Raw genomic sequence first — 72,089 nt, forward strand, 5'->3', positions numbered from 1 at the left:
GGCTTTAAAGGAGGAAGGAGACCTTTTGGCAAGGGTAGAAAAGGAAGTCAAGGTAGAGGTCCTAATGTTTTCACTGGCAAGTGCTAAAATTGCAACTAAGTGGGCCATACCATGAGTAGATGCCCTGAGAAAGCTTCTAGTTCATATGGACCAGAAAGAAGGAACCAACTTGTGCGAGTGGATGATAGTCAAAGTGTCAATTCTCCCATGGGAAATGCAGGTCCTACCTTGAGTGGAGATAGTCTCATGCTAAGAAGGACATCATTGAAGGTACCCCAACACAAGGAGCCTCAACAAAGGAAGTCGCTCTTCAAGACCACTTGTAAGTCTCATAATAAGGTTTGTAAGGTAATTGTCGATTCTGGATCCACAGAGAATATTATTTCTTTGGAAATGGTAGAGAAATTAAAATTGAAAAGGTTACCAATTGTAAATCCTTATAGGGTGTCTTGTCTTAACAAGGGGCACCATGTAGTAGTAGATGAACAAACTTGGGTAGATTTTGAAATGGGGGATTATAAGGATAGAATGTTGTGTGATATCCTACCTATGGATGCTTGTCACCTATTGTTAGGACACCCTTGGAAATATGATGTCAAAGAATAGCATGATGGGGAGAAGAATGTGTACATCATTACCAAGAACGGTAGACAATTCAGGATGGATCCTTTGCCTGATCAAGGGGAAGAGAAGATTGTTAGTCCAAATGTCATGTTGCTTAGTGGTAAGGAGTTTTTCAGAGATCCTCAAGAAAGAGAAGACCTAATGTTATGCTTTAGTTTTACACCCAAGGGATGAACCTAAACCGAGAAAAAGTGAAAAGAAGGAGATTCCTAGTGAAGTACAAGTCATGATGAATAGATTTAAGGGAGTTGTGGCCACATATATGCCTGATAAATTACCTGCAATCAGAGATATCAGTCATCAAATTGATCTAATCCCTGGTGTAACCTTTCCTAACAAAGTTGCCCACAAGATGACTCCTAGTCAGAATAAAGAGATAGCAAGACAAGTGCAAGAACTTCTAGATAAGGGGTTTATTAGGAAGAGTTTGAGCCCGTGTGTTGTACCTACTATGTTGGCACCAAAAAAAGATGGAACATAGAGGATGTGCACCGATTCCAGGGCCATCAAAAAGATCACAATTAGGTACCAGTTTCCTATGCCTACAATTGAAGACCTGATGGACTATCTTGGAGGATCATGTTGTTTTTCAAAGATTGATCTGAAATCAAGCTATCATCATATCCAAATCAGACCTGGTGATGAGTGGAAAACAACCTTTAAAACTAATGAGGGCTTATATGAGTGGATGGTGATGCCATTTGGGCTCACAAATGCACCAAGTACCTTTATGGGCCTCATGAACGAGGTATTGGTTGAATTTATTGGAAAAATTGTTATTGTTTATCTTGATGATATCTTGGTGTTTAGCAGGTCCAAGGAAGAACATTTGAAGCATTTGGATCAGGTTTTGAGGAAGCTTCATGAGGAGAAATTGGTAATCAATCTAGAGAAGCATGAATTCATGAAAATTGAATTGGTGTATCTAGGCTTTGTGGTTTCTAGTGGATGTTTGAAAATGGATCCTTCAAAGGTTGAAGCTATTATCAATTGGCCTACACCTTTGACAATAGGTGATGTTGGGAGCTTTCATGGATTGGCTTCTTTTTATAGGAAGTTCATCAAAGGTTTTAGTCATGTTTGTGCTCATATTCTTGACATTATAAAAGGAGGAATCAAATGTAGGTTTGAATGGACAGAGAAGGCATCCCAAATCTTTGAGATTTTGAAGAGGAAGGTTGTAGAACTTCCCACCTTGAGACTCCCTAACTTTGATCAACTCTTTATAGTTGAATGTGATGCAAGCAAGCAGGAAATAGGTGCAGTCCTTAGTCAAGAAGGACATCCAGTGGCATTCTTTTCAGAGAAGTTGAATGAGGCTAAGAAAAGGTATTCAACCTATGATTTGGAACTCTATGCAATGGTGCAAGAACTCAAAAAGTGGCACCATTAGCTTCTTCCAAAGGAGTTTATTGTTTATACTGATAACCATGCATTGAGTTTTCTTAATGGACAGGAGAACTTGAATCAAAGGCACATCAAATGGGTTGACAACTCCAAACTTAAACCTTCACCATCAAACATAAGAAGGGTGTGTCTAACAAGGTTGCAGATGCTTTGAGCAGAAGAACCCTCACTATCCAAGAAATTCAGCTGAAAAGCATTGGTGTTGATTCTCTTAAAACCATGTACAAGGAAGATAAAGATTTTAAAGATGCATATGAAGTATGTAATAATTTTGATGAGTCTTTTCATGTTGAGTTTCTTGATTTCATGGTGCAGGATGGATTGCTCTTCAAGGGGCATCAACTATGCATTCCTCAATGTTCTATGAGGGAGAATATTATTAGGGAAAAGCACAATGGCAGCCTTGGAGGTCATTTTGGTTTGGATAAGGCCTTGGAGCAGGTATCAAGGTTTTACTTTTGGCCTAAGATGCAAGAAGAAGTAAGAAGATTTATTGAGAATTGTCCTATTTGTCAAAGGGCAAAAGGTGTTTCAACTAATGCATCAGTTGGCTCGGAAAGTGTATTCAGTGATGATGGTTGTGGATATGTTCATTTCGGGCCTAATTGACCTTAAATGTTCTATTTTTGCTTTGGTGTTTGTGGCATATGGATAACGTGTCATTTTGGTCGATGAAGTGCATTGTGGCGTGGTCCATTTCTCATTCCTTTCCATCATGGGAATATTTTGTGTAGAACTATTTCAAATTGTGTTATGGTAATTTCCTTGGAATACTTGGGATACTTCTTATTCAAGAGATCATTATATTGAAAGGATGATTATAATGAGAAACATATAGAAGCAAGTGTATTGAAAATGAAATTTTTTTTCCTGTTGGTGTGAATTTGTGTGAGGTTATGTGAAGTTGTGGTTGAGCAGTGTCGTAGTGTGTTGTTGTTTTTTGGTACTAGAGGCAATGAGACAAAGGTTTATTTTGGAATTGTTGTTGGCATTGTGTTGTCATTGATGTAAACTAGTATAGAAGGACAACCGGTATGGGAGTATTGTTGAGATGCAGTCATTGATGTCAACTAGTGTTTGACTTGTATGGATGCAGGCATTGATATCAACTAGTGTTGCAGGTCACTGGTAAGGAAGAGAATGTCATTTAGTGGAATGACCATTGGAGTCACTGGTACACAAGTTAGTGTTTGACTTGTGTGGATGAAATGGATAGGTTATCGGTATAGTCTTTCACCGGTAAGGAAAATATGTCAACTGGTAAGAGTTGTGTTGACAATGAGTAGTTGCCAACTGACGAGCATATGACCAATGTACAAGATGGATGAGCAAGGTGCTTGAGTTGTTGTTTGTGATGAAGAGGCAAAATGTTACCTAAATCACATCAACAATGGAGGAGAAGGATGTATAGGTAACCAGTATGTTGTGTGGATGCAGAACAACATGATTCCCACCGGATGAAGATGTTGATGGTATGATGAAAGAATAAGTATCTAGTAGATTACTGATACAAACTTCCCAAACTCAAATTCAAACATACAAAGTAAACTTATCAATGAAATACCACTGTCAAGATAAATACTCATAAGAATGTCAGTTGACTGTTACATCAACTTAACAGTAAACAACATTTAACTTGTAAACATCCAAATGCTTTATCATATGCCAATGCTTCATTTCTTAATGCTTTCTATTATCATGCCTTATCATAAATAGTTAAATAGTTAATCAAATCAACCATAAGATCATAACCACAAAAACATTCACCACATGACACAAGTATTTATACATGGAAAACCCAAATAGGTAAAAACCATGGTGAGATGGGACTCACAAGATAATATTTGAACTCTTCTGAAGTTCGCCCTATTAAGAGCCAAGCCTATTAAAGCTTTTACAAAAGTCCTATTAAGAACTGATCCTATTAGGAATCACCTGGTTAAGGGATTGACTACAAATGCCTTGTTAGAAGCAAACACCCTGTAGGGAGTAAACTTAGTAGAGGATTTAAAAATCCAACCTAATGGACCACCTTGTTAGAGGATTTAATAAGTAACCAAACTTGTTAGAGATTACCTGGTTAAGGGATATCAATTATGTTGTAATTGTTAGAAAACAATAGGAATTTCTCGATCTATCTGAATAGCACTACATTTGCTTGATCAAATCCATTTAAGCTTCTATCTGCCTTTACTCAAACTGCAGATTCATTCTCCGGTTCGGCAACCACACACTCAACTAATTTCTGCAACTCTTGCCAATAATAAAACAAAAACAACTTCATCGACCTTAAATACAAATCAATTAGGTCGATAACACAACCAAAATATAATCCTCTCATCGAGATTACAAACAAGTCGGCATAAACATGACCGTTGGATTTCATAGCAATCTCTACACATTAATCAAGAAAACTCAACCGCTCCTTGATTACCGCTTTATCGAGCTTAGTAACTCATCACGCACTTTGCATTAGATGCAATACACTTTTCTCATTCCCTAGACAAACAATCAGACCAAAACATTTTGAAATTGTCTCCATACAATGACCTTACGTGTCACCATCATTACCGCTCAACATCAAATAAAAAACCAACATAACCAATTCAACAACCTTAATCGGTTAAGGTTTAACAAAAACAACTGGTAGGGTTTACTAGTTACATAACATAGAAAGGGTTTAACCTTTTACTCCGATTACCGGTTCAACTCACAAACTTACATACCGATTTACAATATCCTTCACTTCACAAAGCTCTTCCTACCGGTTATAAGACAATATCAACAATAACAACAATATCAGCAATATCAAAAATATAATTACCGGTTCAATTGACATCAATGAAAACACAACATATCATTAATGCAATCTTCATGCAAATGCCAACAATCTCCCCCTTTGGCATTGATGTCAATACAAATATCAACACCATTGCTTTGTTGTTGTGATTGTGAATAGGAATCCTAGTTTACATTACCAAGTATTCATATGCTCTCTCTGTCTTCAGTCTATCATTGGTTTTCCTTCCCATAATCACATAATTATTCTCCCCCTTTGACAGCAATGCCAAATTGAAAGTAAAACATGTAATGTCAAATTTTCACTATGCATCAACAACATACTGCAACTTGATGCTCCCCCTATGGAATTGTTGCCCCCATATTTGGCATACCTAGAATTTGAACTTCAAATCGGTCTAAGTGTCGAGTAAAGATCCAATAGGTGTTTTTGTGTAAGCAGTGAGCACGTGGTCCAAGGTCATTTCCAGTCAAAATATGAAAAATGGATGAATTTTGGAAATTACCAAGAATTGAGGGAAATGGTTTCAGGGTTGCCTTCTATTCGATTTTCTGATGGAGTTTGCCAGGGGTGCATTCTTGGTAAGCCTCCAGAGGAGAAGTATGATAAAGGTAAAGCTTGGAGAGCTACACAACTATTGGAGTTGGTACATAGTGACTTGGCAGGACCATTTCCACAACCATCTTTCAGCAAGGCTAGATATGTCTTGACATTTATTGATGACTTTTCCAGATATACATGGGTTTACTTTCTCAAACAAAAGTCTGAAGTCTTTGAAAATTTTCTAGATTTCAAAGCTTTTGCAGAGAAACAATCTAGGAAGTTCATCAAGATTCTGCGTACAGATAATGGGGGTGAATATGTTAATAATCAGTTTGAACAGTTTTGTGCTTCAGAAGGTATCAACATGCATCACACAGTTCCATACAGTCCTCAACAAAATGGTGTAGCAGAACGAAAAAATAGGTCCTTGAAGGAGATGGCTAATTGTATGATTCACTCCAAGTCTTTGGCACCTCAGTATTGGGCAGAGGCCATCAACTGTGTGTGTTACATCCAGAATCGAGTTCCTCATAAAGTTGTGAAGGGGGTAACTCCCTTTCAAGCTTGGACTGGTCGAAAACCCACAGTTAAACACTTCAGAGTGTTTGGTTCTCTTGCATGGGCCCACATTCCAGCTGAAAAATGCAAGGCTATGGATCCGCAGAGTAAGCCTTGCATATTTGTTGGATATCCAGATGATGTCAAAGGGTATAGGCTTCTCCATCCTACTACTCATGAGTTGTTCATTGAGAGGAGTGTTCGTTTTGAGGAGAGTTCTTCTAGTTCTTCTCATACCACTTCTCCATCCACTGTCACATTGGAGAAATTGCATTATGATGACAGTTCTTCAGAGGATCTTAATCCTCCTAATCTTGATGAGGAGTCTTCTTCCTCTACTTCAGATGGTGACAGTGATGATGAGGATTCACATTCCTCTCATATTCATCATTCAGAGGCTGATGATTCTCCCCCAGACTCTCCAGCCTCAGTGCCTCTTTGGGCTCGACAAAATTTTGAGTCAGCAGGAGATTGGCTTGGTGATCCATTAGATACTATAAGAACAAGGTCACAATTTCAGCAAGCTCCACATCTCTTCATTGCTTCAGCTTCTGATCCACAGTCCTTTCGAGAAGCTTCAGGTGTTCCTGAGTGGGATGCTGCAATGCAAGAAGAGTTCAATTCCTTGGAAAGGAATCACACATGGGATTTAGTTCCTCTTCCTAAGGGAAGGAAACTTGTTCGATGCAAGTGGATCTATCGAACAAAATTTGCAGCGGATGGGTCGGTTGATAAGTATAAGGCTCGCTTGTTAGCAAAAGGTTTTTCCCAAGTTCTAGGGGTTGATTACTCTGAGACTTTTGCTCCAGTTGCTAAGATGAATTCCATCCGGCTTGTTCTTGCTATAGCTGCAACCCATCGTTGGGAAGTTCATCAGATGGATGTGAAGAGTGCATTTCTTCATGGTGAACTTCAGGAGGAAATCTACATGGAGCAACCACAGGGGTTTGTTCAGGATCCTTCACTTGTGTCTCGACTTCGAAAGTCTCTCTATGGCCTCAAACAGGCTCCTCGAGCTTGGTATGCCAAGATGGACTCATTTCTTCTGACAGTTGGTTTCACTCGGTGCCATTCTGATCTGAACGTATACATTCTGCAACAAGATGAAACTCTCACATTTCTAGTTCTCTATGTTGATGACTTGTTACTCATAGGGAGTCACTCATCCACCATCAAAGCAGTGAAAATTGCTCTACATGATAGATTTTTGATGTCAGACTTGGGTCTTCTGCATTACTTCTTGGGAATTGAGATCACTCAATCATCTTCAGGAATCTTCCTTGGACAACCCAAGTATGCACTTGATATGCTCTTCAGATTTCACATGGCTGATTGTAAGCCTGCACCTACTCCATTTTTGTCAGGGGTCAAACTTGAGGCTAAGTGCTCTTCACCCTTGGTTGATGGCACTTTATATCGACAGCTTGTTGGAAGCCTCATTTATTTGACTCATACGAGACCCGACATTTCTTATGCTGTGGGCATGGTCTCTAGATTCATGCAGGAGCCACATGAGTTGCATTGGAAAGCAGCTAAGCGGATCCTCCACTACATTCAGGGTACTCACAATTATGGAATTCAGTATGTAGCAGGTGTGGATATTGACTTGGTAGGATATATGGATTCAGATTGGGTAGGTGATTCTCAGGATCGCAAGTCTACTTCTGGGTATTGCTTCTCACTTGGTTCTGGTTCAGTTTGTTGGTCGAGCAAGAAGCAGTCTGCAATTGCTCTTTCATTGACAGAGGTCGAGTATCGAGGGGCAGTCAATGCCACCACTGAGGCTATTTGGCTTCAAAATATTCTTACTAAGTTTGGTATTCCAGTCAGAAAGCCTACCATCATCTTTTGTGATAATCAGAGTGCTATACATATCTCAAAAAATCCAGTTCATCATCAGAGGACGAAACACATTGAGATACATATGCACTATATTCGGGAGCTCATTCAGGAAGGCATCATTGATCTTAAGTATTGTTCTACATCGGAGCAAACTGCAGACATCTTCACCAAACCTTTCACCGAAAGCAAGTTCCTTCATTTGCGATCTTTGCTTGGGATGCAAAAAGTGTCTACTTCAGGAGGGGCTTCTTAGTCCTTCATTATTTCTCTCTCTATTTAGGGGGGTCTATTCCTCTTATGGGGGGGGGTCTTCTTCTTTTGAGGGGGATATTTATGTACATGGGTACCTAACATGGCCTCATTTGCCGGGACCCATCTTTTCACCCACCTAAGCTACGCTTAAGGGGGGGTGTTAGTGTAGGTTTTTTTATTTTCCTTATGTTAGGGGGCATTTATTTTTCCTACACATATATTATTAAGCTTGCTTAGGTTATTAGGTGTGGTTAATATGAGGACACATGGCGGAATACATTAGCTACATGTGTAACTCTCCACCTCACATGGGTAGTTGAGTTACACACCCTCTTTTGGCTTGTTGTGCCACCTCTCATAACCACTATTTTGTCATTTCCTAAGTGGGTTATGGGGTAGTTGGGTTTCTCACCCTCTTTTGGCCTTATGTGCCACCTCTTATAACTCCTTTTTTGTTTTCATGTAAGGAGGTTATGCCACATGTTTTGGCATTTACCAAGTAGGTAAAAACCTCCCACCTTTTATGGGGTAGTAGGTAAAACCTCCCCCTTTTTATGGAGGTGGGAGTTAATGCACCTCTTGGTTGTATATGCTATTATTTTTTTATGTAATAAGCAATATACTCTCACCTTCACTAGTTAAGTGATAGCTCGGTGAGAGTCTTATCTAAATTCTCTTCTTTATCTCTATTTTTCTCTCATATCAGATTTATCTTCATTCAGCTATTTTGATCTTCGATCATCCGTTGCTTGGAGTTGCATGTGATCTATGACCGACATCAGATCCTGGCTCAATTCTTGCTTCTCACAGAATTTAACATGCATCGCTTACCGAAGTTTTGTTAGCATTCAATAAGAAACTTCAAACAGGCTGCAAATATCGATCAAACCATTTCGATCGAGAGGTTTTTGGTAGAAAATATAGTTTGAAAAACTTTTGGAACAGGTTATGGACATTCATCAAAGCATAGAGGATAGAGGAATTTTGTCGGTCGTATAGTTGCAGCTGCTTTGGAAGACTTGTATGCAAAATATGGAGCATATTCACGGCATGTGAATTGCTTGATAGAATGCCTTAAACAAATGTGATCTCATTTAATGCAATGATCACGGGATATGCATAAAATTGTCGCAGTATTCAGCCAAGTGCAGGGACAGTGAAATTTAGTTAGATTTTGTAGTTGTTGCTGCTCATGTAGACATTCATGTAGAATTTGGAAGCATATACAAGGCACGTTGGAGCAGAATATGGGTTTTCATCAAGGCATGTGAACTGTTTGTTAGAATGCCTCAAAAAGATGTCATCTATGTAAATTAAATAGAATGATGCAGAATGTGAATGCATAGACAATGCACGTGATTTGTTTGACAGAATGCTCAAGCAGAATGTAGAGGCATGGACAATGCACGTTAACCGTTGCGAATGTGGAGGCATAGACAATGCACGTGGAGTGTTTGGCGAAATACCTCATGAAACGTAATAGTGGAAGCATAGACAAGGCATTGATCAGTTGGACAAAATATCTCAATGAAATATAAATCATGTGTGAAATGTGGAATCATCAATAGCAAGTGAGACATTTGATAAAATGGATCGAAAGAGGTCGGTTTAATGAATTAAATGAATTGACCGTAGAATATAATAGCTTTCAAAGATTTGAATTAATGAAATGGGCTGGAACACATCTCAAAATTATCTCATATGATGAATGTTTCCAATGACAATGAGTACAAGAGGTTAAAGATGTCATCAAAATGATGTATTTTTCTAAGTTTTCATGCATCATTGATAATGTTGAGATAAATGTGATATCAGCTTGTGAAGATTCAATATAGATCATTGACAGATGTGACAAATAAAGAGTTATTTTCTTATGTAGGGTTGAACCTATAGAGGTTGCAAACAAACAACATAACTCCTCTACAAAATATAGATCATATTCATTTTCTGAAAAATGATAAGAAGGCCAAACCGAATGACTAATTTGCATCCTATTGTGAGATTAGATATGAATGGTGTAGATTTTAGTTAAAATGTTTCATGTTTGAGATAAGATGCAAAGAAGAAGAAAGAGGGCTACAAGGCACTTCATCTAGGCACAATGTCTAATTGTATCCTTTATGTATTTGAGAATCTATGTTATGTGCACCTTAGTTTCCACAACACTATTCTCACGTTGAATGCCCATCAAACAACTTATATATTATAATCATAGCTTATTGTAGTCACTATTGATGTATAAAGTGGCGATACATTCTTCAAATGGGTATTAGTTGGTCCAGGTGAATTTTGAATCAAATGGTGTCGCAACAATAAAAAGGATGATGCTTTACACAAAAGGAATAAATGAAGATATAAAGTTATGTTCCTACTTGGACTTTGTCTAGAGTTTCCAAATAAATTTGGTGATCAAGTTGACAGAGCAGTGGAGGTTCAACTTTTTGTCAATGTGCACATCCATTAAGGATATGTGGTTAGTTGATAGCCCTTGAGTTTGAACGTGTGAGTTGTGGATTGGGCGAAAGACATAATGGCTACCTCAGAAAAACTAATAGCTTATTCTTTCTTCAAATTTATGGGTTTTAAGTTACCTTTTTTTTAAATGTGACTTTTGTTGCTTATTATAAATAGGGTTAGAAAATGAATGTTATTTATGCAAAAATGATGAAAATCCTAACCATGTAAAGTTTGTTATTTTAAAAAGCAATGCTTTTTCAAAAAGGCGGTTATTTGGGTAGTTACAAGGTGGTTATCTTGTGAAGCCTATAAATACAAGGCTATTTGTAATGTAAAGGGGGGGACTTTTTACAGAGGGGAAAACTCTGCTGGAATTCTAGGAGAAACTTGTAATGACATTTTGATTTGCACTATGTATAGAAAGGATTTTGGACTTGTATATTTCCAAAAGGATAATGAAGAATACATCTTAGTTCATGTGTTCTAAATTTATTCATGTGTTATCATTGTTGATTTCTCATATGTCAAATTGGTAGTCTTTTTATGCATATGTGATTTGTACAATTGATGTGATGATGTACAAGCAACCTTTGGTATCTCAGTTTGAATGTGTTCAAGAATCTTATCTCTCCGTATGTTGAGATTTGTCATTCTTCTTTATCGTCATCTCATGGCTAAGCATTTTACCTTATAAAATCCCCTTGTAATTTGTTGCTAATGTTGAGAAATCTCATTTGATGGTCGTATGTCTATTGTTGGGGTTTCTATCTTTATTTCTTTTTAGTTTTAAGTCTTCTCCTTTACATAATTTCAGGTTAAAATTACACAAAAATCCTAAATACCCCTATCATACGAGGGAGCTACCCCTCTCAAACGGACAGGAAGATTGTGGTTTCACTTCAATCTCTCCAAATATTGGAACATTTGCCACTGCTCATCGGGCAAATAGGGTCAGTTTTAGATAAACGACCGCAGTGACAAAATATGTTTACCAATAGGAATACATCCACTTCTTACACCAACCCTTGTAAAATTCTGCAAGTGATTTAGGGATTGATGTAGTCAACATCATGTTCAACTAACTTCATGAAGAAGGACAACCCCTAACTGACTTCTAAGATACTCAAAAGTAGTCTTAGGCAGAGGTTTGGTAAAAATATCTGTAAGCTGCTCCTTGGTAGAAACATGCTTTAAGATAACATCTTTGCTCTAAACTTTTTCTCTTAAGAAATGATACTTCAATACAATGTGCTTGGTTTGTGTGTGCAAAACAAGATTCTTGGAAATATTTATGACACTTATATTATCACATAAAATCTTTATAGGTTCTGAAATCTTCATCTTAAAACCTTCCAAAATATGCCTCATCCAAATAGCCTGTGTGCAATTCATATAAGCTACAACCTACTCAGCTTCAACAGTAGATTGTGAAGTACACCTCAACTTTTTACTACTCGATGAAACAAGCCTTCGTCCAAGAAAAAATGCTCCATCGGTTGTTCTTTTCCGGTCATCAACATTTTCTGTCCAATCAGCATTTGTGTATGCCTTCAAATCAAAGTTTCCTCCATATGGATACCATAATCCATAGTCAATAGTACCTTTCAGGTATCTAAAGATTCTCTTGGTTGCTATCAGGTGTGTTTCCTTAGGATTCTTCTGGAATCTAGCAACTATGCCAACCACATGGGCTATGTCTGGTCTGTTGTGAACAACATAGTGCAATTTACCAATCATTGACCTATATTCCTTCTCATCAACAAACTTAGATTCATTTTCCTTGGACAACTTACAACCTGTAACCATTGGTGTCCCAATTGGTTTACAATCACTCATGCCAAATGTCTTCAAAACCTCTTTCACATACTTAGAATGTGTAATGAAAATACCATTCTTCAATTGTTGTATCTGCAAGCCTATGAAATTTTTTATTTCCCCTACTAAAGACATTTCAAACTCATTTTTCCTTTCATCTGCAAAACTGTTGCTCATGACATCATTACCTACAAATATAATATCATCAACAAATACTTCACTGACCAGTATTTCATCTCCTTCAAATTTGAGATATATGTTACTATCATCACTGGTTCTCAGAAAACCTATCTTCATTAGATGTGCATGGAGCCTTTCATACCATGCTCTAGGTGCCTGCTTTAATCCATATAAAGCTTTATGCAATCTGCATACCATGTCTTTCTCATCAATCAAAGCATAACCATTTGGCTGCTCTATGTATACCTCTTCTTCCAATATCCCATTCAAAAATGCAGAATTAACATCCATCTGATATACCTTGAACTTCTTATGGGTTGCAAATGCAAGTAAAGTTATGACACCTTCTAGTCTTGCTATTGGTGCAAAAAAATTTCGCCATAATCTTCTCCTTCTTCTTGCGCATAACCCTTACAGACTAATCGTGCCTTGTTGCGAACTACAACACCATCTTCATTCAATTTGTTCCTGTATACCCATTTAGTACCTATAGCATTCTTATTTACTGGTCGAGGTACTAGGGTCCAAGTGTTGTTTTTCTTAATTTGATCCAATTCCTCCTCCATAGCTTTAACCCATTGATCATCACCAAATGCCTCCTTAGTAGTTCTTGGTTCAATGGTGGAGATCATGCAAGAATTCTCTCTGATTCTTCTTTTGGTTAGCACTTCAGCATCCTTATCTCCAATAATCTGCTCAGGATTGTGATTCAGTCTCACATATCTAGGAATAACATGATCATTATCTTCAGGTTCAGCTTCTTCATTGTCATCATCTTCTTCTGAATTTATCTGTTCTGGTTGGATTGGTGCATCAGAATTTGCTTTGTCGGTTTCAAATTTCATAGTTTCTAGTTCCAAAAACAAAATGCAAGGTTCTCCATCCTTTTTCTCTGAACTGGTTCCTTCTAAGACTTTAGGAAATTCATCCACTCGAACATCAACACTCTCAACAATTCTCTGTGTCCGATTGTTAAAACATTTGTAGGCCTTACTCTTGGTGGAATAGCCAAGAAATATGCCTTCATCACTATTAACCTCAAATTTGCTAATATAATCACCTCTTTTAATAGAACATTTACTTCCAAATATCTTAAAATAGCTAACATCAGGTGATCTTCCATACCAATATTCATAAGGAGTCTTTTCCTTACCTCTCTTTACCAGAACCCGATTCATTGTGTAGACAGTTGTGCTGACAACTTCTCTCCAAAAGGTTGTTGCTACACCTCCTTGTATCAACATTGTCCTAGCAACTTCAACAATTGACCGATTGCTTATTTCTGCAATACCATTCCGATGTGGTGTCCTCAGTGTAGAAAGTTGTCGTTTGATACCATTCTCTTCACAATACCTAGTGAAATCCTCATAAGTAAATTCACCGCCTTGATCTGTCCTCAAACATTTTATCTTCTTACCACTCTCTTTCTCAGCTAAGGCCTTGAATGCCTTGAACTTACCAAAAGCTTCAATCTTATCCTTCCAAAATGTGACCCATATCATCCTTAAGCAATCATCAGTGAGAATCAAAAAACATTTGTCACCTTGAATGCTTTTTGTTCTTATTGGTCCATAAAGATCTATATGACCCAAATCGAACAAGTGATTTGCTGAAAAGGATTTGCTTTTGAAAGTTGAAGAAGTCATCTTTCTTAACTAACATTCTTTGCAAAGAGCATTAACCAGTTTGTCTAACTGAGGCAAACCTCTCATTGTCTTGGACTTACTCACTTTAACAATGTTATCAAAGTTTATATGACAAAATATCCTATGCCAAAGTCAGCTATCATCTATTTTTGCAATAAAACAGTTGCTAACTTTAGAATTAAAATGAAACAGGATACCTTTAGTTTTTTTCCCGGTTGCAATCAATTCACCTTTGTTGTCAAAGATTTTGCACATACCATTTCTAAACCCCAGTGGGTATCCTTTGTCATTGAGTTGTGGCACACTCAAAAGATTATGCTTTAGTCCTTGAACCCAGTAGACATCATCTGCACTACTCCTCCCATTAAGAGAAATAACTCCTTTACCTTTAACCATGCAAGGTGAGTCATTACCAAATCTAACAACACCGCCATTAAATTATTTCAAGGAAAGAAATTTTCTCCGATCACCGGTCATATGATGTGAACAACCACTATCAATGATCCAATCATCAGAGTTATCCATCCTAGATACTAATGCCTTAGGGTCTGATATCTCTTCCTTAATAGCTACAAACATGATATCTTCTTTAGCATCACCATCAAATTCTTCATCAGTGATACCATTATCAATAGCAATAAGACAATCTCTTTTTCCTTTACCCTTATACTTCTTGAATTTATCTCTCTTGTGTTCATTTTCACCATTAAGACAATTAGCCACTATGTGACCAATCTTGTTGCATGTAAAACATTTTAAAGGTAATTTACCTCTATATTTACCAGTGCCTCTAGGAAACCGCTTTGCCAACAATGCTTCAAGTTCCACTAAATTGTCTTCATCATCAGCATCTCTGCTGGATCTAGATTTATAACCATGACTAGTATCTCTACTTTTTCTCACAGATGGGTTAGAAACAAAAGCTCTAAATGCAGACTCATATTTCTGTACACTACCATCATAACCATTTAATTCAAAAGCAGTAAACTTGCTAATGATGGAGTCAAGAGTTACCTTAGTTTTGTCAATGGACTTCAGCTCCTGAATAGCTGCAACTCTAGCATAGACCGGTAGCAGGGTTCTCAATACCTTACTGATTACTATGGCATCTTCCACTTTCCCTCTTGCACTCTTAATTTCACCAACTATCTCTTTTATCCTTTAACCATACTGTTGGATATTCTCACCTTCAGACATCCTCATGTCATCAAACTTTCCTCTTAAACTCTCTTCTTTAGCAATCTTAACATGTTCATCACCGTTATAAATCTCTTCAAGTTTTTTTCATACTTCATATGCAGTTTCAAGACCATGAACATCTACATATTCAACATCAAATAGGGAATTGATAATAGCCTCCAATGCTTGATGATTTTCTTGTTGTTCTTTCTTCTGATCTTCGGTCAAAATTCTAGTAGGTGCAATATACTTAGTAGCTACATGATCCCAATACTGACTTCCCAGACTCTTGATGTAAATCTTCATTCTGTCGCTCCATATCCTATAGTTTTCTCTGTTGAACTTCGGACCTTCCTTCTTCATCATAATCTAGCAGATCTTTTCCTCAAGTTGTTAGGATTAGACTTTAGAGGACCTAAGACGCTCTGATACCAATTGATGGTATGATGAAAGAATAAGTATCCAGAAGATTACTGAGAGGGAGGGTGAATCAGTAAACACAAAAACTGATACAAACTTCCCAAACTCAAATTCAAACATACAAAGTAAACTTATCAATGAAATACCACTGTCAAGATCAATACTCATCAGAATACCAGTTGACTGTTACAACAACTTAATAGTAAACAACATTTAACTTGTAAACATCCAAATGCTTTATCATATGCCAATGCTTCATTTCTCAATGATTCTGGTTATCATGCCTTATCAGAAATAGTTAAATATTTAATCAAATCAGCCATAAGATCATAACCACAAAAAAATTCACCACATGACACAAGTATTTATATGTGGAAAATACAAATAGGTAAAAACCACGGTGAGATGGGACTCACAAGATAATATTTGAACTCTTCTGAAGTTCGCCCTGTTAAGAGCCAAGCCTATTAAAACTTTTACAAAAGTCCTATTAAGAACTGATCCTGTTAGGAATCACCTGATTAAGGGATTAACTACAAATGCCTTGTTAGAAGCAAATACCCTGTAAGGAGTAACCTCAATAGAGGATTTGAAACTCCAATCTAATAGACCACCTTGTTAAAGGATTTAATAAGTAACCAAGCTTGTTAGAGCTTACCCGGTTAAGGGATTTTAATTAAGTTGTAATTGTTAGAAAACAACAGGAGTTTCTTGATCTGTCTGAATAGTATTACATTTGCTTGATCGGATCCATTTAAGCTTCTATATGCCTTTACTCAATCTACAGATTCATTCTTCAGTTAGGCAACCACACACTCAACTAATTAGGGCCAACTCTTGCCAACACTAAAACAAAAAAACCTTCATCGACCTTAAATACAAATCAATTAGGTCGGTAACACAACAAAAAAGCTAATCCTCTCATTGAGATTAAAAACAAGTCGGTACAAGCATGACTATTGGATTTCATAGCAATCTTTACACATCAATCAAGAAAACCTCAACTGCTCCTTGATTACCGCTTCATCAAGCTTAGTAATTCATCACGCACTTTGTATTAGATGCAATACACTTTTCTCATTCCCTAGACAAACAATCGCGCCAAAACATTTTGAACTTGTCTTCATACAATAACCTTACGTGTCACTATCATTGCCACTCAACATCAGATCATAAACCAACATAACCAATTCAACAACCTTAATTGGGTAGGGTTTAGCAAAAACAATTGGTAGGGTTTACCGATTACATAACATAGAAAGGGTTTAACCTTTTACTCTAATTACCAATTCAACTCACAAACTTACATATCGGTTTACAATATCATTCGCTTCAAAAAGCTCTTCCCATCGGTTATAAAACAATATCAACAATAAAAACAATATCAGCAATATCATTACCAGTTCAATTGACATCAATGACAATGTAACATATCATTAATGCAATCTTCATGCAAATGCCAATAGATGTAGTCACCATGTGAAGAGATGAATGACAGTGAATGTTCCCACACCAAATCACATGTGTCTATTTGAAGATATGTTGCACAAACAGGGAAGCCACATGAGTGCATTGCAGGTTGCAGATGACAAGGATCCACTCCCACTAGTAAGTGGAGCTTATCACCTATTATGCATGGAATGCATCATAGTCCTATGAGATTAGATAAAAGGTTAAAGGCAGGTGATTGAAGGCTCACACTGAATGAACTCATGAAACACTAAGCTGCCTTAGGTGCATAAGATCAGGGATATGCACTGGATCGGCCGAGTAGACATGTTGAGTTGCCGATAGAAATATTGTAGGATATGTTTGTCACTTTTACAAACATTTTAATAGCAGAACCGGTCCAGTGGTGAAGAAAGGTGTTACCACAAAAGCAGACAGATGGAGGCAGTTGAAGGTCGATGACATGGTTTCATCAAGGTGTTTACAGGTAAGTATGTCCACCGGTGATGCTGACAAAGTGTAGATGTAGAAGGCTCCCATCTAATGAAGGTGATTATGAGGTAGGTTGGCATGTGTGCTAATCGGTTTAGGTGCTCCACCAGAATAGAAGCAAAGTGCAAGGTTGAAGGCAGACCAGTTAGGGTATAACCGACAAGGTCTGTGAATCGGTAGATGAACCTAGTTGTGTGGTTAGTCAGTGATCTTGTCTGGACTGACATAGAAGACTTAGCAAAGGTGGATGTCAACAAAGAGGTCACATGGAGGTAAAGTGGCATGCATGCACATGTCAGTGTGATGTGTCGATGAGGTCATTGGAAACTAGTCCAACATTGATGATGACCGCGAGGCTCAAGGAAGAAAAGCAGAGGATTGCAGCTTGAGATGAAGGAAACAACATAGATCCAGAAAAGGTTGATCTTGTAGATTGAAGAGGGTGAAGGAAACTGCATCACTCATGTGATCGATCAGACAAAAGGCTGAAAACATACTACATAGGCTAAAGAGAGAAGACAAGTTTCACAAGGTAGACAAATGGGCGATGCTCATTGATTGAGTGTTGAACATCGATTAAGGACATGATATCATATTGGATTTGATATGTCACAATGATCAGAGATCAAATCAGATGTAGATTCAGTGCACGATGGAAACCCTAATCGTGTCAATGTTCAAACTCACGTCTTGGCGAGAAAATCTGGCTAGAGGTATGCGAGCCAAAGATATTGTTTGTGATGTTGAATGATAGGGTGTTGCTAGTGTAGGAGAGAGAAAATTAATCAAGTACTCAACATAAATCTGAGAAGAGACTGAGTGTTGAAGGTACAACCAGTGAGAGGTTTTGGTAGAGGCAAAACTGACAAGGATAGTGAAACTGGTAAACTTCAAAGTGAGTTGCAGTGGTGCAAACCTATAGTGTTAGAACCTGCAATAAAATAGAGAAGGAGTTGTAGTGCAAACCAAGAAGTTGAGGAGATTCGACAATCCTAAGATCAGTGCAGAGTTAAGCCTACAACTGAAGTAACCGACAAGATGAGAACCGGTAGTGTGTAGAGAGCATAACCAACAGAGAAGGAGAAGAGGTTGAACCGGTAAGGTTGTAGCCAAAAGAAGGTGAGAAGAACACCAACAATGATCTATAGAGAGGAGAACCAGTGGAGAGACATAATGAGAGTTACAAAGTTATTTTGTAACAAGAAGATAACATTTGTATTAAAAATATGATTTTGTAATCACTGAGTTGGAGCTCGGTGCAGGGGTTGGTGCTCCTTGGGTTGGTGCCCTAAAGCAGGAGTGGTACTCCTTGGGTAGGTGCCCTAAATGTTGTAACTGAAGGTTTTCACTGTGAGGCTGGATTGGAGCAGTAGTCTCCAGCAACATTTCTCACTGAGGTTTTTCCCATCTTGGGTTTTCCTCATACATATGGTGTCATGTGGTATTCCTTTTATGTGTGGTTGCAGTTGTGACATTCTCCCTGTTGGCATTATGGATGAATTTATTATCTATTGCATTGATGTTTTGTCAGTGATGTCAACACTATATGTTATGGTTGGTTACCGGCAGACAGGTTTTGGTTACCAGCAAATAGGTTTTGGTTACCGGTAGAAGATCTAGTGTTACCGGCAAAAGAGACTATCTCTTGGAAACTTCCGACATGTTTAGATCAATGGAGTATGTTTGATTTTATGTGTTACATGTTCCCAGAGCATGTTTTGGTCGGTTGGTATTGACTTGGTAATCAGATTCTATCATACACTCTTGTAAACCCATACCAACATTGGTTTAAGGTTTAACCGACAAAGCTTTCACTAAGGAATCTTGACAAGATACATAAGTGGTGTTGGTGCAGCTTCTACATGAATTTCAGGGTGCTGAAGATGTTCTTTGATCGTGCTTCAACTGCTTGAAGATATTGCTTTGGCTTGGTGGACCCAGATTAGGTTTGGTACCTATCTAGGTTATGGATCAGTATCATGTTAACGTGTACTCTACACGTTACCGAGATGTTTCAAGATGTTCTATGGATTGGTTATTATTTCTTTGGTCTTAAGCCGATATGGCATATCATTGTAATATGGATTTATGTAATGATCTTATTGTAATATCTTTTAGGTGGCCGACCTAATTGGTTTAGGCCTTAGGGTTGGTATAAAATGACGTAAGATCTCATTGTAGATCATGGGGAATATGTGTCGTGGTCTTGAAATGCAATATCATATGCGAAGGAGATTTGGTCAATCATAGGTGATCGAATTGGGATTAGGGAAGAGGTTAAAGGCCTCGGGTATTGAGTTAAACCGAGACTGTAATCAGACATGGTAGATGCTATCTTTGTCATTTCATTACTCTAGATTGTTGTCCATTTATCTTGAGGTGGTTATAACCTCTCTATAGTCAGTGAGACTCTTTTGTAATGAGCAGTATGTTCTAGGCAGTGTGCCTTCCTGCATGTGCAAGCCCCTCATCGTATCACATACTTTCTGCAGAAGTATCATTTGACTATGGGTAGGCTTCCCACCGTGATTTTTTCTTTTCCAGGTTTTCCACGTATAAATTATGGTGTTATGTGGTATGGTTGCATTGTGTTGATTATCTACTTTATTGTTAAGTTTCATTGCTTACCAGTATTTGTTTCTGCTATTCTGGTACTTAATGCTTATATGATCTGGTTAAAATTTATTAAGTGGATTAATTAATATAATTTGTTAACAACTTATTCACCCTCCCCCTTCTCAGTTGTTCACTGGCTATCCTAACAATTACTATCAGATCTTTGGTCCTCTTTTGCAGAATCTTAACCACTTGAGGTAGATCCTATGGCAGCTAACACTTCAAATCCACCAACAACTATATTCATAAGAGAAATCCCTAAGCTTGATGGAATAAATTATGGGATATGGAAAATTCAAACGGAGATTCATCTTAGATGTCTTGGCAAGGATATTTGGGAGATCACTGAGAAAGGATACACACCTTATGATCTAGCATTCGACAATCCTGCTCCTGCAGACTTGGACAAGAATATTGAAAATAATTGCAGAGCTAGAGAAGCCCTCTTGTGTGCACTTATTGATCAACAAATCATGGGATTGACTAATAAAACATTGGCAAAGGTTATGTGGGATAAATTGAAAACTCTGAATGAAGGTGATCCTACTGTCAAAATTGCTAAACTTGATGGTTACCAGGTTAGATATGAAAACTTGAAGATGTAAGATAATAAAGGAATTGTTGTGTTTATGGAAAGAGTAAATGAGATTGTTATGGGAATTCAATGTTGTGGGGGATCTCTGAGTGAAGATGAAATATTTTCCAAAGTCTTGAGAGCCCTTCCACCAGCTTACAAGATGAAGGCAACTACAATTAATGAGTTGAGAACAATGGCAAACACTTCAGTTAACAAAGACATTCTGATTGGGAAATTATCTGCTTTTGAGCTTGAAGAATTTGGATCTTTTGGAGCTGTAAAGTTTGAACTTGCTTTTCATGTATCATCATCTACCAGAAAAAGTGATTGGAAAGCCTTATATGCAAGAGAATTGGAAGATATGAGGAAAGAAGATGAAGACTTTGAGCAACTTGAAGCCTTATTTGCTAGAAGAGTACCTAAAGAACTGACAAGAAGTAAGTACGAAGGAAAAGCATCTTTTAAATGTTTTGCATGTAATAAGATTGGTCATTTTGCATCTAGATGTCCTGAAAGGAATGCAAGATTTGAGGAAAGAGTTGAGAAATAATTTAAGCCTAATCATAATAGATATAGATTCAAGAAAAGTAAACAATGCTACATAGTGGATGAGGAAGGAGTAAGTGATGACTCTGGGGATAAACCGACAGAAGACTCTGCTAGTGGAACCGACAATGGAAAGGAATGGGTGTTCTATGCTTTAAAGAAAGATGAACCAGAATCGGCTATCATGAATGAAGGAAAGGCCCTTGTTGCAAAAGTTGAAGATAAGGATGAATGGGTAATTGATAGTGGATGCTCACATCATATGACTGGAGATAAAAGAAAAAATTTGTCCCTGCAAGAATACAATGGCAATCAAGTCAGATTTGGAGATGACAAAGCATGTATGATCAAAGGTAGAGGTATTATTTCTCTGGATGACAAGCATAATACTGATAATGTCTATTATGTAGAAGATTTAAAGCATAATCTTTTGAGTGTTGGTCAATTGGTGGACAAGGGTTTCCAACTTTAGTTTAAAGATAGAAAATGCAAAATCATTAACAAGACTGGTTTGGAGATTGCAATCGGTATTCAAACTGGAGGTAACATCTTTCACTTGAACACTGGTAATAAAACATGTTTGATTTCTCATATTGATGAGAGTTGGTTATGGCATAAGAGGTTGTGTCATGTTAATTTTGATTGTATTGTTAAGATCAGTTCAACTAAGGCAGTTAGAGATATACCTAAGATTATGAAGCCTCATAATCCGGTATGTAAGGAATGTCAATTGGGAAAGAAAGTTATAACTTATTTTAAGAGGATACATGATAAATCTAATGATGTGCTTGATTTGATTCACACTGACTTATGTGGTCCTGCAAGGAGTAGAAGCTTTCAAGGTGATAGGTATTTCATGTTGATTATTGATGACTATTCTAGGATGATGTGGGTGACTTTTCTTAGGGAGAAGTATGAAGCCTTTGAGAAATTCAAGATCTTTAAAGCAAATGTTGAAATAGAAACTGGATTGAAAATCAAATGTCTAAGATTAGATCAAGGCGGTGAGTTCAGTTCTCATGAATTTAACAGTTATTGTGAGACAAATGGAATTAGGAGACAGTTATCTGCACCTCAGACTCCTCAACAAAATGGAGTAGTGGAAAGAAAGAACATAACCATTTTGGATGCATCAAGATCTATGATGATGGAAGCCAAATTGCCTTACATCTACTGGAGAGAAGCAGTGAGTACAACAGTCTACACATTCAACAGAGTTCACATAAAAGGTGGAACCGGTAAGACCCCTTATAAATTATGGTTTGGACATACACCTATTGTTAAATGTTTTAGAATTTTTGGAAGTAAATGCTATATCAAAAGAGATGATTCAATTGGGAAGTTTGATCCTAGATGTGATGAAGGGATATTTCTTGGTTATTCAATTCAAAGCAAAGCATATAGCTGTTATAACAAAAGATTGCAGAAAATTGTGGAGAGCGCCAATGTGAAAGTGGATGAGCAATATAGAAATAAATCTATATCATATGACAGGGAACCGACAGTGGAAATGATCATAATTGAACCAACAATGCCTCAACCAGTACAGGAAACTGAGACAGTTACACCGATACAATTAGAAAATTCAACTGTGACTGATGATTAGAGTAGAGAATCTAAAATTCAGAAGACACCAAGGTATGTAAGATTAAATCATTATAAAGATCAAATCATTGGAGATAGCAACAAGGGAGTTATGACAAGAAGAAGACTGGCAAATGAAGAGGTATGTCTTATTTTTCTAATTGAATCAACATCTGTTATTGAAGCTTGTAAAGATTAATTAGATTAGATAGAGAAAAATGAAACTTGGACTTTAGTTCCCCGACCTAAAAATAAGAATATTATTAGAACTAAATGGGTTTTTAGGAATAAACTCAATGAGGATGGTCAAGTTGTAAGAAAGAAGGCTAGATTGGTTTGCAAAGGATATTCTCAAATGGAAGGAATTGATTATGGCGAGACATTTGCACTTGTAGTTAGAATTGAATTTGTTAGACTATTTCTTGCCTATGCAGCTTATAAGAACTATAAGGTTTATCAAATGGATGTTAAATATACATTTTTGAATGGCGAACTTGAGGAAGAAGTATACATTTAGCAATCTAATGGATTTTCACTGACAAATGATAAAGATATGGTTTCCAAATTGAAGAAAGCTTTATATGGATTGAAACAAGCTCCTAGAGCTTGGTATGCAAGGTTGGATAAATATCTTTTGAAGCTTGGTTTTACTAAAGGCGGTGCTGATAGTGATTTATATTATAATATCACTAATGATGATATTTTGATTATTGAAGTATTTGTTGATGATATCATTTTTGGAGGAGAAGATAAATTGTGCATGAAATTTTCTAATAATATGAAAAATGAATTTGAAATGTCCATGATTGGTGAGATGAGATTTTTCTTAGGTTTGCAGATTACTCAAACTGACAAAGGCATTTTATCTATCAAACTAAGTATCTAAGGGAATTGTTGAATAAGCTTGGTATGGATAATTCCAAACCGGTAAGTACTCCTATGGTGACAAGTGAGAAATTATCTATCAAGGATACTTCTACACCGGTAAATCCGACAAGGTATAAGTCTATGATTGGTGGCTTGCTATATTTAACTCAGACTAGACTGTATATTATGAATGTAGTAAGTATTGTTTCAAGATATCAAAGTAATCCTAAAGAAAATCATGAATGTGCAGTAAAGAGGATATTTCAGTATTTGCAAGGAACAATAGAATATGGCTTATGGTATTCTAGAGATGATGATTTCACTTTATGTGCATATACTGACTCAGATTGGGCAGGAGATACTAATGATAGCAAGAGAACTTCTGGTGGATCTTTCTTTCTTGGAAAGATATTGGTTTCATGGATCAGCAAAAATACGGTCATGCATTTCTTTATCTGTTGTAGAAGCTTAGTATGTTGCAACAACAACTAATTGCACTCAAGTCTTGTGGATGAAGCAAATGTTGGAGGATATCAAGGTAGATTGTAGTGAACCGGTAGTTATCTACTGTGATAACTCTGCAGCTATTGACATGTCTAAGAATCCGGTATTTCACTCTAAGACTAAGCATATATCAATAAAGTATAATTTTCTGAAGGACAAGGTAGAAGGAAAGGAAGTCAAATTGGTTTATGTGAACACTAAAGAACAAATTGCAAATATATTCACTAAACCACTGTCTAAGGAATCATTTGAGTATTTGAGAGACAGGTTAGGGGTTTCTGCCCCTCCGGTAGAGACTTGATTGATGCAGTTTGTCATCAGTCCGACATGCATTATCAGAGATACTATTCATTCAGACACTAATGAGTGGTGCTACTACTCAGGGGGAGTAGTCAGCTTTGAGATTGAAAGGTTTATATTCTTGATTTGATATTTGTGTCAGATTTATGACATTGATGTCAAAGGGGGAGAGATAGTGATGTGAAAAATAAATTCAGAACTTTACGGAGATATTATTCATAGGGGGAGAGTTATTGATATTCAGGAGACTTGTTTGGTATATCTTGGTACTTAGATGTTTTTCACATCTAGTGTTGCCATCAATGCCAAAGGGGGAGATTGTTGGCATTATGGATGAATTGATTATGTGTTGCATTTATGTTTTGTCATTGATGTCAACACTAGTTGTTATGGTTGGTTACCGACAGACAAGTTTTTGTTACCGGCAAACAAGTTTTGGTTACCGATAGACAGGTTTTGGTTACCAGTAGAAGATCTAGTGTTACCAGCAGAAGAGACTATCTGTTGGACACTTCCGACATGTTTTGACCAATGGAGTATATTTGATTTTATGTGTTACATGTTCCCAGAGCATGTTTTGGTCAGTTGGTATTGACTTGGTAATTGGATTCTATCATACACTCTTGTAAACCCATACCGACATTGGTTTAAGGTTTAACCGACAGAGCTTTCACTGAGGAATATTGACAAGATGCATAAGTGGTGCTGGTGTGGCTTCTACATGGATTTCAGGATGTTGAAGATGTTCTTTGATCATGCTTCAACTGCTTGAAGACATTGCTTTGGCGTGGTGGACCAAGATTAGGTTTGGTACCTATCTAGGTTATGGACCGGTATCATGTTAACACATACTCTACATGTTACCAGGATGTTTCAGGATGTTCTATGGATTGGTTATTATTGTTTTGGTCTTAAGCCGTTAAGGCGTATCATTGTAATGTGGATTTATGTAATGATCTTATTATAATATCTTTTAGGTGTCCGACCTAATATGCGAAGGAGATTTGGTCAATCATAGGTGATCAAATTGGGATTAAGGAAGAGGTTAAAGGCCTCCAGTATAAAGCTTAATCAGGACTGTAATCAGGCATGGTAGATGCTATCTATGGCAGTTCATTACTGTGGATTGTTGTCCATTTATCTTGAGGTGGTTATAACCTCTCTGTAGTCAGTGAGACTCTTTTTTAATGAGTAGTATGCTCTAGGCAGTGTGCCTTCCTGCATGTGTAGGCCCCTCATTGTATCACATACTTTTTGCAGAAGTATCATCTGACTATGGGTAGGCTTCCCACTGTGGTTTTCCCCTTTCTGGGTTTTCCACGTACAAATCATGGTGTTATGTGGTATGGCTACATTGTGTTGATTATCTGCTTTATTGTTAAGTTTCATTGCTTATCGTTATCTGTTTTTGCTATTCTAGTACTTAATATTTATATGATCTAGGTAAAGGTTATTAAGTGGATTAATTGATATAATATGTTAACAACTGATTCACCCCCCCCCCCCTCTCAGTTGTTCATCGGTTATCCTAACACACCCTTCCAACCGGTATGTCCTCTTAATGTTAGATCTATTAACTGGTGTACGCACATAGGTAAGAAAGCAGAAAGGATTGTAAATCGCTAATTCACCCACCCTCTTAGTGGTGCATTGTGTCTAACAATTGGTATCAGAGCCCTAGGTTCCTGGTTGATAAGCTTTCTCCAGCTTGGGTAGATTTTGGCTAAAGGACACAATGGTTTGTTTAGTGTCAATCCCTGCTCCATTTTTTGATGGTTCAAACTATTCCATTTGGAGTTGTAGAATGGAAGTCTACGTATCCTCTCTAGGGTTTGATGTGTGGATGTCTATTGTAAATGGTTGTCTTAGTAAAGTCAGTCCTCCCACCAATTCAGATGCAGAAAGAAGAAACCAATGCAATGAAGCAGCAATGAGGGCTATACTCTGTGGGTTATTAGATGATATCTCCTCACAGGTGGACAGACACAAATAAGAAAAAATCTTATGGGACAGACTGAAGAAGCTCTATGGAAATGAGGCTACCACTACAGAACCAGTTTGTGAAGATATAATGAGAAATGCATCTCATGTATCTGTAGATGAAAGGTAGATTTGCTAGCAGCTGCAACATTGATGAAGAAGGAACCCACCTCTTCATGGCTCAAGAATCAGAAGATGAGAGGCACACATCTGAGGATGATCATGCAGATCACTCCACTAGGCAAGATGTGTTTGGCAGTTATAGTGAAGGTGAAGAAGAAGAGGAAGTAGAAGTTGATCTTGAAGATGAACTTGTAAATGCACTTGAAGAACTCAGTAGAGTGAGGAATGAGTACAAGTTATTCAAGAATGTTTCTATTGTGGAGAAGAAATGGTTGATCAAATGCCTTGAAGAATCTGAAAAGTGTGTCTCAGAGTTAAAGAATCAACAAGTAAGCACTAAGGAGTGTCAGTGTAATGATCTAGCATATGAGCTAGAGGCAACAGATAAAGAATATCAGAAGATGCTTGGAGAAATGAAGATTCTCCTAAAAGACCTTGAGAAGTGTTAGGATGAGCTCAAGGTAAGAATCAAGTTTGATGGCAGTAGTGATGCCTTGGACAAAATGTTGAAAAAGCAAAAGCATGCCAAAGACACTGAAGGATTACGAAGTGGTGTTGGTGAATGCTCCACCAACAAGAATGTCCCTCACAATGACATTATGTTTGTCTCCTCAAATGGAGATAACATGGGTCAGACCTTCACAGTTAGAGATGCTCCCTGAAAGAAGGTTGATCTAACCACAACCGGTGAAGACATGCAGACAAGGATGAGGACTAGTGCTGCAAGAAGGAGGAACACTAGAGATCCCAAAGGAAAATGGAAGATGGGATAAGACAACTTCGTCGGAAGTAAGAACATGAGAAGACAACAAATAAGACCTCCTACCGGTAGAGGAAAGGGAAATGCTACCACCCACAAGACAAAGAAAGTGTAGGAGAATAAGAGACCAGATGGAAGAACTACAGAAGGTGAACAACTTAGGATCCATCCTTGGAGAAGCATAAATGGAGATACCCAACCGGTAAGATCTCCACATGCATGGCAGAATAAATTTGTAAGTCATATGCCATCCTTTACTGGTTATTGCTTTGCATGTAATGGTTGTGGCCATAGGGCAAAATAATGTAGAAAGGGATCTAGAAGGGTTAATCTAGGATCTCAAAGATATCATGCATATGAGAAAAACATATCCAGGAGTAGATACATGTATATCCCCTCTCTCGGTTATACAAATAATGTTTGTTATAATTGCAATGGATCTGGCCATAGAGAGTTTGAATGCAGGAAAAGGAACTTGCAATCATATGGAAACCAGTATAGCAACTATGCTCAACCTAGAAATGGATACAGAGCATATGGAAGTCAAAGACCTGCATGGAGTCAAAGAAGAAATGTCCCTGTGGGATCAAATGGACCACTGGTTCCGGTAGCCGGTTACAATAGCAGGATTGGAAGAAGATGGTCAAACCATCATGTTAAAAGGTTCCCCAATCATGAAATTGGCATGGATGTTGTGTGCTACTATACCACTACTTCCAGTTATGCAACATAGTCCGAAAATGAAAGGGCCCACCAGTAAAAGAAGGTAAGACATGCTCCCAAGACTGAAAATGGGAAGAAGAATGAGACCAAGAAGGTTTGGAGGAAGAAGCAAGAAGATGCAACCATGGACCGACACTGTGCATTCAATGAACATGTGATATCTCCTAAGGCCTAAAGGAGATGCACGTCCTCAGGGGGAGTAACATATTGATTAGATAATTCACCCCTTCAGTGGAAGAGAAAGAACAAACTGATGTCGGTATGAAGGAAAAAAACAAGCTGATAAGTATGTGTAGTGGCGGCCTTGGCTACACATCTATAGATCAAAGTTGGATCACTACTACATGTGTCAATAGATGGAGATTAATAATTGGAATCAGATGCAAAGTGACACAAAATATTTAGAGTTACAAGAATGTGCTCTGGTAGTAATGATGGACCGGTACAAGAAACCAGTATGTGCAGGATGTTACCAGTATGACTACAACGGGTACTTACAGGCTGTGTAAGACAATGAGGTTAGAGATCACTGCATTAGCCCTGGTAGCGTGGAATGAGGAGTTTCTGTCTCAGGTGGTGTTGATGAAGACTTTAAAGAAGTATGTTGGCCTAGTTGTTGATCATGCAAGCATGCATATTTTTGGGATAACCAATTTAATTTATGGCATGATGATGACATTGTATGGCATTGTGTACATATAGGATCATGTCATAGGCTATGGTGAATGTAATGGAGCGTTGAAAGATCATCAGATGATCATATATGCATAGCTCAACCGGTTTAAAAGGCAAGATGACCCTGGTATTGGACGTGACAGGTAATGAGGACCTGAGATGTATGGCTCAGAGGGAGTTCAAGTGCTTATGAAGCAAAGCCGACATGCTTGAACTTGTAAGTGTACTGACTGCCTAAACTACAGATGATGGAAATGGTTGTAGGAATATCCAGGAGAATTTCATGGTTAAGGGTATCTACGTTTCATTTGGTTGGTTGTATTCATAGTACAATCACACTTGATTCTAAAGAAATTTGGGATCAAACGGGAGGTGATGCAGTCTGATCGACAAGTAAGTAGTACTCACTGACACACCCTTCTACAAATTGATAGCTTTAACAATTAGTATCAGTTTTGCATGCTCAATTGGTGTCAGTTGATGATTGAGTCCTCCATCTCAAGAGCTGTAACTTGAGAAATTGTACTAATTGGTATCAAAAGAGGAGATGCATCCAGTAAAGAGAAAAAGGGGAGAAAAATATCTCACAGTGACCGGTAAATACAAGGAGGTGAGAGACCCTGACAGTGCTCTTTTCCATTGTTGTCAAAGGGAGAGAAGGATTTTGTAGTATACCACATACTACATGTGTGAGAATCCATGGATTATACAAAACAGGAGAAAGATCATGTAGTTTGTCAGATACTACATGTGTTGACATCAATGCCAAAGGGGGAGATAGTTGGCATTGTGTTGTCATTGATGTCAACCAGTATAGAAGGACAACTGGTATGGGAGTATTGTTGAGAAGCAGTCATTGATGTCAACTAATGTTTGAATTGTCTGGATGCAGTCATTGATGTCAACTAGTGTTGCAAGTCACTAGTAAGGAAGAGAATGTCATTCAGAGGAATGACCACTGGAGTCACCGGTACACAAGTTAGTGTTTGACTTGTGTGGATGAAATGGACAGGTTACTGATACAGTCTTTCACCGGTAAGGAAAGGATGTCAACTGGTAAGAGTTGTGTTGACAGTGAGTAGTTTCCAACCAACGAGCATATGACTAGTGTACAAGGAGGATGAGTGAGGTGGTTGAGCTGTTGTTTGTGATGAAGAGGCGAAATGTTACATAAATCACATCAATAATGGAGGAGAAGGATGTACAGGTCATTGATATGCTGTGTGGATGCAGAACAACGGGACTCCCACCGGATGAAGATGTAGTCACCATGCGAAGAGATGATTGACAATGAATTTTCCCACACAAGATCACATGTGTTTGTTTGAAGATATGTTGCAAAAACAGGGAAGCCACATGAGTGCATTGCAGGTTGTCGATGACAATGATCCACTCCCACAGGTAAGTGGAGCTTATCACCTATTATGCATGGAATGAATCATAGTCCTCCAAGATAAGACAAAAGGTTAAAAGCAAGTGATTGAAGGTTCACACCGAATGAACTGGTGAAACACTAAGCTGCTTTAGGTGCATGAGATCAGGGATATGCATCGAATCAGCCAGGTAGACATGTTGAGTTGTCGGTACAAAGATTGAAGGATATGTTTGTCACTTTGACAAGCATGTTAATAGAAGAACCTGTCCAGTGGTGAAGAAAGGTGTTACCACATATGCAGACAAATGGAGGTAGTTGAAGGTTGATGACACCAGGTTGATGACATGGTGTCATCAAGGTGTTTACTGGTAAGTATGTCAACCTGCAATGCTGACAAAGTGCAGATGCAGAAGGCTCCTATCTGATGAAGGTGATCATGAGGTAGGTTGGCATGTGTGATAACCGGTTTAGGTGCTCCATCGGAAGAGAAGCAAAGTGCAATGTTAAAGGCAAACTGGTTAGGGTATAACCAACAGGGTTTGTGAACTGGTAGATGAACCCACTTGTGTGGTTGGTCGATGATCTTGTCTGGACTAACATAGAAGACTTACCAAAGGTCGATGTCGACAAAGGGGCCACATGGAGGTGAAGTGATATGCATGCATAGATCGATGTGATGTGTCGATGAGGTCGTTGGTGAATGGTCCAACATTTATGATGATTGCGAGGCTCAAGGAAGAAAAGCAAAGGCTTGCAGCTTGAGATGAAGGAAACAACAGAGATCCATAAAATGTTGATCTTGCAGATCGAAGAGGGTGAAGGAAACTACATCGCTCATGTGATCGATCAGACAAAAGGCCAAAAAACATGCTATAGATGGCTAAAGAGATAAGACGTGTTTCATAGGGTAGACGAATGGGTGATGCTCATTGATTGAGTGTTGAACATCGATCAAGGACATGATATCAGATTGGATTTCATATGTCATGATGATCAAAGATCAGATCGGATGTAGATTCAGTGCATGGCGGAAACCCTAACCGTGCCAATGTTCAAACTCACATCTTGATGGAAAAATCTAGCTATAAGTATGCGAGCCAAATATATTGTTTGTGTTGCTGAATGATAGGGTGTTGCTGCTGCAGGAGAGAGAAAATTAGTCAAGTGCTCAACATAAATCTGAGAAGAGACTGAGTGTTGAAGGTGCAACCAGTGAGAGGTTTTGGTAGAGGCAATACCGACAAGGATAGAGAAACCAGTAAACTGCAAAGTGAGTTGCAGTGGTGCAAACCGGTAGTGTGAGAACCTGCAATAAAGTAGAGAAGGAGTTGCAGTGTAGAGTAAGCAGTCGAGGAGATCTGGAAACCCTAAGATGATCAATGCAGAGTTAAGCCTACAACTGAAGTAACCGGCAAGTTGAGAATCGGTAGTGTGTAGAGAGCAGAACTGGCAGAGAAGGAGAAAAGGTTGAACCAGTAAGGTTGCAACTGAAAGAAGGTGAGCAAAGAACTGACAGTGATCAGTAGAGAGGAGAATCGGTGGAGAGACATACATGAGAGTTACAAATTTATTTTGTAACAAGAAGATAACTTCTGTATTAAAAATATGATTTTGTAACCATTGAGTTGGAGCTCGGTGCAGGGGTTGGTGCTCCTTGGGTTGGTGCCCTAAATGTTGTAATCGAAGGTTTTCACTGTAATGTTGGATTGGAGCAGTAGTCTCCAACAACATTTCTCACTGAGGTTTTTCTCATCTTGGGTTTTCCTCATACATATGGTGTTATGTGGTATTCCTTTTATGTGTGGTTGTAGTTGTGACATTCTCCCTTCCAACCGACATGTCCTCTTTATGTTAGATCTGTTAACCAGTGTACACACATAGGTAAGAAAGTAGAAAGGATTGGAAATCACTAATTCACCCCCCGCTCTTAGTGGTGCATTGTGTCTAACAATTGCAGCGTAGTAGCAGTTGGGCTACAGTGGTGGATGTTAAAATTTGATAAAACATATTTAAGCTAGAATCAAATTGAAAGAGAACAAAATATTGGAAATAAAATGGATAGAATAACAATACTAGAGAAACTTGATGTGAATGCTCAATGACAAAATAGCATCAAGAGAAATCTCCCAATATCCAATATGAAAATACAAGCAAGGTAGCATGTTTATATGACTCAAGTGAGGGGTGGAGGTGGCAATACTGACCAACGAGGAGAGACCACCATGATGATCTAAATATAGTAAATGTACCTCCTCATAACATGTTGATGCCTCAATACCCACTTGTCTTAAGTAAACATGCTTTATTAACCTAAGAAAGCTTAATTAAAGTGTAGGAAAAACCTAGGAAAAAGGAAAATAATAAACCCAACTAGAAAAATAAAAACCTACATTAACACCCCCCCTTAAGCATAGCTTAGGTGGGTGAAAATATGGGTCCCGACAAATGAAGCCTGATGAGGTACCCATGTACATAGTCCTCCCCCCCGATAAAGAAGCTCCCCCGAACAAAGGAGAATACACCCCCCCAGAATAGAGATAGAGAGAGAGAGAGAGAGAGAAAAGGAACTGAGAAGCCCCCCCAACAAAAGAGAACACTTGTTGCACCCCAAGCAAAGCTGTCAAATGAATGAACTTGCTCTCAGTGAAGGGTTTGGTGAAGATGTCTGCAGTTTGATCTGATGTCAAACAGTATTGAAGATCAAGAACCTTCTCTTGAATCAACTCCTGAATGTAGTGCATGTGAATCTCAATGTGCTTGGTCCGTTGATGATGGACCAAATCGCGAGAAATCTGAATAGCACTATGGTTGTCACAAAAGATGATTGTAGGCTTTCGAAAGGAAATGCCAAACTCAATGAGAATGTTCTGAAGCCAAATGGCCTCAGTAGTAGCATTAACTACTCCTTGATACTCAACCTCAGTAGATGAAAGAGCAATAGCAGATAGTTTCTTGCTCGAGCAAGAAACTGGACCAAAAACAAGAGAGAAGCAATACCCTGAAGTGGACTTGTGATCCTGAGAATCACCTACCGAATCTAAATCTATATATCCCACCAAGTCAATATCCATGCCCATTGTATAATGAATCCCATAACTATGACTACCCTATACATAGTGAAGAATCTTCTTAGCTGCTTTCCAATGCAGCTCATGTGGCTCCTACATGAACCTGGAGACCAGGCCCACTGCATATGAAATATTAGGCCTCGTGTGAGTCAAATATATGAGGCTTCCAACTAATTGACGATACAAGGTAGCATCTGCCAAGGGAAAAGAACAAGAAGCCTCAAGTTTGACTCCTGACAGAAATAGAGTCGGTGTAGGCTTATAGTTAGCCATGCGAAAGCTCGAGAGAATAACAGGAGCATACTTAGGTTGTCCAATGAAGATACCAGAAGATGACTGAGTTATCTCAATCCCTAAGAAGTGGTGGAGTAGGCCTAAGTCAGACATCAAGAAACAATCATGGAATTGAACTCCTCTTGCATAGCAGCATCCCACTCGGGGACACCTGAAGCTTCTCGAAAGGATTGTGGATCTGCGGTTGTAGCAAAGAAGAGATGTGGAGAATGCTCAAATTGAGACCTTGTTCTTCTCTCATCTAAAGGATCACCAACCCAATCACCTGTTGACTCCAATATCTGGCAAGCCCAAAGAGGCCCAGTAGCTGGAGAATGAGGAGAATTTGGAGGAGAATCATCACCATCTAAATGATTACCAAGAGAGGAGGAAGATGAATCCTCATCATTGTCATCTGAAGTGGAGGAAGAAGATTCCTCAGAAGGATCGAGAGGATAAAAATCCTTGGAAGAACTATCATCATGAAGTCACAATGTCTCCATAGAAATGAAAGATGAAGTGGCAAAAGAAGATCTGGAAGTATCCTCCTCAAAACAAACACTCCTCTCAATGAAAAGCTCATGTGTGGTAGGATGGAGAAGCTTGTAGCCTTTGACACCATCTTGATACCCAACAAATATGCAAGGCTTGCTCTACGGATCCATAGCCTTGCGTTTCTCTATTGGAATGTGGGCCCATTTAGGAGACCCAAACATAAGAAAGTGTTTGACTGTGGGTTTCCAACCAGTCCAAGCTTGGAAAGGAGTTACCTCCTTCACAGCTTGATGAGGAACCTGATTTTGGATATAACATGCACAATTGATGGCCTCTGCCCAATACTGAGGTACCAATGATATGGAGTGGATCATACAATTGGCCATTTCCTTCAAGGACCAATTCTTACATTTTGCAACTCCATTTTGTTGTGGAGTGTAGGGAATTGTGTGTTGAATATTAATGCCTTCTGAGATACAAAACTGCTCAAACCTTTGGTTGACATATTCCCCCTATTATCGGTGTGCAAAACCTTGATGGTTTTCCCTGATTGCTTCTCTGCAAAGGCTTTGAATTCCTAAAAAGACTCAAAGACCTCAAACTTTTGTTTGAGAAAATATACAAAGGTGTACCAAGAAAGATCATCAATGAATGTCAAGACATATTTGGCCCTACTGAAAGAAGGATTTGGAAATGGTCCTGCTAAATCACTATGAACTAGCTCCAAAAGCTGTGTGGCTCTCTGTGCTTTGCCTTTATCAAATTTTTCTTCACTGTGCTTGCCAAGAATGCATCCTTGACAAACTCCATCAAGAAATCAAATAGAAGGCAACACTATAACCATGTCATGTTGACTGAGCTGCTGCAAGTAGCGGTAGTTCAAGTGGCCAAATCGTTGATGCTCACCTCTTTTGAGTGAGTTAACAATGCAAGTGAAGGAGAATCAGGAACAAAGTGAGAAAACTGATAAAGTCTAGACTGATGATCTTCCTTTCCCACTGCAATTGTAGACCCATTATGCATCTCACTAATTACCACTATGTCTGGAGTGAACTCAACCCTCTTGCCAGAGCCAATGTGAGTGATCTGATAGACAGATAGGAGATTAGTTGACAAAGATGGAACACAAAGGACATCCTGAAATGTTCCTTCACCCACATCAATAGACCCTCTCCCATGCACTTTAGCAGGAGTGTCATCACCCAATAGAATAGATGGTATAGAACATGACTCCAAAGAGGAAAAACTATCCTTTGATGAAGCCATGTGGTATGAAGCACCCGAGTCAATAATCCAGGAATTATACTGGGAAGCAACAACAACTAGGGCCTTTCCTTCCTTTCCCCTTACTTGTGTCCTTTGAAGATTCCTGAGATGAACTTAGTTTGATAGAATTAGGCACCTTGATGTTGTTCTTTTCTAGAAGATGAGTCAAATGATCAATTTGCTTCTTTAGACATTTATGTTCATCATGACCAGGTTTCTTATAATAGGAACACTTAGTTTTCTTGTTCTTGGGCTTGTCACCCTTTGAAGAAGATGCATCGTTAGTTGCTTTTTAAGTAACTAGCTTTTGTTCTTTCTTCTTTTCTCCTTAGTTCTTTTGATTCTTTTCTTGCTTAGAAACCCTATTTTGATCTTTTGTACCTTGGTTGGAAACCAAGGTTTTAGATTTAGAGGGCTTAATTGTGCCCATTTGAATCATCTTATCCTATTCTTGTGTGAGTTCTTTTGCAAAATCATCAAGAGAAGGCATTTTAAAGCTAGTTCCTAAGGCACTTTTTGTAGCATAGAAAGTAGAAACAAAAACTAAATAGTTTGGACCAAGTTTGGGAAGAATGCTTAGAATCAATTGTGAATCTTTCTTATCTATCCCACATGTCTTCAATTGAAATATTACAACCTTTATTTTTGTGAAGAAGTCCTGAATTGTATCAAAACTACATAGATTTATCTCTATTAGCTCATTCTCCAATTGGTGTCCCCTTAACTCATCTTGTTTACCAAACAACCCTTCTAATGTTGTCCATACATAATTTGGAGTTGTAGAAGATTCAACATGAAAAAGAAGATCAGAAGATATAGACATACATAGAGTAGCATAAGTTTCATCACATTTGTTAAACCATTTTGGCTTTTCTGCAATTAGTGTTGGTTCAGTTTCAAGTCCCATAGTTACTCTAAACAACCCCAACTTCTTAAGATAGGTTGCCATATTTGACTTCCACTCATAGTAGTTGTAAGGTGTTACTATTGGTACTATATTTTGATCCATTTTAATACAGAAAGTAAGATTGCTTGTGCAGGAAAGAGAGACGAAAAACTCAGAGAGAACACATTGGACCACCCCCCCTTTTTAGTATATCAAAAATCACCCCCCCCCCCAAATATTATAAGGTGGCACTTTATAATTTAGTGCATTTACAATGCTGGAGTTATTTTCCAAAGGTTTACAAAGTTCAAAAAATGGCCACAAATATTGAAGGCAAAAATAATATCTCAGAATATGAACACCAAAACAAAACCAAAGTATTATAATTAAAAAAATATAGACTTTCAAAAAAAGAATGATCTGAATTCGAGATCATATGTGAAAGTTATAGAGGTTTGAAGTTCACAAAATGGGGACTTCCCTTCAGATCTGCTGATAAAACTTAATTTCTAGAATATTGGTAACTTTTAAGAAAAAATAAATTACACCACTACAAAGAGCACGAAAAAATACCCATTTCAAAAAAAAAATGCACCAAAAAATACCTCCGTATGACTGAGGACATCTCATTTGAAGATCAAATGCAAAAATGAAAACTGCAATGGTGAGGGGTATGGCTGAAGCTTTTTGACGCCATTTTAAAAATATCTGTTGACTGAACACAAAATATGACAACGACCGAGATAGTTTTTCTTAGTTAGGAAGAAAACCCAGAAAACATTTTTCTTTATCACTTGCAGAATATAGGGCCACAGTGTAACAAAACGCCTTCAACAAAGAAAAAATGACATGCAAAGCTTCTGGTGTTTGATCTACACACACTTTATATGAAAATAGAGGTTTTTGGGCCTTCCAAACATGAAGGAAAGGTCTTTTAGGGCTCAAAAACACTATTTGAAAGTTCTTTCACAAATCTAAGCCTCAAAAACCTTGTTTTACAAAAAAACATATATGTAAAACAATATTATTGGATCTTCATAAACCTTTGCTAGTTTTTCAGATCATGCAAAATGTGAAAGAAAATACAGCAAGATTTTACAAGATCTCTACAATAATCTAATCTTTCAAAACAGGCGCTGATACCATATTAAAATCTGAGAAAACAGATTTAAACCATAATCAAATTGAAAGAGTTAGAACAAAACATTGGAAATAAAATGGACAGAATAACAATACTAGAGAAACTTGATGTGAATGCTCAACAACATAATAGCATAAAGAGAAATCTCCCAATATCCAATATGAAAATACAAGCAAGGTAGCATGTTTATGTAGACTCAAGTGAGGGGTGGAGGTGGCAATACCGACCAATGAGGAGAGACCACCATGATGGTCTAAAAATAGTAAATGCACCTCCTCATAGCATGCCGACACCTCAATACCCACTTGTCTTAAGTAAACATGCTTTATTAACCTAAGCAAGCTTAATTAAAGTGTAGGAAAAACCTAAGAAAAAGGAAAATAATAAAGCCAACTAGGAAAATAAAAACCTACACTAACAACGGATTACTTCTTTTTCCTTCTTCTTCTTCTGAGCAATGAGCCCTTTTTTGGTGGTTTTAGCCGGCTAGTGAGCCCACCTATAGTGAGCATTCTGCCAGTGAGCAATCGTTTGTAAAAATCAGCTTAACCGGTGTCACCCTAATAGGTGTTTTATACTTGAGAATTAGCATTCTCCATGGTTTTTCCCTTCTTGGGTTTTCCACAAAAAATCTAGTGTTTCATGTGTGTGTTCTCTCATGCTTGTATTAGATTTTGGTTGAACAATTAAGTATTAGTTTACCAGATTCATTTCTATGGAATAAGTAAAAGATTTCAATTGACATCTAATCCACCCCCCCTCTTAGTTGTCTGAGATATTCAACAAAGGTACCTTATTGAAAGCTACCATAGACCGGTTTAGATGCAAGCAATTAAATTTATCCTTTCATCAATAAGTTGCAGGTCTAATTACAAATCCCTTGGGGTAGTAATAAACAACAGATTATGTAGCCCAAAAATCAAGTCAAGAAACCCTTACTAGTGCAGCAAAAAAGAATGATTAACAACCATAATTGTATCTCCCTTGCGCAAATGATGATCAAGAAATAAGTACCCAAAATCACTCAAAATGCAACAATGGGTGCTTAGAATTTCTCTTGTTACCAGATAAGTTTCAAGAAAATACTTAGAATCAGAAATAAGGATTATAAATAAGGTTTCCTGCCATCCCAGTCAACACCAAATTAAAATCATGGGAATTTCTTTCATTATGAGAAGCGATATAGGAGTCCAACCTCTTTATTTACTTTTGTAGCTACTTGTGCAAGAAAAAACAATCAATGGAAATCTAACCCAAACAACCCAGATTGCAACATTAAGTGCCCAAATTTCATTTGATGCAAAATAGATTGCCAAACAATGCCCATAACTCTGAAAATAACATTTCAAACAATAATATTGTATCATATTTTACCACCATTATCCCCTTTTATCCTTGTATATATTTACTACTCTAGGTTGCATAGATTTCCACAAGTATTTCATTCTTGTATATATCCCCTTCTTCTTATTGTAACATCTATCTCAATCTAATAATTTTTATCTCTTACCATTCTTCTCTTGATATTTGTGTTGGAAACTTTAGTTATGTTCAGTTGTGTTGTCATTGATGTCACTGTGCATAGTGTAGAGGTTGCAGATGATCCAAAAGTGAATGTTTTGATGTTGTTGTGTGGTTTGGTAGTGATATTGAGTAAGTTTGAGGTGTTTTCAAAAGGTTGGTAATGTGGAAGTTTCAATATGCAAGAAATAGTATTTATGCAAGAAAGAGTATTTATTGTCCCAATGGAAGAATGCTTTGCATTCCTCCAGTATGTGAATATTATGGAGTGTAGTTTTGAATATAATGTTTATGATCTATGTAATTTTCACTATTAAGTTTGAAGGTCCTTTATTGTAGATGGTAGGTTTAATTATTTTTGTTTCTAATAGTTGGGTGTTCATCAAAACTGGTCCAGAGAATGATTGACAATTCTTTGATATGTGGTTTTTAGTGTTGCAGCTTGGAGGATGTGTTTGTTTTGTTTGTGCAGTGTTCCAGTTTAGTTTTCAAGTGAAGGTTTGGTTGGCAAGTGAAGTTGTGGTATCCCAAGTTCAATGCTATCAACTAGTTTGATTTCCGACTGATTGTGGTGGTGTATCTTGTCTAGATCATATCTTTTTGGTCCAGATATACTTTGGTGGTTGAGATTGGATGTTGATATTGGTTTCACTGTGGCATATGTATATTCCTGTAATGAGTTTTATGCATTGAAGGATGTTTTTGGGTCAACTAGTTGACGTTCTTTATTGCTTATCTACACATTTCATTTGATACCAAATTGGGAGGATGTGTTAGTGTATGCGTTCATTGGAATCATTTGAGAAGGATGTGATGTGTTTGGGTCTCCTTTATCTGTTGGAGTGGACCGCAATGGTTGTTATTGGTCTAAATGACCTAATTTATGTAATATTATTTATTTTGTCTATGGTCGACCTAGTTGAGGGTTTTAATGAATAATCTTGTATATACATGAGTGCTTAAGTATGAGTTGAGTATGAATTGATGTGAAGTGGATTTGAATGATCCACAAGTATATTTGGTGTAGCAGAAGTGTGAAACCCAGTTTGTGAAGAGCTTTGAGACAATGATTGATGTCAAACATGTGTTTGCCATGATATTGATCATTTGACATTGTGGTTCAAGGCCAGTTTCAAGATCAAGAGATCTTCTTCATTTATATTCATTGATCATCTACACCTACCGAAAGAAGGTATGTTCCTTTTGGTACTTTGTATAACCATTTGTATCTTTCCCTAAGGTTGTGTGCCTCAGTCTTGCAAGTCCTTTCAGAGGTAGTGAGCTCCTTGGCCTTGAGCCTCAACATTGTAACCAATTATTCATATTGTGAGTGTAATTCTCACCATGGTTTTTCCTTGTTTATGGTTTTCCATGTAAATCTAATGTTCATGTAATTGTTGTTCTTTGTACTTTCATGTTTCATAATTTCATAAATAAGTTAATTGTGGTTTGAAGTTTAAAATATCAAAAGTAAATTATTTTGAGGTCTAGACTAATTCACCACCCCCTTCTTAGTATTGTGGTGTGTTCAACAATTTGATACCCATTATTTGTCTTGGATGCTTATACTTGACATTCCTATTTTTTCACTCATTAAGTGTTTATCACCAATATTCTAACCTACTATGAGGAATGCCAAAAATGGCATATAACCAAATACCATTCAAGAAGAAAGCATAAAAAATATTGTTACTCATCTAGTATCTAGCACTAGGTGACGAGTCCTTGAATCTTAATATATGCATGGGGATAGACTTAGGGGAAACATCATATAAGGCCAAAAATAATTTTTAAAAAGTGTAAAAATTAAAAAGAAAAATATAGAAAGCAAAAGCAAAATTGTACAATGTAACAATAGAGGAAAACAAACAAAAAATTGATGGCACAAATATGTAATGCATTCCTTTCTCAACTACAATTGCTTTAAACTAATATGCTCGATTAAGTTCTCCCATTACCTTTGTTACGACCTCTTTGCTACCTTTCATCTAAGTCTAGGGTACACCTACAAGTTTAGAATGTCATTTCATCTTCTTTTATCCAATGTAGACTATGATTAGATGCACACTCCTCGTCTATACCCACCAATTATTTCTATTCCTTACTTGTTTCTCTTCGTTTATCTTCGTAATATAGGAATACTCATTACCTTTTTCCTTAAATAGATTGTATTAAAATTCATAAAAAGGTGTGTAACCCATAAGCTATGTTAATGAAATTAGAATAACTATAGCATCGTAAATTGTACACCCTTAATTAGGGTTGTACAATTCCACGCTTAGGTTAGCACCCGCCTTAGTGTGTCTCATTTGCATTTTTCATTTTAAAGATTCCTTTAAGCATTTAGTTATTAATTTAATTAAATCTAAAGTCTTCTCTCAACAATTTACATATTATAAAATTGCACCCTTAATCCTAAGTGTGCCCCTTTTTATTTCAATTTAATTAATCCTGATAAAGTCCTAATTTTGAGCTTCAAAGCACATTTTCGCACATCTAAACACCTTGGATTGATGCACCGAGCTGGATTTTACTTTTTAATCATGATATTTTGCATCCCTAGAAATTTTTTAAAAAGTCAACTGGTTCGGTTTGACTACCACATCGGTCCCAACTTTTTCTCCCCAAACTTCGAGAGCTTAATTTGGTGATATTATAATGTTCGAATCCGGCTTTGTGCAAAATTTTATCAATTCTAGGTCAGCCTATGGTCAAAGTTAAAGTTATGGTTTCATATATATAACCTTTTCTTTCCTAATTTGAAGGACCCATTCATTAGCAATTGAAGGAGACTCGTATGAAGTCAAATAACAGATTTATGTCAAGTCTTCAAGTAGAAAATTCATCATAGATCAAGTCTTCATTAATCATGGAAGCTTAGGAGATGTTGAAGAATAATAAGGAGATCACTGACTATTGATTGGCTTGTACCTCTCCATTATAGTTTGATATGGTTTCATGTTATTTTCATATCTCTATGTGAGTTTTCAGATCTACACATCATTCATTTTCAGATTTACATCATTGCTTTAGATCTACATTGGATTTGTTGGAATCAAGGAACACTAAGAGGGGGGGAGTGAATCAGTGTTTTGCAATTTTTAACTTTATTAATTTGTCCTTTAAACCACTTAATGCAAATGAAGAAAAGTACAGTGCAAAAACACAAAGCAAACAACAATAACACCATCACACTAGGATTTTTACGTGGAAACCCGGTTAAGGGAAAAAACACGGCGGGATTCAAATCCACAATATTAATATACTCTGTTAGAAGTATAAAAATATTACATAAGGGGAATGTGCATTCATTCGAGAACACTGTGTAGAGCTCACTGCTCAATTACAAGTAAGGGCTACAACCTGGAAGGTTCACTGCCTTACAAAATGTTTACACATAATAATTGAAATGTCCAAACTGATAAGTAGCATCTAAAAATGCTTGAAAAAATTCCGGTTAAGCACAAAATACTCTGATCTACACCACTGCTATGTTCTGATATTTTCATGTATTCCAGAGCACCAATCTTTCAACCACGCACATGAAACTACACACGATCACTCATACACACATCACACATAACCATCAATCTGCCAAATGATCAAATCAATCGGTTTTATATATCCACAACATCAATTTAGATCTTCATCAAGTCAGCCCAAAAATGCATAACACACAACATGAAACGTGTTACCCAAGTCGACTCAATCCGATGCAAAAACAATTATGCAAAGCAAAACAAATCATCCACATGTTTCCTAGATGTTGGATCACTAACTTCGAACACATAACCAATGACCAAAATCACTCCACATGATCCACACAATGGATCACCACACGTTACTACTGATAAGCACTATTCTAACAGAAATCCTGTCTACCAGATCTTCCAACTTACTTCTCACCCAACACTAAACACCAGAGGCCACAAACTAGAAATAAGGCAATTTAAACACTTATAATGTATCTCCAAGATCCACAACACCAAATACTCAATATAGATAAATCGCCAACCACAACAATGTACACTTTGTCTGATGACCTGTTCTTCTCACCGGACCTCGCTAGACCTCAGTCAATCTTCTGGTATGAAAGAATTATGAATTGCAGATTGGATATCCAACTCTATTTGCCATCAATACAATGTCTCTTGCCAACAATCTCCCCCTTTGGCATTGATGGCAACACTTAGTGAAAAATGACTAAGTGTCAGACCAAAACCAAGATATATACACTGCAACAAGAATCTAACTGTCAGACTCCAAAGAATCAAAGAATCAAAGATCTCCCCCTAAGATCAACATTTTTCAGTCATGTGTTCTCCCCCTTTAACATCAATGACAAAGGTAGGGTCCCGGAAACCAAAAATTAAAGCCAAAAATGTTATTTACATATGTACACATAGTCCTTCTATACTCACAAAAATTTGAAGATATCAGCATAAGAGTTCTTCAATGAGTCCAAGTGCTTGTCCCAACCTTTCTGCAGATTCTCCAACATAGTTATGAATCCACTAAACAAATAAGCTTGTGCTTCTGCGGTTTTTACATCTTTTGGATCACCGCTGGTCAGAGCATCTTGAGTATCCTTAAGAGCACTCAACATAATATCCAGCTTAGGAGTAATGAGACTCCTAATTTCTCCAACTCTGCCAATTATTCTCTCTCGATCATGGCTCAGACTTTTGATTTTCTCAAATAATGATATTACCTGATTTTCATGACTACTCAATGATACTAACAGGGGATCAACTGATTGATATATGTGTTCAAACTTATTCTCACGTGTCTTAGACTTCTTCTCAATGTCTGTAGTGAATTTGGTTAGAGATAAGCATGATTTGTAAAATTTTCCACCTTTGGATAGTGCTTCATGCTCTTCACACATGCATCTAAAGATACTCTATCTTTGGAAATCATCCTTTTTAACTTTCGGAGCCTCTCAGCATTGAATTCCTTTTGGACCTTCTCCTTAGCAGACTTTTCAAAAGATTCAAAATGTTTATCGACAGAATTGATCAAACTCTTTAATTGCTTGGATGGAGTGCATGTAGTATCCTCTTGAAACGAGGGCATCAAATTTTTAAAAACATCAGTTTCCAAGGTTAGCAACATACTATCCTCGGTATGGGACTTCAAAATATCCTTGCTGGCTTTAGCTTGGGAAAATGATGCAAGTTGGAGCTTTTGAATTAAAGATAGAGAAGCAAGGTTAATTGGACCTTGAATGAACTCCAGATCATCAATGAATTGTTTTCCTTTCACTGTCTCAACAGTGTCTTTTGCCTTAGTCTTAACCTAAACCTTAGGTTCCATCTTCTCCTTTTCTATATGCTCAAGAATCGGAGGGTCAACTACAACAACCAGAGGATTCTCAACCTTGTCCTTTACATCCTCTGCTTTCCCTGCATCCTCTTCTCTAACTTCTTCTTCCACACTAACCTCTACTTGTTCATCAGTCTGGACTTCTGGAATAGAAGTGTCATGCATTGTTTATTCAGCTTCAGGATTGAACTGTGATCTCTTGTCCTATTCTTCTGGATGAGGTTCTTCTTTCCCTTTAGCCCCATTTACCTCATATTGATTATCCAACAAAACTTTTGTCAAAATCTTTTCAGTCTCCTTTGCAACTTCATCTATCTTCACTGGTATGATTTTATATACCTTGTGCTTACTCTTGAATTTGTTCTTTGCTAGATTAAGCAATCTATCTATATCTTCTATAGTAATAATTGAGCATAAGATGATTAATACATACTCCTTCAATCTCTCATCTTCTTTATTTGTTGTCTTCCTTCCAGCATCCAAAATGTCATACAAGTTCTTGGGTATGACTGTCATTAGTTCAATTAGAGCTTTATTATACACATTTAGGTATTTTACAGTAGTTTTGTTCTCTTGTCAGATTCACCAAAATTGTCATACCACTGAGATAGTGGCTTTAGGTTACCAATCTTAACTACTTCATTCACAATCTAGTGTAATGTCATAAGAGGTAAAATAGTGAATTTACCTTGTTTCAATGATTCATCAAACTTAGATGTCTTATATTTCTAACCAAATATAGTTTAACCGAAAGGCTTATCCTTTGTGATCTTGGTGACTTTTGGAGCTTTGGCCTTCACTTCCTTCATCACCTCATCAAATTCAATTTATTCAGCATCCACAGTCACAAATCCGATTGTTTACCTCTTATTTTCACCACCGAATGGCTTGATTGAAGATTTAGGCTTGTTTGTTGGCTTTGCGGAATGAGATGAGGGAGTTGTGCTTCTGACTTGCCTTGGCTTAGGCTTAGGCACTTCCAGTTTTGATTCCTTCTTCATAGTCGGCTCCTCAGAGAGAATATTTTCCTCTCTATCTTTCCAGACAACTTCCTTTGTTATCCCCATGCTCTCTACAAGAGCCTCAACCTGTTTCTGAACCTTCTTCTGAATCACCGGTTTCTTGAACTGCTAATGCAATTTTAGGCTTTTGTCTTTATATGTTTTGAACCTTTCCTCATTGGGATCCACTAATTTTATCAACATATGTTGGGCATACAGTTCCAAAATTTGTTCATCAACCTCTTAGCTGATTGGCATAATCCATATTGTCCGGAGCTCTACGGCTTCCATCAAACATTGATTGGTATCTACCATAAAATAGATGGTGTCTTGATATTTATCTACAATTGTCTTAAGGATTCTTTCTCTCTCATGCATTTCCTTCTGGAAGTTTTTGAAATAACCCCATAGATTCTTATTCCTTGCTTTGGAGTCACCAGAATTGTATAGGTGTTCCCAGATTTGAACTCCTACAGGTCTATCGAATGCCCACTACACTTGCCCAACACCCGGAACCTCTTGCACATAGTAGAAAAATAAACATAAATGTGCTGAACTTGAAAGGATGTTTCTTATTTTCTTTGATCTTCTTAATATTATTGATAATTTCACTCTGGAGCAACTGACAAAGATCATATTTCTTATTCTCTCTCATCATCTCATATGCGACATAAATGGTAGTACCAAAAATATAATTTTCTTTGCTAGAATAATAGATTTTATACCCAATGACCATTGATGCAAACCTGATATCGTGCTCCAGGATGTCGTTAATTGTCAATGCTTGTTTGTCAAATTTTGACTCTATCGCATGTTGGAAACCAACAACACTAAGAGGGGAGGTGAATTAGTGTTATATCGAAATAGAAGATTTTATCCTTAACAAAACATTCATACACCAACCAGTATAACGGTATAAACAAAATTGAAAGAAGTAGTGCAACCAATAAGCCAAACACATAAATGAGAACCATAACACATAGATTTATATGTGGAAAACCTCAATGAGGAAAAACCACGGTGGGATTTGTGACCCACAATATCAATTCACTAGCCATATGAAAGATATTACAACATATGACACTTCTCATCATAATAGAAGTCTCATTGACTACATAACAATCCAGACAATAATCTAGAGAAGTGTGAACTGCTCAATATAGCATCTCCTATGCCAGAATACAGTTCTGGTTTAAGCTTTGTTTGTTCCGGTTAAAACCCTAAACCTCAATACTAGAATAACCCTTACAATGAATTCCTCACATACATAGTCTCTCTGATATATTTCGCATTACATTACATCCACATGTCTATTCCTAATTTCCCATTCATGCAAAATGATCTAATCAATCTCCCCTATATACCCTATACAAGGATATATACAATATCATATTACATGTCGGCCATATAACATAAATGAATGAGCATTAAAACAAGTTGTCGATGTCAGATCCAAGATGTGTCAGCCTCCAATATCAATGACCTTTACTATACCATGTTGGCCTGCATTGCCGGTGATCAAATAAATCTTCTATCTTGCCGGTGTCAGTGCCTGTGTAGAGTCTGTGAAGTGCCCGTCGGTACACCATATGAAGTCGGAACCCAAAAACATGTTGCCATCAATGAAAACACAATGAAACCTAACCAATAGAGTTTCAGTTGCCAACAATCTCTTCCTTTGGCATTGATGGCAACACTCATGTGAAAAATGGTCATGGTTTCAACTGTCGGTTTCATCCTGCCCTACTCCCCCTGAGCTAAATATGCAAAATTATCCAATACTCCAAAAAATTTGTAACTCCCCCTAATGTATACAACCCTTCATTATTTTTCACATGTATACTACTCCCCCTTTGACATCAATGCCCAAAAAATTGTAAAAAGAATGATAACTGTACACTAAATATCTCCAAAAATATCTTACCGGAGCTTGGCCAATTTCAAGATTTCTGGGTAAGCTTTCTCCAATAACACCACATAAGTATCCCAGCCAGTTTTGAATGTGTCAGAGATAGATAAAAGTCCACTCAGTAAATATGCAAGTGATTCTTTCTCATTAACTTTTGCTGGTGTGGGCTTACCAAGCATATCCATGCATTCCCTCTTATCTACACCAAGTGAATCCAATCTCAGACTCACCAAACCTCTGAGACTTCTGGCTCTCCAAATGATCTTATCTCTTTCCTTTTCAAGAGCAGAAATTTGTTTTTCCAATGTCACAATTTATCCATCAATAGATGTTGTCAGTGAAGTTAGTCCATCAAAAGAGTTAGCAATACTAGCAATTTTATCTTGTACCTCTTTTATCTTTTCATCTACTTTTGCTATAAGAATATATGTATCGCAACATATCCTGTATATATTAGTACCTTGTTTCAAATAATTCACTATCAAAATTAACTTCTCCTCAATCTTTTTCTTTTCTCTATCAATGATCTTATCAAAAGCGACTCTCTTAGCCAAAGTGAATTTTTCAAGTGCTAGCCAGTTAGAGATCTGTTGTAGTGATTGAAAATCCTTAGAGATGTGTTCTATTATTATCTTAAGCTTTCCAGAAGGGCTTGCTTCATTCTCAATCTTACATTTTGGGACCAATTTGTGCAAAATAGTTATGGATTGATCTATAATCCCTTTGTGCGTGGTTCCCTCCTTCATTAGTTTATGAGAAGCCATCATCATCAGTTCTGTGGGACTCATCTCTGTGATGTTTTTCTTCTCAATTAGAGAAGTTTCAATTGTTAATAATGATGTTCCAACAACTGGTTCCTTACCGGATTCCCCTATTTTCTTTGGTGATTTAATTTTTATTACCTCCTCACTTGCACCGGTGGCTTTGCCACTTGGTGCATTTTGTGCAACTGTCGGTTCCTCTCTAGGAATAGTGTCCTTGACTTGTACATTGGTATCGAGAGGACAAGTGTCCTCAATGTTAGTATCATGTACAATGTTCTCTACATTAACTGGTGTTTCTGTATTTGTCTGTGTATTTGTGAACCGGTGGCTCGGTTTCCACTATCTTGACATTCTTCAAAACTGAGGGTGGAGTACCCATAATTCCTTTGCCTTTCCCTTCAACCGGTGTCTCTATAGTATTATTCTTTGTCTCCGGTGAAGTGAAGAATCCTCTATGCTCTCCCAAAAAAATTATCCAACCCTTCTGTGTTTCCTTTATTATCTCATTCATCCTTCCTAACATCGAGTTAGTTATTCTATGTTTACTGTTGAAAACCTTTCTATCTGCAACCTCAATTGTCTTCTCCATCTCATCTAGATTTATAGCAACACATATAGCTAAAATTTCTTGCATTGCAAATAACCTTCTAGCATCTAACATGTTGTATAGCTCTATCGGTATTTGATTTTCTAATTCAATTAATGTTTTCTTATAGATATCTAAATATAGAAGAATTGCTTCCTCTACCTCTCTCTATTCATCAACTTCAAATGTATCATAATAAGACTTGACATTATTCCACATCCCATCCTTAGTAATTTCATTAATAATTTTAGCACAAGTCTTGGGCAGAATGATTGTTACGTTACCAGTTTATGGTGCCAAATCAATGTCACTCTTCTTCCTCCTTTTGGTAGTATGGGATGCAGCTGATGGTGTAGCCTTGGGTGCCTGCTTCTGTGTCGGTAATTTAATGGTAACCTTCCTAACCGGTTGTTTCTTTGGTTCCACTTTAGGTTCCAATAAAACCGAGAGGGGGGGTGAATCAGTGTTACATCGAAATAGAAGATTTTAGCCTTAACAAAACATTCATACACCAACCGATATAAATAGAATCGAAAGAAGTAATGAAACAAATAATCCAAATACATAAATAAGAACCATAACACACAAATTTATACGTGGGAAACCTCAATAAGGAAAAACCACGGTGGGATTTGTGACCCACAATATCAATTCCTTGGACATATGAAAAGATATTACAACATATGATGGGCCTGCACTTGCAGGAAGGCTTACAGCCTATAGCACACTTCTCATCATAATAGGAGTCTCACTGACTACATAAAAATCTAGACAACAATCTGGAGAAGTGTGAACTGCTCAATATAGCATCTGCTATGCCAGAATCTAGTTCCGGTTTAAGCTCTATCTGTTTCGATTAAAACCCTAAACCTCAGTACCGAAATAACCCTTACAATGAATTCCTCACATACATGGTCTCTCTAATATATTTCTGTAGTGTCCTAAAATTGCGACACTTGCAATTTCGACTGCATTTGGGTCTTCACGACGGCGATGCAACATGGAACCTGAATGGAGACCCCAAAACTTGTCCATGACATCAAAAACTGCATTTTTTAGCACCCTGTGCTGATCCTCCTTGCACCCTACTATCCCTGGAGGTGGGACCAGGGCGCCCAGCGCCCTGGTCCCTAGCCCTATATTGGGCTCGGTCTCTTTTGGGGCCTCGGGTCTTTATGTTTGCAATTTGGAAAATAATCTTTCCTGGTCGGCCTAAGGTCGGAAAAATCAGTCTATCAACCCTAAATGGCAAGTATATAAACTACATTTCCTCTCTCATTTTAAAAGATGAAAAAAAAGGCGGAAACGATACTCAAGCATTCAAGCATTCAAGCATTCCTTCAAGCAATTGATCATTCTAAGTCTCCATTCAAGGCTAAGTGTTGCATTCAAGACAAGGATTCAACCATTGAAGAGGAGATCACATACAACATACAACATACAACATACAACAACATCTACACCTTCGCATGTAAGAATACAAACATTCTTACAACAAGGTACTAGTACTTGTTTTACATTACAATCCTTTACATTTACAGCATTCTCATTTCTTGGTTAATTCCAAAACCGGGGTTTGACCTAAGGGCAAACCCCTAATCCCTAACCCCCCAATCGTCTTCACTTTTCTGTGTGTAGGTTGCAGGTATGCGGCTGTAATTGAAGACCTAGAATCCTTGTGCAGAGACGAACAGATCCCCCTTCGTTTTGCAGATTTTTCAGAGGACCATGTGCACGTCGGGCGCCATCGTCCCGTCAACTTTCGCTCAAATTTGCAGGACAGCACCGTCTCGACATTTTACTGCTAATTCCAGGTCCGCAGCTTCATCCTATATCCCTATCTCAGTTTATAAGCGAATCTTTCTCACTTTTCATGCATTCCTAGCTTAATCCTTCTATCCACATTCTTTACAAAAGAGGGTAGCCTTGCTATCTTAACCCTTGAAACTCATTTAGAATCCAATCTTGCATTGAGTGGGATTGGATCTTGTGGGTTTCAACCCCTCTTTTGAATGTAAAGTCTCCCCTAAGTGAAAACCGTCAACCCTAGTGATCCTCCTTCCCCTCTCCTTAGAGTGGTGGGGGGAACTCTTAGGGTTCGCTCGCGATTTTTCGCTTTACAATTTCGCATTACATTAAATCCACATATCCATTCCACATGTCTATTCCTAATTTACCATTCATGTAAAATGATCTAATCAATCTCCCCTATATACCCCATACATATTTATGCCTTATGTCGGCTTACAAGGATATATACAATATCATATTACATGTCAGCCATATAACATAAATGAATAAGCATTAAAACAAGTTGTCATTATCGGATCTAAGATATGTCGACCTCCAATACAAATGACCTTTACTATACCATGTTGGCCTGCATTGCTAGTGATCAAAGAAATATTCTATCCTGTCGATGTCGGTGTCGGTGTAGAGTCTGTGAAGTGCCTATCGGTACACCATATGAAGATGAAACCCAAAAAAATGTTGCTATCAATGACAACATAATGAAACCTAGCCAATAGAATGTCAATTGCCAACATCGCATTGGTCACAATGTCATTGTTTACTTCTTTTAGGGATGGCAGTTCTTCGGTTGCACTTAATCTTGTCACAACTTGAATGACTATCTTGGTGATTTTGTGGGGCTTATCCAACCATATAAATTTGCCATGTATTTGGCTCAAGATGAATCAGATCCATTCCTATTCACAGTACGTTGGAAACCTGACAAGCTACACAAAACCCTTGTCTTCCAGTCCTTGAAATTCAGATTTCAACACCGAACTCTTATTTGCTAGCTGGTTGTTATACAAATTCAACATTTGAGAGCTTCCCAATTCTTCAATGGGACAATACCTATCAACCCTAATATCTTCAATATGAAGTACTCCATAGGGCATTGATGAAAATGCACTTTTAGAGTCATCCTCCATGGAAATGAAGGGATGATTCTTGAAGCTTGGACGCACACACTCAGTGATTTCAACAACCAAAGGATTTGCAGTACCAGATGTAGCCATCTTATCAAATCCAAATTTCAAACTTCAACTGAAAAGAGGTTTCACTGTTAAATACCTTTCAACCAGATGCAAAATCGCATACCAAATCTAGATATCGCTTGAAATCTCTGCTAATTCTCCTTCACTGCGCTTTTATGTTCTACCCTTCGAATGCAAAGTGATAAATGAAGTGATTAAGTCACCCTTGATTCATCGCAAACCTAACTTTTCATTGCAATAAATGCACTTAAGCCTAATACTTTTGGATACTCTGCATTTCACAAAGATCTTCTGTGGACCTTCATATCTTCTCAAACTCTTCCGAAAATCCATCATAGATATCTATGATTATCACATATACCTCTACAACCTACCAAATTCAAGCACAAATTTCAAATAGGGGGTTTGAAATATTTTCATGAAAACCTCCCCCTAAGGCCAGATGCCTTAGCTTAGTTACTGAATGAGGTTCCAACATCGGAATCAGGTGCGGACCCACTTCCTGCCTCTTAATCACTCATCTTGACCCAAGTCTTTTTCATCTGATTTTTTATCTCCTCAACTTTTGTTTTACCCTTCTCATCTAAATTCTCATTATTGTTCTTGTCTTCCGAACCTCTCCTATTCATATTTTTTCTTTTGCAATACTTAGCAATGTGACCAAATTTGTTGCAAGCATAACAAACAACATTTCCTTGACTAAGTCTAAAGTTCATCTGATTTCCTCTTGATATGCACTGATTAGAAACATGTCCAAACTACTACATGCATAACATCTGATATTTCTCCTATTCTAAAAGTTATTCATCACACTTTTGCATACATTTTCCTTATGGCCATATTTATTGCATTTGAAACATTGACCGGTAAAAGATGGACCATTATTGATCATCCTATTTCTGCATTGACTAGCCATATGACCAAATTTGTTGCAAACAAAAAAATTACCATTGAATTTATGAGCATTAGGCTGCCTTACCGGATGCCTTCTTGAGTTGTTCTTTTGTTGTGCTGATTTTGAGCTTTCAACTTTCTCAAATCCAAGACCTTGAGTATCATTAGGGTTCTTCTGACTTGCAAGCATCTCATCAAGTTTGGTTGATTTGACTCGAAACTTCTCCTTGTATTCATTTGCAACATCAAGATCATATCTAATAAGAATTCTCTTCCTTTCAAGATCTTCCTCATGTTGTCTGAAGTTTTGCAGGTTGAGCATCAGTTGTCCATTCTCACTCTCAAGTCTACAACATTATTCAGATTTCTCTTTCAAGGACTGAGCAAGCTTCTCCTCATTCTTCTTCCTTTCCTCAATCTCTTTTGTCAATCTCATCACAATGGCTTCCATCTCATTCTTCTAGGCTGTATTAGCTCTAGCAAATCTGTCACATTCTTGTTGGAGTTGAGAAAATACAATACCACAGGAGCCCAAATGATCTCTGCAAGCTGAAAAACCTGTTACAAGGAGAAGCAAGGAAGCAAATCACAGAAGAAAGAAATACACAGAAAATATGCTCAAAAAGAGAGAGCTCAATAATCATAAAAAATGTAATGTAAAAAACCTTCTTCTTCATACAATGAAAAGAATGAACTCAACCTTTAATAGGTCAAGAAACCCTAAAAGGGAAAACCTAGGTTTGCACATAATAATTAATAAAAGAATTAATTATTATGCACCTAAAGTTAGCTTAAGCGTAAAAGAGATAAAGGGAACTTAAATAATTAAACAAATATTGTTTAATTAATCAAGTAAATACCCGAATACTCTAACACCCCCCCTTAAACTAGACTTAGGGAGAAGCTAAAACCTAGAACAGCTACTGAAAACAATAAAGATGGGTCCCGACAACAAAGCCTGATCAGGTACCCAAATACAATGAAATCTCTATAAACTGGAGAAATAGAGAAAACCACATGGGAACAAAACTCTACTCCAAAAAGAGATGGAAAAGAACACCACTGAAGCATGAAGAACCTACAAACTCTATCAAAGAATAACTGTTGATCTGAAGAACCTCCATTGAAATAAAACATGACTAGGTAGAGAAGACTGTAATCTGTATGAGTGCCCTCAAATGACACTACTCGAATCAGAAGACAAACAAGGCAAACAACTGAAATCGAAGATACAGATGGCATGAAAAATACCAAAGCCTGAAGAGCTGACCAATCGAACCACAAAAGCATTAGAACCAACATGACACAACAAACAACAAAAAACCTTTTACAAGGAGAAGCAAGGAAGCAAATCACAGAAGAAAGAAATACACAAAAAATATGCTCAAAAAGAGAGAGCTCAATATTCACAAAATGTGTAATGTAAAAAACCTTCTTCTTCATACAATGAAAAGAATGAACTCAACCTTTAATAGGTCAAGAAACCCTAAAAGGGAAAACCTAGGTTTGCAATAATAATTAATAAAAGAATTAATTATTATGCACCTAAAGTTAGCTTAAGTGTAAAAGAGATAAAGGGAACTTAAATAATTAAACAAATATTGTTTAATTAATCAAGTAAATACCCGAATACTCTAACACCCCCCCTTAAACTAGACTTAGGGAGAAGCTAAAACCTAGAACAGCTACTGAAAGAAATAAATATGGGTTCCGGCAACAAGGCCTGATCAGGTATCCAAATACAATGAAATCTCTATAAACTAGAGAAATAGAGAAAACCACGTGGGAAAAAAACTCTACTCCAAAAAGAGATGGAAAAGAACACCACTGAAGCATGAAGAACCTACAAACTCTATCGAAGAATAACTGTTGATCTGAAGAACCTCCATTGAAATAGAACATGACCAGGTAGAGAAGACTGTAATTTGTATGAGTGCCCTCAAATGACACTACTCGAATCAGAAGGAAAACAAGGCAAACAACTGAAATCGAAGATACAGATGGTATGAAAAATACCAAAGCCTAAAGAGCTGATCAATCAAACCATGGAAGCATTAGAACCAACATGACACACCTCCCCATAATGCTAAAGAGGGAGAGGGACATGAACACTGAAAATAACAACCAAGAAGAACTGCATGACGAAGAACCAGGAACATCAAAGGTGCTGAGAAAAGTACATGGTGTCGTGGAAGGAACACTCACTTGACACACATCATGAGGTGAATGTCGTGGAAGGAACACTCACTGGACAAAGGAAGATGGCCAACAACAAGAAAACATCAACCCCCTCATGGCACTTTATCAATAGTGCATGTACAACAAGGCACAAGATGTGCAAGATTCCAAGTAAACAATGCATGATGGTACTTTATCTTAGTGCGTTTGCATAAATACAAGCTACAATGATAAGAAGACTGGAAATAGAAATGAGAACCAAAATAGAAACATCCTACCCAGAGAAGAGATCCCAGGACCTGAAACAACCAAGATATCCACCAGAGTGCTGAAAAGCAAAAAACTGAATAAAATATGCATGGAGCAGAATCTGGAAATAAAACTCATATTTCTAGAAATGCCACAGCACACGCTTTCCGAAAATATAAAGTTTTCAAAAAATGGAGGTCGGATGCTCATTCTACGTCTCCTGGAGTGCAAAAAAGAGACCTCACTTTGACTGAAAAAAAAAATAGTCAAATAGAAAAATTGGAAAAAATTACCAACATGACGAGGTTCGGCTCGGAACCAGATTTTTGATGCCTATTCGTTTTCGAAAAAATGACTCTGTATGGCCAAGATATGGCCAAAAAACCAAACCCCCCTTCAAAACAAGAGGAAGGGGTAGTTTGGTGGCTCTAGCGGGCTGAGGTGGCTAAGGAGCGGCGCTCCGGTGGCTAGATGGTGGTGACCCGGTGGTTGGGGGCTGCAGGGAGGCAGTGGTGGAGTGGGGCCAGCAGGCACAGGCGGCGGGCCGGGGAGCAGCGACGGTCGGGGTCTAGGTTGCAGCGACGATGGCAGGCCAAGCAGCTGAGTCAAGCGGCGGGGCCGGGGTGTAGGCAAGGCCGCAAGCAGGGGCCGGGAAGCGGGCGGCAAAGTCGGGCGTAGCCACCAGGTCACCGGCAGTCACAAGGAGGCCAACAGGGGGCCAGGTCGGCGGGGACCGGGAGACGGCAAGGGGCCGGAGACCAACGTCGGGGCCAGAAAAAAAGAGCGGCGGGGGTCAGAGGTCGAGGAAGGAGCGGGGCTCAAGGTCCGGACGTGTGGTAGCAACCTGCAAAGCCCACGTGATGGCGAGGGGCCCCACGGTACCCTGCGTACCGTGGGGATCCCCCCCAAAACTATTTCCAAAATTTTTTTTTTTCAAACCCTATTCGCCTTTTTTAAAAGATTTTTTTTGATAAAAAATCAAAATCCAACCTACATGTTGTAAAAAGGCAAAAATATTTGTGTCAAGACCGTACGGCCTGGATCTGAGAAAAAAATACTCCCAAAGGCTCAGGAACCAAAATAGGTCAAATTTAATATGACCATAGGGGTTTTCGGGCCTTCTGAGCACGATGGTGAGGTCCGTTTAGGCCCAAAGTGCTTTGAAAAAAGGCCTATCCCTAGGTGCATAAAAAAAATTCTGACACCCCAGATCTACTTCCAATGCAGAAAATCTCAAAACAAGAACAGATAGCTGCAGATCTGAAGCTTTGATACCATGTTGGAGTTGAGAAAATACAACACCACAGGAGCCCAAATGATCTCTGCAAGCTGAAAAACCTATTACAAGGAGAAGCAAGGAAGCAAATCACAGAAGAAAGAAATACACAAAAAATATGCTCAAAAAGAGAGAGCTCAATATTCACAAAATGTGTAATGTAAAAAACCTCCTTCTTCATACAATGAAAAGAATGAACTCAACCTTTAATAGGTCAAGAAACCCTAAAAGGGAAACCCTAGGTTTGCACATAATAATTAATAAAAGAATTAATTATTATGCACCTAAAGTTAGCTTAAGTGTAAAAGAGATAAAGGGAACTTAAATAATTAAACAAATATTGTTTAATTAATCAAGTAAATACCCGAATACTCTAACAATTCTTTTTTCTTTTCCTTCGGGGCTTTTTCATCAATGCTTTGACTTTCTTTTGCTTTTAGCTTATCAAAAAGTTCCTTTCTCTTCTCCCTTGACTTGTTCAACTGATCCTTCAATGATTCAATGAATTTATCGACATATTTAAGGTTTACTTTCACTTGTTGGACCTCAGGTTGGGCTTGATCAAGATCCTCAAGTGCTAAAACAAGTTGATGCTTCAGACTACCGAAATCCATTGACTCGCTTTCCTGGATCCTCCTCAAGGTGTTAGGCATCTTCTAAGGAACTAGGCTCTAATACCAATTGTTGGAATCAAGGAACATTGAGAGGGGGGGTGAATCAGTGTTCTATAATTTTTTAACTTTATTAATTTGTCCTTTAAACCAATTAATGCAAATAAAGAAAATTACAGTGTAGAAAGACAATGCAAACAACAATAACACCATAACACCAAGATTTTTATGTGGAAACTCGGGATAGGGAAAAATCACATTGGGATTCAAACCCATAATATTAATATACTTTGTTAGAAGTATTAAAATATTACATAAGGGGAATCCACATTCATTCAGGCACACTGCCTAGAGCTCACTGCTCAATTACAAGTAAGGGCTACAACTTGGAAGGCTCACTTCCTTACAAAATGTTTACACATAATAATTGAAATATCTGAGCTAATAAGTAGCATCTACAAATGCCTGAAACAGTTCTGGTTAAGCAGAAAATACTTTGATATGCAACACTACTCTGTTTTGATATTCTTCTATATTCCAAAGCACTAATCTTTTAATCGCACATGTGAAACTACACACAATTGCTCATACACACATCACACATAACCATCAATCTGCCAAATGATCAAATCAATAGGTCTTATATATTTGCAACATCAATTTAGGTCTTCATCAAGTCGGCCCAAAAATGCATAACACGCAACATGAAACATGTTACCCAAGTCGACTCAATTTGATCCAAAAACAATTATGCAAATCAAAACAAATTGTCCAAATGCTTCCTACATGTTGACTCACTAACTTCAAACACACAACCAATGGCCAAAATCACTCCACACAATCCTCACAACGGATCACCACACATTACTGTTGATAAGCATTGTTCTAACAGAAACCTTGTCTGTCAGATCTTCCAACTCACTCAACACCGGAGGCCACAAACGAGAAATAAGGCAATTTACACACTTATAATGTATCTCCAAGATCCGCAACACCAAATACTGAACACGTCTAGATCGCCAACCACAACACTGTACACTATGTCGGATGACCCGTTCTTCTCAACGGACCTCAACAAACCTCAATCAATCTTCCGGTACGAATGAATCATGAACTGCAAATTGGATATCTGACTCTAATTGCCATTAATGACAACATTTGATCATCAATACAGTGTCTCTTGCCAACAAAAAATATGATTTGAAGCATTACATTAGATTCATTCTGGGTTTTTACTCCAAACATAGGGTATAACTCTAGTTTTGCAGTTCAAATCATTAAGATCTTACAAACACATGAGATTTTAGGGCACACACACTTTTCAATACTTTATTGGCTATTTGTGGAGGTGGAAATCACCAAAACAAGGGGTTTGACTAAGGGAAAATCCTTTATAGCCACCCATACACCATTTTCCAACTTGTAGGTACATTTGCAGGTTTTCGTCGAAGAGGGTAATTCCTGGGAAGTCTCAACAAGCATGCACAGGTCCATTTGTAGAATTTGGTCCCAGACCTCTAGGACCGGAGCACCCAACGCCCTGGTCCTCCTTAGTCATTTGCAGTTTTTGGCAGTTCAACTCCAGAGCACTTCAATTTGCAGATCCTTAGTTTTCGGCATAGTACAGTGACAGCGACCAGAGCGCCCAATGCCTTGGTCCGGCTCAGTTGGGCTCAAATTTCAGTATCAAGTGCACATCAAAATTCCTCTCTCAAATATGCTTTTTGTATCTCAGTTTCATTCCCGTATCAGTTTATTCTTATAGTTTACTTAGTTAATTTCATAGATCCTATTAGGTTAGTTTGTTATTACTTGGCATTTGACTCATTCCCTTTCATATCAACGAAGTAATAAAACCCTAAAAGTATTCCTTGTCTCTATTTCACAAGAGTTTGTCAAAGTGAATCACTTCCTTAGGCTCTTTCGTATTCAAATGTATGGATGAAAGTGAGATTAGTTCTTAGTTTATTCGATCCCATTTTTCAACCTTCTTACAATAACAAAATAGAATTATTCTCCAAGAGAATTGCAAGAGTTTACCTTTGCTTGCTTTGATAACAAACACAAAGGAAATAGAGCTACAAATATTTATCCAAACTTAATGAGGATTCAGATAAGGGAAAAACAAAAATTAAAGGCTTTCTTGTTTGATTTTCCAAATCTACGAGAAAAGGAAGAAAGTAGAACCTCACGAATGCGCAACCCATTATCATATCCTACCTAAGTAAATTTAAATATACATGTACAATATCTACTTAGGATAAACATACCTAAAGTAATAAAATATTACACTAACACCCCCCTTAAGTGCAAGTAAGGTAAGGAGAAATAAGTCTGGAAAACAAGGTCTAACAAGATAGCCATGCACAATTTAAATATATCGACCCTCCCTTGGAGACATATTTTCCTTTACTGGGATTATTACTCACTTGTTGCCCCCTCTTTCCCATATTATCCCACTATTACCTATCATGACATTCCTCATCTTTCCCCTCGCCTATTAACTCTAATCACATATCAATTCAAGGGGCACATATCCTACATATCATTAGCATTAATAGTGTTGACATCTTGAATTTTACTCAGTTAGTGGTCTTGGATTGATCCCTTTATCTCGTTACATAATATTAGGTTTACCAATATTTCTCCAATTATAAGCCTACTACCTTTTTTACCTAATAACCCAATAATCGACCTTAACCAACCTCTCTTTATTAAATTTACCATTATAAAACTCAAATTAACCTAATTTTATTTCAACCTTGATAGCTATTATATCTTTTGCAAAATGGCTCTACCCATTTCACATTTTATTTCAGATGCTATAATTGTTTATACTTATTACGCTGGCCTAACCCCTTTTATTATTCTGCCAACTTTTAGTTTGGCCCCTCTTTAACCATTTGTACCTTTGTGATGGTTTGAATACATACCATTTTTCGTTTTTTGGAAACCAAGTATTGCCCCTTTGACCATGTTTTCCTATTTTTGGGCCAGCATGGCCCCATTCAACCATTACCATTTCGTTGTCTTCTTATTATTAATTCGATGGTGACTAGGTACATGCTTGACGTTATCGTGGGCACATCTCTTTCGACCTTTCCGTCACTATACTATGGAGTTTTTTTTAATTTATTTCCAGCCCCGTTTTCTTTAGTATTATTTAATTTACCATTCAGTATTCGTTTAGTGTAGAATTTTCATGTATGCTATGTTGTTTAGTTTAGTATCTTATTATGTGTTATTGCCATTTCGTATTTGTTTATGGCTTTGCTTTTAGTCTATGGTATATTAATTTTGTTGCGTTGATATCATGCACTTGCACGAGTAGGTGCATTTATGGGAAAAGAATGAAGAAGAGACGAAAATATATTTCATATTTCTAAAGAAACTATTCTAGAGTTTATTTTGGAGCCACACATAATCAATTATAGAACATAAATGTATGTCAAAGAGAGAGGATATTATAGACGGATGAAACCTTTAGGGTCATCTTGAAAGAAAGTTTGACCTAAAAATTAATATGATGGTATAGGTGCTTCACAAGATAGATACTGATATGAATGCATTTTGAGAGATGATAGGTGAAACAAGTGTTTTTGAGGGTTGTCACAAAATTGTTTGTTTTGGAGCCACAGATAATCAATTGTAGACCATAATAGTATGCCAAATAAAGATGATAATGTAGATGGATGGAAACCTTGAGGGTCATGTTGAAAGAAACTTTCACTTAACAATCAATATGATGGTGTAGCTGCTTCACAAGATAGATACTAATATGAATGCATTTGGACAGATGATGGGTGAAACAAGTGGTTTTTAGAGTTGTCAGAAAATTATTCCATATTTCTAAAAGAAACTATCATAGGGCTTCTTTTGTAGCCATATATAATCTATTATAGAACATAATAAATAGTATATGCCAAAGAGAGAATATGATGTTGATGGATGGAAACCTTGAGGGTCATGTTGAAAGAAACTTTGACCTGGCAATTAATATGATGGTGTAGTTGCTTCACAAGATAGACACTAATATGAATGCATTTAGACATATAATGGGTGAAACATTGTTTTTTAGGGTAATAATTTGGATGTCACTTAGAGACATAAATGATTTTGTTTTTTCAACTACAAGACCAACCCAACCTACCTTTCTAGATAAGGGAGTGGAGGCTCCAGAACCTAAAACCCAAAAATCACTATTTGAAGATATCGTGGCTTATCATGCAAAATAGAGAGTTCAACTTAAGGAGATCCAAAGTGATATGTTTCTCACCAATTATTTGAACATGAAGAAGCCTTGAAATGGTTATAAACTTGAGCCTAGGTCATAAGTCTTTTAGAGATATGTGTAGAAACCTTTGGGGAAGTTGACTCTCTCTCAATATGATGGATCTAACATATTCTTAGCTTGTGCATGGGTTCGTAAGCTAGACACATACCTATCCATCAAATAGATAATTGAAAATGAGCGAATCAAGTTTGTAGCCTTGCTTTTGGTGGGTGTTACTTAAATCAAACTCTAGATTTTTCTAGTGGACACTTTCCTTCTCTATTCATTTTTTCAAATATTTGTGTTTACAATTTATTAGTTTTATAGTTCAGTTTATTTATCTCAATGTTTGTATTAGTCATATATGGATGAGAAAAGTAGTCTTATTTTTACTATTGATTTTATCTAAAATTAGTATTTCAAAAATAAATGAACGATCATCCCTCCTTAAAATTAAGATAGACGTGTTTTCTTTTATTTCAACAAAAAAGAGAGAAAGACTAACTGTAGTCTATCATACACAAAATAATCAAATAAAAACATAGAGTTAGAACATTATAAGACAAGTAAATAGGACATGACAACATATGTAGAGTTAATAAACTAAATGGAAGTAGTTATGCAGATAAGCCATAGCCACACCCAAATATAGCTATACAAGTACAATCCTAAGGGAACACATGCACTAAGAACTAGATTTCAAATTCATCAATAATCAATAGTGTGAGTCCCACGATTGACAAAAACCTATAGAGTATGGAGGTATTGTAAGTGTCATGTCCAATTTTTAGTCATTTTAAGTTTGTACATATTAGTTCTATACTTTTGTCTTCCTCTTTTTGTTTGTTATATGTTTTCCTTTCACGAGCATGCCTTTTTTTCTAACTTTGCTCTTCCCTTCTTGTTGAACTTTCAGACTTCTCCATTGCATCATATTTTCTATTTGTTGCCTGCCTCACCAATTTATTTGTCATTTTTTTGGATTTCTCTTATCAAAACGCTTATTGCTCGACCTCCCATATCTCATCTAATAGTTTGAGTCTTGTGATATGACTAACCCTTAATCCTTGATATTTCTTCGTAGCTTTATGTTATCCTCTTAACTTCCTAACACACACCATATTATTCCCAATAGTCTATTTTTTGGTGCCATTACTTTCAAAGTGAAATATTTCCCACCCATGATCACTATTCAAATTCAAATGTGTGGCTCTACATAATGGCTAACATATTATATTTGTGAAGGATATAAAAGAGAAAATGTTTCAACCATAATAATCATGTACACTTAGTCCATTTCCTTTCATTATATATTTTGAGTGCTTGTGTTTGAGCATTGGAATCCTAGGATGAAACCTAGTAATTTTGGAGGAAGATCTCGTACAAAGTTTGTATTTGAGCTTCATTAGATGCATACTCCAAATACATTGTATTGATTTGATTTTCCATTGTCGTTATACTTACTAATATTACAAAATTTGAATGAAGTATAATCATTATTGCAATAAGAATTAAGTCAAGCTACATGCATTTTATTCGCTACTCATTGTAATAAGAAGTTTGGGACTTATTTTATCTATGTCATCTGAAATATACTAATATTGCTAATGCATAAACAATAATTTTAGTTTGAGTTATCTAAATTTTGAGTGAATGATATGTCTGAAATTGTTGATTATTCAAATAATGTTTATAAAAGGTTAAGAATAAAAAATGTTCTTTGTTTTGGCTCGAGAATTTATAGTGGTATCAAGGCTTGTGACCTACTAGCCCATGCGTTTAAAATTAAACTTTGCATGTTTTAGTTTATGTGGTTCCATGATAGAGCAACCAAATACCACTTGGGGTGATTAAGAAATAAATTTGATTTGTAGAAAGTTTAGAGAAATTTTTTTCCCTCATATAATATAGTATATAATATAATAGTAAGGAAAAGAAAGAGGATAATGAAGATGGATGAAAACCTTGAGGGTCGAGTTGAAAGAAACTTTGACCTAACAATTAATATGATGGTTTAGTTGCTTCATAAGATAGATAGTAATATGAATAAGCCTGGACAAACAATGGGTGAATTAAGTGCTTTTGAGGGTAATAATTCGGATGCCACTTAGAGCCATACATAAAAGATTGTTCTTTTTTCAACTAAAGAGCAACCCAACCTACCTTTCTAAATAAGGGAGTGAAGGCTCTGAAACCTAAAAACCAAAAATCACTATTTAAAGATATTAAGGTTGGTCATGCAAAATAGAGAACCAAAATTATATGTTGCTCACCAATTATTTGAACATGAAGAAACTGAAATGGTTATAGACTTGAGCCTAGGTTGCATGTCTTTTAGAGATATGTGTAGCAATATTTGGGGAAGATGAATATCTCCATATGATGGATCTAACATATTCTTATGTTGTGCATGGGTTCAAAAGATAGGCACACACCTATCCACCAAATTGATGTCTAATTATGAAGCAATAAAGTTTGCCACATTGGATTTGGACAGTACTACATATTAATGGTAGTACCACAATCTAATAACCCAAGGCCACAAACCCATCACCTCATATAATGAATTTTGCAAAATTTTAATTGAGAGGTTTGATTGGAAGGATCCTATAGTTTACTTCTAAGATTTAACTTAGTTAAAACAATGTGATCTAGTGGAAAACTATGTAATAGACTTTTAAAAACTATCAATGATGGTACTGAATAACATATAGAGAAGATTGTCTATGCTCTTCATCAAAGGGTTAATTTAATCTCTTGAGGGGTTGGTCAAGGATTTTGAACCACCTACCCATTTAGGGACCATCAAGTGAGCTTTGGAATTGGATACTTCTATTCCAAATAATATGTTCCAAACCAAAAAAATTATTCCAAAGAATCCCTTTCACAAAATGTATAAAAATCTAGGATTTTTCCATCAAGACTAGATATTTAGGTGAGGAATCGATTGAGAAGGAAGAAGTTGTACTTCAACTACAAGGAGACATGGTCACTTAGACATATATTTCTTAGGAAATGAAAAATACATAGTATCTAAGTAAGGTTTGATGATGAATCAATATCTAAGGAACTTCAACCACTGAGTGAAGATGACCTTAAATAAGCGATGGGAGAAGAAGAAGATCTTAACCAAAAGAGGAATATGTTAAACACTAGGAGGTACTCTTGTCATGTTCTGTAGTAGTTTGAGGTACAATCCCTTTTACATTCATGGTGTCCTATAAAGTCAAAGGGTGATTGTACTAATTAACAATGATGCCAGACATAACTTTATTAATGAGGTACTAGTGGCCATGTAGGGAATCACGATGGACCTGACTTTAAATGATTTAGTTTCATGGTGGCTAGGGTTTCACCATCCAGTGCATAAATAAAGATCTTCCAATTAAATATCAATCTAGGAGAATACAATATGAAGGATAATTTCTATGTTGATAACATAGGAGAAACATGTATGGTGTTATCTAGTGGTTGCACTCAGTAAGAGATCACAAAAAAAAAATCAAACCATAGAACTAAAGTTTTAGTCGGAGGAAAAAGAATTAGTACTATGGACAATGACAAATAAATTTCCAAGGATTATATTGACCAAGATAATGGCTAAGGTGTTCTATCATAGAAAATTCGTATTGAATAGCCCAATATTTGGTGATTGTAGATAAATCATTGAAGCAAAGAATGGATATCATGTGGATGTGTAGATTATCTTAGACAAGTATAATAAAGTATTCAACAACATTCCTCTAAGCATGCCATAAAAAGGCTTTAATCACATCATTTAGCTACATATAATTTAGATGGAAAAGATATCCAAGTGCATTAGGAGCAAGAACGTAAAGAAAGGGGCAAGAGGATGACCTTGGAAATGTATAGTTGAAGATGAAATTTAGGGGCAAAGTTACATTAATAATAAGTTTGGCATTAACATTCACATGGATACATCTTTATGTGATTATCAATTTAGCTTTGAAACCTAACCAAGTCAACATTTTGAAAATGAATGGCCAATTGATTTAATAACAATTTGTGTCAATTTCTAGCTTGATGATCAACATATCTTGAGCAGATTTTTGAGCCTATCAAGTGTCCTCCCAAGCAAGGACACAAAATTTGAAGACAAAATAATTACCAAGAAAACTTTTTGGCTTAATTCTGATAACTCAATGATGAACCACTAGTACCAAACCGGTACTGAGAGGGGGGGGTGAATCAGTACAAACACCATTACATCAAAAACCGGTTTGACAACAAATACTCCAAAAGACTAACAAACAGGGATACCGGTAAAACAAAGTGCAACCGGAAACATGCAGTATAGCTCAACCAGTCATGAACCGGTCACTCAATAAGCTTTCCTCTTGGCTCAATACCATAGTATCATTATATTCTCATGCATAAATAAGTAAACTTAACCATCAAATCTTCACAATAGTGAGTTCAATGTGTTTTAAAGATAGGCATAAAACATAGAACCTTCATATGCTTAATAGGTAAGACAAAGGATCACAAGACAAAAGCATTTCACATGACACACATATTTTTCACGTGGAAACCCAACTGGGAAAAAACCACGATGGGGATGAATACCCACAAGCTTCTTTTTGAACTCTTTAGAAGTCCTCTCTGTTAGGAGCCTTGTCCGGTTAAGGACATTACAATAGGTTCTGGTAGGAACCGATCCTGTTAGGGATCACCCGGTTAAGGGTTAAACCTGATAGGGTCACCTTGTTAGAGGATTTCAAGAACTCAATAGCTGAAAGGATCTCCTAAGCTTCTCAAGCTTCTCAGAACTCATTAGCCTCGAGTTACCCAGTTAAGGGATTTGAAACAAGCCTGTTAAGACCACCCGATTTAAGGGATTTTGAATCAAGCCAGTTAAGGCTGACCTGTTAGGGGATTTTACAACTGTTGAAGTGGTTAGAGATCAACAGGTATTACAATGATCTGTTAACAACACTTAATGCTAATGCAGATCCGTTTAGGCTCCTCTTTTCCTTCTGCACATTCACTTTGCAGGTATCTCTTCTCTCCTATGGTCTGGCAAGAATCATGTATCACTTTCCTTGGATACACACTCACAACTTTTGCCAACAACCTCAGATAGAAACCCAACATCGACCTTATAGGAAACATATAGGTCGGTAGCAAAAACCCTAAACCCTAAACCTGTTAGGTTAAGCAATTCAAACGGTTTGATCCTGACTATTGAATCATACTGCATTAAATGCAACAATCTTGAATCGATCTCAAGACATTATCCATCGTCCATTATCCATTGTTTTCATGGCGGCTGATAACCCATCACACATTATCACCGTTTGACAGACTTCGCACTTTCCCAAGGTGGATAGGAATAGTCTTCTTCATGCAAGATCCTTCATGCACATAGAGCTTACGTGGCAACATGATCTATCCTCCATCATACTGCTAACTCATCACACGAAGATTACCGATTGAGTCACTTGAGTTGCTCCAACCGGAAACCCTGAAGTGGAAGCTACCTACCAACCGGTAACCATACAATGCTTCCATGTGCCGGTTCACATAACTACATGCCGGTTCAAATTGAACAAATGTGCCACTTCACTTTGGCATATAAACTAGTTCATACATATGCCGGTTCCTCTCTCTTCACCTATCACATGTGCTGGTTCTCACCATGTCTCATATTGACAGCAATGACAACATACAATATCATTATGTCTTCATGCCAATTTACATAAGGCTCATGCTGGTTCACATAATGCCAACAAATTCTAATAGTCTCTTTGGCAATAACTTTAATTTGAGTGCCAGTGCTTCAACAATAATCCCGCAATATGTATTAAATAATGTGATGGGTCACCATCTACTTATTGTTAATGACAAGAACTAGAATGTCAATTTCAACCCCTTCAATCTAAATATAATATGAATCATCTCAAATATATAACAAATTACCTTGTAAAATTTAGTGGGAAGGATGTTTGTAATGATTCTTTTCTCATTAGCAATGTAGTGAAGTGCTTTCTCTAGTTTCTCAATAGTTAAGAGCTTGTCAGAGAATTGGCTACAATCAGCATAATTTTTTTTAAGAATGCAATCCCTTGCATTGTCTTCCTAAATAGGGATTGTATGTAGAAAACTGTGTGTCCACACTATTGAAAAGATAAACTAAGCTACTAACAGACCCATCTCTCAACCACACTCAAGACTAGGACGTTTTAAGAAGAAAGAAAACTTAGATAAACAACATAAAACTAAGTAAAGCGCAAACTATTTTTCTCCTTCAATATGATTGTCCCCTGATTTGATGTGCACTTGCTATATGGTAGATACTTGATTGTGCACCATGATAGTGAATGAAAGATGGAAAATTAAGCAAGATATCATACAAAATAGTATGCTAAATGGGTGTGTTTATGCAAAAGAGTGAGTGAGAGTTTCTACATTATGAGGGTATGAAGATGAAAGTGGATGCATTTGTGAAGGAAAATGGGGGGTTTAATTAGGCTAGAATGGGAGATGGAGAGGCATGAGAGTGAGACATGTGTCCCTGAGAAGTGAAAGTGTCATGGATGAGAATGACATGTGTCCTTAAGAAGGACGTGTGTGATTGGAAGGAATGACATGTGTCCTTGAGGACACATGCCCATTTGGGAGTAAGCCACCCAAATTGGAAGGTTCTATTTTAAAAGAGATTGAAAAAGAATGCAATTCTCATGGGTAAGTGCACCAAGATGGTGTGCAAAAAGGGGGCTATAAGTGGACACTTTTTTCTGAAATGAGGTATACCTGAACTTGGAGGAGAAAGTTGGGAGTCATCCACTCAAGATATGAAGATACTCAAAGAACAAAGATTGTAGTACTATAAATCTAGTTTTCAAAATACTAATTTTTTTCAAAATTGGATAAGATCAAGGGGGGTCAAATCCTTTGCGCATGAAAAACAGACCCTGATTTTTTCTGAAAAAACATAACACAGTGTTTGACGTGCACATCAAAGAAGTCATAGTTACATTTAGTATTTTGACAAATCTTTTGGCAGAAAGATAGTTAAGAGTAAGCACTAGAAGTTGTGTATTTTTTTGTAATTTTTTGATGAGTATTCTTTTTTTTTTTAATGATTTTTCCAATCGAGCACATCCTGAAAATCAGGTACCTGTTAGTGCGTGAAGCATAACTTGCACTAAAATAATAGAAAATGCAATTTTTTTTTCAATTGTAAAGAATCAAGTGCACTACAATAATATATAAAGTTTTTAAAATTTGGATAAGTAGATTAAAAGTTATTAAAAAAATGGTACACGTATGTCTTTGAGAACCGTAGAGACACTGATAAAAGAAATTCAATAATAATATGTTATTGTTGTTCAAAATTTTAAAAAATTATATGGTTAGAAAGCTCAAAAGATGGGTGAAAATATGGTGGAAATTTTAGATATACCCACTTGATGAAGTGTAAACCTGATGGTGACAAAGTCGAGAAACCAAGTTCATAAAACAAAACACATCAAAAAGAAGGGAAATGGAGGGAAATCAAACTTCCAAACTGCAGCTTTGTCATCCAAGCCTATTCACAAGCCTAAACAAACAAGAGTACCTATGGGGTTTCTTTTGAATAAGAACCGCGTATGGGGTTTCTTTTGAATAAGAACCGCGTACGCGGTTCTAAGGAGAAAATACTGCATACGCGGTTCTGCCTATGATACTCTAACATAAAGAAATTAATGTGTATGTTTAAAATGTGTGTGTGCATACGTATATGTATATGTATAATATTTATATATGTAGATATTATATGTATATATGTATATATAATATGTGTATGGCGTATGTATACATATATGTATGTATATAATATATACATGTATAATATATATATAATATTTATGTATGTGTATTATCTTTTGATATTTTATGTGTATTATATGTATATGTGTATGTACATGTACGTGTACATGTACATCTATATTGATATATATTATCTTTTGATATCTTATTGTAGATTGTATCTCTCTCTCTCTCTGGACCCCACATAACACCTAATGACATCATCTAAGGTCCCTTAACACACATATGACCCCTTTAGACCATATGATGTCCTGAGGGGTCATATGATGTTCTAACACATGTGCAGCCCCATTACGACCCACGTGACCCCTAATGATGCCATATGACCCCTTCGGACCATGTATGATATCTCAAGGGTTCATATGGTGTCTTAAGGGGTCATATGTTGTTGTTACACATGCGTGACTCAATTAGGACCCCTCATGACCCCTAACGACATCATGTGACATCTCTCTCTCTCTCTCTCTCTCTCTCTCTCTCTCTCTCTCTCTCTCTCTCTCTCTCTCTCTCTCTCTCTCTCTCTCTCTCTCTCTCTCTCCTTAGGACCCCACATAACACCACATGGCCCTTTAGGAGCATATGATGTCCTAAGGGGTCATACGATGTCCTAAGGGGTCATACGATGTCCTGAAGTGGCAAGATGAACCATTATTACAATATTAAAAGGATTTCCAATACTGCTTACAAAATTCGATACCTAAGGGGTCATATGGTGTCCTGAGGGGTCATAGGACACCATATGACCCCTTAGAACACCATACAACCCATAACGACACCATATGGTGTCGTAAGGGGTCATATGGTGTCTTAAGGGGTCGTAGGACATAATATGACCCCTAAGGACACATTATGACCCATAACGACACCTAAGGGGTCATATGATGTCCTAAGGGGTCATAGGACATTGTATGACCCCTTAGGACACAACATGACCTCTAATGGAACCTAAGAGTTCATATGGTTAAGTGTTCATACGACCCAATATGACCTCTTAGAACATAATATTACCCCTTAGAACACAATATGACCCATAATGACACCTAAGGGGTCATATGCCATATGACCCCTAAGGACAACATAAGTCCCGTAATGACACCTTATGTTGTCGTAAGGGGTCATATCATGTCCTAAGGGGTCATGGGACACAATATGACCCCTAACGACATGTAAGGGGTCACAAGATACCATATGATCCCTAAAGACACCATACGAACCATAACGACACCATATGGTGTCCTAAGGGGTTATAGGAAACAATATGACCCCTAACAACACCATATAACCCTAATGTGGTGCTCTAAGGGGTCATGTGGTGTCCTAAGGGGTCTCTATCTCTCTCTCCCTCCCTCCCTTAGGACCCCACATAACCCCACATGACCCTTTAGGAGCATATGATGTCCTAAGGGGTCAAGATGGCAAGATGACATTATGGCATTATGGTGGCGTAAGGTGGCAAGATGAAGCATTATTACAATGTAAAAAGAAGTACCAATACTTCTTACAAGAATAACAAACCAACATTCTCCCCCTCTCTCCCTTCCTCCATACCCCATCCTCCTCTCTCTCTCTCTTCTTCTCTCCCTCCCCACTCTTTTTCTCTCCCTACCCCCTTTATCTCTTACTTTCCCATCCCCCCCTCTCTCTCTCTCTCCCTCTCTCCCTTAGGACCTCACATAACACCTAATGACATCATGTGACCCCTTAGCACACCACATGACCCTTTAGGAACATATGATGTCCTAAGGGGTCATATGGTGTCCTAAGGTGGCAAGATGAACCATTATTACAATATAAAAAGTAGTGCCAATACTACTTACAAAAATAAAAAACCAGCATGCTCCCCCTCTCTCCCTTCCTCCATACCCCATCCATACACAAATTCAACTTGGTAAATAACTTCTTTATCTGAAAATTGGCTACAAGCCTCGCAAGTTGTTTATAACTAGAAAAAATTTCATTATCACCCTCTTTTCTTGTGTAGAGAAAATTCAAAAACACTTTCAAGCTTTCTCCTCCTACCTCCTCCACTATCACTTCTACTCTTTCATTCTCCATGAAACCTGCAACCTAAAGCATGATACTTTCTCCTCCCACCTCTTTCATCACTATATTTTATTTACCCATCTTGTTATATACCACTTGGAACATAATAATTTTATCTCCCACCCCCTTTATCACAATCACTCCTTTCTTTTGAACCATCAGATCCCCTTCAAACATGGCTTGAAAAACATCTGACTTGTTCACCTGCCAATATATTATAAAACAAAAGGCAATGGAATGTCCTTAATTTGAGTTCTCTCTCTCTCTCTCTCTCTCTCTCTCTCTCTCTCTCTCTCTCTCTCTCTCTCTCTCTCTCTCTCTCTCTCTCTCCCTCCCTTTTCCTTCACATTTTCTTTACTACAAGTAACGCATATGGGGTTTTGATAAGTTAAAATTGCGTACAGGGTACTGGGAATATGGGTGTTGGTCTGCTGAGCATTTTTAGGGACTAAAAGCACGTATGGGGTTACTAAATATACCCCATACACATTTCTTGGACATACTTTTATTTTCCCAACAGGTCATTGAAGGCCCCACTACAACTATTACTGCGCTTCTGTGACATTTTTATATGCAGAAGTAAGTGAAATTTTTTGTTTTGCATGATTTCAAATGATTGAATTGTTGTTCTTATTAGTTTGGTCAATGTTATTGTGATTGTTTAATAGTTTTGATTTTTTAAAATAATGATAATGCTCAATTTTATGGTTATTTGATTGTTTAAGAACTTTTGTTTACATATATATGTAAAATGATTCTATTTAGGACAACTGATATTAATTATGGGAAAGAATAAGCGAGGAATGGTGGAACAACGAGAGGCTGAAAAGGAAAGACAAAGGCAATTTATGAAGAAATTATATGACATGAGAACAATGGGACAAGAAGGTACGTCATCCTCAACATCTCAATTCGATTTACCAAACAAACATAATGCAATTGAAGAAGAGATCACAATGAATAATCAAACAAATGATGAAGATGCACCAACAACATTTGATTTACAGTATGAACCTAATGCAATGAATGTATGTAATGCACCAAATGATAAACATGCACGGGCTCTATTTGATGCAATGAATGTACCTAATGCATACAATGCACCAATGTTAACACCTCCTATAATCATTCATAGGAAATAAAAGTATCTGATTGACATCGATGAGAATATTTTGAAGCTAATGCCCGGTAAAACGAA

Source organism: Cryptomeria japonica, chromosome 1, assembly GCF_030272615.1.
Source record: "Cryptomeria japonica chromosome 1, Sugi_1.0, whole genome shotgun sequence".
Taxonomy (NCBI): domain Eukaryota; kingdom Viridiplantae; phylum Streptophyta; class Pinopsida; order Cupressales; family Cupressaceae; genus Cryptomeria; species Cryptomeria japonica.